The sequence below is a fragment of the Enoplosus armatus genome, chromosome 5 (assembly GCF_043641665.1).
Source record: "Enoplosus armatus isolate fEnoArm2 chromosome 5, fEnoArm2.hap1, whole genome shotgun sequence".
Taxonomy (NCBI): Eukaryota; Metazoa; Chordata; class Actinopteri; order Centrarchiformes; family Enoplosidae; genus Enoplosus; species Enoplosus armatus.
This window is the reverse complement of record NC_092184.1, coordinates 3994282-4056337: the sequence shown is the minus strand read 5'-3', so window position 1 is coordinate 4056337 and position 62056 is coordinate 3994282. Positions and strand designations below refer to the sequence as shown.

General features: G+C 43.6%; 4 protein-coding genes across 7 annotated transcripts; 1 reads left to right on the top strand and 3 right to left on the bottom strand.

Moving 5' to 3' along the window:
- Window positions 1-6403: 6403 nt before the first annotated feature.
- dhrs13b.2 (dehydrogenase/reductase (SDR family) member 13b.2) lies at window positions 6404-9967 on the bottom strand. 2 transcript variants are annotated; one of them, XM_070906166.1, is made up of 8 exons: window positions 9871-9967; window positions 9529-9702; window positions 9182-9457; window positions 8707-9036; window positions 7819-8166; window positions 7609-7701; window positions 7327-7342; window positions 6404-7176 (listed from the first exon to the last, which is right to left on the bottom strand). In XM_070906166.1, the coding sequence occupies exons 1-8, from the start codon at window positions 9914-9916 to the stop codon at window positions 7029-7031; spliced, it is 1431 nt and encodes a 476-aa protein (XP_070762267.1). In that variant the 5' UTR covers window positions 9917-9967; the 3' UTR covers window positions 6404-7028. The 2 variants fall into 2 exon arrangements, with proteins under 2 accessions (XP_070762267.1, XP_070762268.1); XM_070906167.1 differs by having other exon boundaries at window positions 7034-7176; window positions 7327-7346.
- A 703-nt stretch (window positions 9968-10670) lies between these two features.
- gemin4 (gem (nuclear organelle) associated protein 4) lies at window positions 10671-16720 on the top strand. Its single transcript, XM_070906220.1, has 6 exons — window positions 10671-10692; window positions 11428-13500; window positions 13905-14061; window positions 14146-14416; window positions 15190-15903; window positions 16369-16720. The coding sequence occupies exons 1-6, from the start codon at window positions 10671-10673 to the stop codon at window positions 16588-16590; spliced, it is 3459 nt and encodes a 1152-aa protein (XP_070762321.1). The 3' UTR covers window positions 16591-16720.
- Window positions 16721-17248: 528 nt separating this feature from the next.
- Window positions 17249-20042, bottom strand: LOC139285753 (TLC domain-containing protein 3A-like). Its single transcript, XM_070906399.1, has 5 exons — window positions 19921-20042; window positions 19344-19427; window positions 18934-19153; window positions 18652-18747; window positions 17249-17653 (listed from the first exon to the last, which is right to left on the bottom strand). Exons 1-5 carry the CDS (start codon window positions 20040-20042, stop codon window positions 17357-17359), a joined length of 819 nt encoding a protein of 272 aa, XP_070762500.1. The 3' UTR covers window positions 17249-17356.
- A 5140-nt stretch (window positions 20043-25182) lies between these two features.
- On the bottom strand, window positions 25183-54125 carry LOC139285309 (ubiquitin carboxyl-terminal hydrolase 2-like). 3 transcript variants are annotated; one of them, XM_070905855.1, is made up of 12 exons: window positions 53337-54125; window positions 33159-33209; window positions 31432-31555; window positions 30961-31072; window positions 30730-30840; window positions 29863-29927; window positions 29515-29618; window positions 29063-29143; window positions 28570-28648; window positions 28080-28184; window positions 27720-27840; window positions 25183-25876 (listed from the first exon to the last, which is right to left on the bottom strand). In XM_070905855.1, exons 1-12 carry the CDS (start codon window positions 54123-54125, stop codon window positions 25792-25794), a joined length of 1827 nt encoding a protein of 608 aa, XP_070761956.1. In that variant the 3' UTR covers window positions 25183-25791. The 3 variants fall into 3 exon arrangements, with proteins under 3 accessions (XP_070761956.1, XP_070761957.1, XP_070761958.1); XM_070905856.1 differs by lacking the exon at window positions 53337-54125 and adding an exon at window positions 43716-43938; XM_070905857.1 differs by lacking the exon at window positions 53337-54125 and adding an exon at window positions 43716-43938 and having other exon boundaries at window positions 29063-29140.
- Between the last annotated feature and the right edge of the window lie 7931 nt (window positions 54126-62056).

Genomic DNA, 62056 nt, shown 5'->3' with positions numbered 1-62056 from the left:
TGTTTTGGTTTTGGTACTTTTAAACTTCATTGTAGCTACCTCTAAACCTCTTTAAACACGATGCTATCCTATCTACATCTGGCCATTAAAGGGTCAGTTCACCTCAGTCCTGAGTAAAGTCTTCGGCCTTAGGACTAATCCTTTCTGATCTGATCTTATTCCATACTACATTTTAGTATGTCCGAAACCTCAGTATGAAGTCGTGTTTGTTACTTCCTGGTTATAGCGGCTATAGTAGATACCGTTATTATCACAATGCATTTGTTAGGAACTTTCATTGTAGCGGAGGACCTGGATGAGGGGTTGATGGCAGGGAAGCAGGAGTAAGGGATGGTAACGGAGGAGCTGGCGTGAGCGGGAGGGAATGAGGGGGGAGCGCGGCTGGCAGAGTTGAACTTGGAAGCGAGGGAGTGGCTGGCAGGCAGGTGATCGAAGACACAAGAGAAGCAGGTTAGTACATGAAACGTGAGCACGCTGAATCTACTTCAGGGATATAAACTAGCTGTAGAGCGTGGCTACCGCTGAGGTTGAAACAACAATCTGGCGAAGAGTGGTGGATGTGCTGCAGGCAGATGAACTGACGAGAGGGAGGTGAGCCGATTCCAGGCAGGTGTGCAGGAGGAGCAGAGCCGGGAGCCGGCCGAGCGAGGAAGGGAGGACCACCCCAACACACACACACACACACACAGAAACACAGACAGAGAGAGGCAGACAGGGTAGCACAGGGAAGAGGAAAACTCAAGGAAACACCGGGGCCTGCACACTCCCTGCTCAGCAGCAAACAGCAGACGGACACAGTTAAGAGACGAGCTGGTGAACACAGTGGAGCATTTAGCAGCTAAAGAGCCAGATAGTTTTCTCAGGAGTTGGTGGAGACCAAAAACAGAGCTAAAAGTAGAGTGAATACTGGACTTCATCAGGTGGACACAAACAAGACTCCGAATAAACGCCAATGTTGCTCCATAGTCTCTGGATGTGTAATTTGTTTGCTAACAGGTTGACCATATCAGTTTAAAATGTGATGATATGTCAATGTTGTGTTCACAACTTGTTCCCGATGTCCCCAAGTGGCCAAAAAAATCAGTAATTGCTGGTATAAAGCAAATAACTGAAGGACATCTTGGGACATTAAGGAAAATGCAACACGCCATTGTCCTGTAATCGCCACTTCAGCAAAAGTTGCATTGTTTTGAAGTTGGGGTAGATTTACTTTTTTTCTTCGAGGAAAACACACACACACACACACACACACACACACACAAACACAAGTGCATGCAAATGCTACTCATGTCCACTTTGACCTCAGAGAGATCTAAGCGTTGAGAGCCAGCTGGCCTCAACGGGCAGCTCTGAGTTCAGTTTTCCAGTGCTGATGATGAACCTGTTACTGTGTTGACATCAACAAACACAGCACTTTCACACAGCAGAGCGTGGTAGCCACGGATCCTTTTCATCATCTGACCCTCAGCGGACGCCAGCTTCTTCCAACTATCCATGACACTGTGAAACCCAGTCGTACCCTGACAGGGTTTCACACTATGTGCCCTGCAAGGAGTGTGTGCGTGAGTGCAGTTTAACACCCACTCCCACTTGCAGCTGGAAGCAACCATTTGGAAAGGTATGGCACACAATGAAGACATTTAAAACTAGCACTGAGGAGCGTACACAAGAGGCAGTTAGACACCGTAAACAGGCACACACACACTCCAGTCTCCAGTATCAATTACAGTTGTTCCCCTTCAGTTTCCATGTAAACACAAACAGAGGGAGAAATAAAAGTTAAAAATACTCATCGAGTCATTAATCTCAACATGAAGCAAAACAACTCCTTCTCATCCCACTTTGTTGCCCAGTAAGTCGCCAATGCTTGTCTCCATATTGTCGCCACATAAATCGAATTGCCTTGCGTGATGGCACTAAACACACGTCTTTTTTTTTTTGGCAACGGTTCCCCCAGAAACACACCAAGAGATCCCCCTGTGAACTGATCTGGCCATTTTCTGCGAACATTTTCGCGACGCTCCCTGCATAGCTGTGCGCTGACAAATCCTGGTTTTACGATCAGACTTAAATGTTGGTTTTGCGGCATGCCATATAAATCATATTTCACCCTCTCTCTTATGCAACTATGGTGTTTCAACATGAAAACCCCGAGCATCCATAGCTGCTGGCTGACAGCGGCGCACCGTCAGCCAGGCCAGAAACTGCATGCATGAGCTCATCGGCCCCAAGCCACTGCATGTATTTTTCTTTTTCTTTTTTTATGACTTGGTGAGACTTCATGCAACCTGACCTCACTAGAGAAACTGGCAGGGCAGAGAGTTGAGTTTGAACACAAACTGCATAAGTCAAGGTCTGTCAGCGAGAACAGTGACGGCAATTAGCCGCTTTGCTTTTCCAAACACCCTTTGTGTTGGAAATCAGTCCGGTGTTATTCCAGATCTGTCACAACGGCTCGGGAGAGGAGAGCCAGACGGTTGGACCATCGCTGGAGCTGTTTATTATTCAGAGACCATAGCAGCGCTGCGCCGTTAGCTCCGAGCTGAAGTCAAGGAGACAGAAACAGAGGAATGAACGGCGAGGAAGAAATGAAACTGGGGCATTTGTGGTGAGGAGGAAAAAGGAGATGGGGGAGAGCTGAGGCCACAGACAGATTAAAGCTCAAAGAGAAAGAGCATCACACGCACTCTCAAAACACACTCAGACAGTGAATTTTCCACTAGCTCAACATGGATGTGCATTATGTGCACAGTAGTTAAGTGTGTGGCCAGCAGTTTGGTCACAGGGTCTTGGAAGCTAGACACACACACACACACACACACACACACACACAGATGGGACCTTCCCTTCTCTTGACGAGAAATTTCCACAGAGTTTAAGTTACCAGTTTATCCAGCGGGATCAGAGGGTCAGTCAGCAAACCTTAGACTCGCACTGTGACATAGCCAGCCTTAGTAAACTTAAAAACCACATACCTTATAAACCATATCATCTGACTGACAAATAAGGGAATAAATGTGTGGTCACGCTCAAACACTGGTACAGAGGAAAAACCTGAAATGACTTGTGTTAGAGCCTATTTTATTTTTTGGATGAAGTTAAATGTCGTCTACCCAGTTTCACGCAATATGGTCTATATATATATATATATATATATATATATACATATTTTATATATATATTTTATTTTTTTTGTCATTAGACTCTTGCAATGAATTTGGACATCAAGTTTAAGGATTTATGACGTCGTTTGACTGCCAGCTCTGAAGGTTCGGTGGCACCATATTTTTCAGCTTTTAGCTGCACGACAGGGCATTCTTTTTTGAAAACAACCACAATGACCGAAACGACAAGAGTTGAATCTTTTCGAAACATATGTTACATGTTCATGTAACTCACATTTCCTGTAGGCATCCATCTACTTGACGTTTGTGCAGACATTCATTGTTCCCAAACAAGAAAACCTTTGACTTTGGTGATCCTCTGAGATTTCATCTAGCAGGTTGACATCTGAGGTTTTGAGTGCAATGTTTCAACAGATATATCAGTGCCATAAGCTCTGGTGCAAACATTGTCCAGTACTTTATGGCCAAATCCTTGCTGAGCTAATGACCTTCCCACCAGCCTCAGCTGGGCTTTGTGTTTAACGCTAATCGGCTAGACTGGTGAAGATGGCGAACATTATGCCGAACACCAACATGTTAGCATTGTCAATGTGAGCATGTTCGCATGCCGACATTAGCATTTAGTGCAAATCTTTGCCGCTAGCACAGCTGTAGATTCTTAGCCTTGTTGATTATTATTATTATTATTTTGACAGGAAGTTTTCACAGAACTCACGGTCCGTGAAAGTTCCACATAGTGCCTGTCTCCTGGGTAGTCCTGGGGAGTCCTGGGGTGGCTAAAGGTTAACCTTTGAAGACAGCGTTTGAAACTACAACCAGAGAGATATTTTAGATCCTGGTCAAACATAAATATCATAATTCAATCATAAAAAGGACCTGTGGCTATTTATGTACCCAGCGAGCTCAGACAGGTCCTGGTAACCTTGCTGGTTACCTTCAACAGCGCGCCCGAGACTCAAGATCATTGATAAGGACCCAACAGCAAGAAGGGGACACAGCTAGATCAACACTGGATCCTCTACAGCCTCCTGCAATACGCTGAGCTAATTGTTCTCTGTACAGCTACACCATCCAGGGATCAGGGTGTGTGTGTGTGTGTGTGTGTGTGTGTGTGTGTGTGTGTGCTGAACTCCAGCACCGGCCCTGGCTTGCCTCCTGTCTCACAAGCCGGCTAATCGTCTTAAGATCTGCGGCTGGATGACGTCATTGTGATTGTACAGAACTGATGAAACATATCGTGTGTCAGTTGGTCTGTTGTTGTTGTTGTTTCACCCTGACCTGAAACTATGTAAACATGTTCTATTTCTTCTGCCTAATAAAGTGAGGTTTCCCAGCAGAGCTTCATACTGTATCTGTAAACCTCTGTTCAAATGCCAGGACCAAACCCAAAGGCCCCACAGGACTGATACCAACATAATTTTTCCACTGAAGTTGCCACAGCCAAGATTTCTGCCAACTTTCATTATTTCTAAATTAGACGGGTTCCCACAGTATTTTAGTATTGTCAGTGTGGAAAAACCTGTGCTACATCATGGACACCAGCGGATGTTACATGATCTGCAATTCACTCTTCTGAAGTATTCTCATCGAACAGCATGTATTATTTAAACGTATTACACCTTTTCGTTACTGTATATTTCACTCGAAATGGGACCATCCTTTACAAAATGAACATCATGCTGTATTGAAGAAGACTTGAAACTAGTGATTGAGACCGTTGTCCCCCCTCTCTTATTAGCAAAGAGCCGTGAAAGTTCCCTGGTCTTTAGGGCGAGTGTTGGGCCTCCTTTCTGTCCTTTTCTCTTCAGTCTTGTCAAGACATTTCTTTGAAAGAATCAGTTGTTTGTCTTTCTCCCTAGCTCACTCTCCTTCTTGCCCTCCGTGTCTCGCAGACACATATAGTGTTGATTTACTCTGTTTGTCTTCTCTGAGCGTTTGTGATTAAACCTGGGCCACACACACACACACACACACACACACACACACACACACTTACCCCTCAGGGCACAGGGTGCTTGCACACAAACACACATCTGGTCTCAGTCTAAATAAAGCTCTGCTTATCCCTGTGAATGGACTCAGACCTGACTGACCAGTTTAGGTGTCCTCTGCGTGGACTCCGTCTCAAAGTTCCTCCTCATCAGTCCGCTTCAAAGCTGGCGGCTGACATATACGAGCAGTGAGGGTCGCTGTGTTTTACAAGCATATTCTTTTTTGTGTGAGTGTGTGTTTCTAATGAGAGAGCACAGAGAGGGTGTAGTACGAAAGCAGAGGATGTCTAGAGGTCAGCTGGAAGTTTTACAGGAAGCTTTGATTTGACGCGTGTGTGTGTGTGTGTGTGTGTGTGTGTGTGTGTGTGTGTGTGTGTGCGCAGGGTTGAGTGTGGCTTTAACGGGAAGCAGCAGGCAGATAATTAATTAGACCATCATGGTCTGTGATTTAGAGCCTATATTTATCAAAGTTCCATGAATTACACTTAAGAAGACTGTAAGGAGTCATTTTAGGATCAAGAAAGTTCTTTGCTGAAAGTGACTAACAAGACACATCTCTCAAGCGATTCTGTCTTGCTGCCGGTGATGTGCTAAAGGAACATTTAAGAGCAGCTCTCAGGTGATCACATGATCAGCCCTTCATTCCCCCCCCCCACCCTTTCTTTCAAAACCAATCAGCTTTCTCAGTGATATAATATTGTTGTGCACAAAACACATTATTTTAATTTTCTTTATGCTTTTTGTGTGCGAACTATTTAATAGCATCGAGTGATGCGTGACATTAATATATAAATAGGGGTGAAATAATAAAAGAAGTGTCTGAAAAAGGAGAAATTCTGCTGCTGTTAGATTAGGTATGTCAGAGAATTTGGTGCCACAGAGACGAGTGCAGACAATACAGATATATGGAAAGTGACAGCTACACTTGTATTCTTGTTTTCACCCTTGAGGATTGCGAAAGAAAAACAACGCGGTGCGATTAAAAATGTTGCATTACAGCTTACAAGGAAGCCGCAACTGCAAAGTTGGACAGAAATGCCCTGAATTATTCATATTGCATCAAACATCACATCAGAAGGTGCGAGCTCACCTCTGCTTCTGTGCTGCAGCCATCGTGGACCTCCGGAGCTCTCATACACTTAAGAGCATTTTCATGTCAATGAGATTTAAGAGATACGTGTTGATAAAGGATTTTTACTTGTGTCCAACACTTCACTTTAAGCAATTTGATAAATACAGGCCCAGATCCCCCGAGACATGAAAAACTGAAGAAAAGGACATTTCAGACAACTTTCTTACTCCAAGAACTTTTAATATTCACTCACGTGTTGCCAGAAATGAAGTTAAATCCGTTTGATAACATAATAAGCTCTCAAATCAATGTAATATTATTATTTCAATATAGGTCATTTAATTATTTAAACTATTTAAAGTCCCTTAATACAACACCTACCTGGTATTGTACTTATTATTACATTGTTCAACAAGCAATCAGCTGCCTTGCTCACATTTTAGGCTAACTGCAGCTATGTTTCATTAAAGGTTCTGTGTTTCTCACAAAAACTCATTGTGTGTGTCCTTGAGGTCCAAACAAATGTATTTACTTCCGCATAAAACATTTCCATAACTGCTTTTTTAAAAACGCATCTCCACTTCCTCCCTCCTCTATTTGAATAGTGTGAAACCGGCGTCATGTGTGCCTGTGCATCATCGTGCACAAACAAAACACTGACCCACTTGTGAAAGCATTGCTCCGCAGCGCTACTAGTAGTCAAAACCTCTACAAGGTACCTTTAAACAGTGATTACCAAGGAGGCCAATCCTTTATCTCAACATCAGGTTTTTAGCATCAGCACACCAAAGCCAACATACAAAAAGTTTTTGTTTTTATCAGTTTCATGGAAACTCAAACTCACCTTAAAAAACAAGCAAAAATCAAACGTCTGAGACATTCTACAACAAAAATCAACGAGGGAGGAGGAGAGGGGAGGACAGTCTGTCTTCCCCGGCGTCTTGAGTTGTTCTGCTCAGTCTTCCAAGGCTGCTCAGTATGGTTTCTTCTGCTCAGAACACACACACACACACACACACACACACACACACACACACACACACACAGACAGATTAAATATTGGTTTGCCTTGATGGCAATGGTTCAATCAAAACATGAAGATGAAGGGAACAATCATTTTGTTTTCATATCATCTCACCTGCGCTGATGGTTTTCTTGCTGTGGAGAAAGTACATGAGAGTCACTCTTTCAGGCATCAACACATTGGTTACTGATGATTCAGCGTTGTCTGTAATTTGCCTGTACTACACATGATTGCAGCGGCGAGAGTGATAATTAACCCGTCTTCTACATTCTTTAATGTTCCTTTTGAATCGCTTAAATCAAACTCAATTAAACAAAACCGTTTCTCACTACGACAGAAGCTCAGACTCATTTCAAAGACTCCGCACGTCCACACATCCTGTTATCTGCCTGTTACCTGCGTATAGCGAGGGCAGCATCACATACAGGATGGCCAACAGCGTGACCACAACGAAGCCCACGGTGAGGTTAAACGTCCAGCTGCTCGGCTCTGAGCAGAGAAAGCAGACAACGAAACAGGGCGTTAGGTGTCAGACATGTCGCTCTGCTGCCACCGTGTGGTAGCTCACAGTACTACAGTTAGTGCGACTTTGTATCCTCCACCCACCTTCGACAGTCAGGATGAAGCTCTTTTTGATGGGCACCCTCAGGGACTGATGGGAGACGCTGCATGTAAACTGTCTCCCTGAGTCCCTGAGTGAAGCCTGGAGGTAGAAGAAAGCGGACAGCGAGTAGGTCTTGTCCGGGTTGTGTTTGTGGCTGGACAGCAGAACGTTCTGGAGCACCTTGGGGAGAGGAGCGCCCACCCTCTGGCCTGACACTGCCGGGTCCTGCTCGTACCAAACTACCTCCACGTCCAGAGGGTAGTAACTCTCCGCCTCGCAGACAACCTTCTGCTCCCCTCCCTCCTGCAGCGCGAGGGTGGGTCCAACGTTGAGGGAGACACGGGGAGCCTCTGAGGAGAAGAGAGAGTAAAATTAAATGAACAGTTCCAACAAGAGCTTTCTGCTGTGAGTTTGACGCCAACTGCAAAAAAGCCGGTGTTGTGTGCAACATCAGCTGTCTTTATGAGAGGGAGAGTTACTTCTATTGAAAAACTTGCACAGCGTTCGCTCCTGCTGTCACTACAGCCAGACGTGGCGTTCAGACGTATGTAACCTCCCCCGGAATCAGGCTGGCTGTTTCCCCTTGTTTTCCGTCTTTATGCTAAGCTAAGCTAAACATATCCTGGCTGTAGTTTCCTATTTACTGTACGGACATGAGCGTGGTGTCATCAGCATCTCATCTAAAGCGAATAAGCGTATTTCCCAAAATATCCCCGATTTACCACGACTACCTCTACTGTTTTATCTGTTACTACAATGACTAGTACAATACATAAGTATAATAATATTGAGCTGGAAAGTTCATTTTGAAATAACACTTAAGCCAAGGTTCACTTTGGAGAGAGTTTCGTGGAGATGTCAAACACTACAGGACAACTGAGCAAACTCACCTTCGATATGCAGACGTAAATCCAGACTGCCGAACAGCGGAGTCACGGACACCGAACAGATGTATGACCCTTCACTGCTCATCTTGGTGAAGGGGAGGGAAAAGGAGGCGTCCCCGCCTGCGAGGCCCTTCAGCCCAACACCGCTCCCTTGGGTCTTCCCTGAGCGGCTGGTGTGGCTGAAGAGTTGCTTTCTCTCGCCACGATGTTGCCAGTGCCACTCCACAGTGATGTTTGGTCCTTTGTGGTCAACAGCAAACTGGCAGTGGAGCTTTTGCAGGGAGCCAAGGCCTGCTTTCACTGATGGAGATTGGGTTTTAATGACCATGACAACTATGGAAACGGATGAGACAAGACAGAGGCAGAAGAGATACACTTTAGGTCTTAGGACATGAACACAGACTGGGATTCAATTTAGATACGGGACTGATATTAGTCTTTGTGCACCAACTTAAAGCAGATTTGTTGTGAGTGGCACCTGTTGTGGTGAGTATCTCTCTGTCCCCGATAGCAGGCCAGCTGAGGTAGTCCTGCTTGCCTGAGGGGGGTTGGTCAGATGGGTGTCTGAGGAAGACGGTGACCGTGAACAGGCCCTTGGTGTGTTTGAGGGTGCAGCTGAACCAGCGGTTGTACTCCTGGGGCCCCTGGACTGGCCAGCGGACATGGATGCCCTGTGTGCTGTACCTACGCAGCTCACACTCCAGCTGCTCTGCTTCTACTCCCTCTGTGTACCGCCGCAGGTCCAACTTAGATCCTAGAACAGAACAGAAGACGATAGAAGACGATAGTTTTCAGCCTGTCACTCCTTTAGGCTACGGATCTTACCGGTGACCAGGAAAGTGACGGCATCTGGGTTAACAGGAGCGTCTCCTTTTTGGCCAAACTGCAGCATCGCCTCTCTGTGAATGAGCTCAGTGTCGGTGAGACCCTTGATATTAAGCACATGCTCATCAATGAACTGACAGGGCAGCCACGACATCTGATGGACACACAGCACACCTGAGAGAGACACAGAGTGAGTCAGTACAGCCGGCTAACATATAACACTGTATACTGCAGAGTATAGTACATTACAATACAGCATAACACAGTGTAGTATAGTATATTACAGCACAGTATAGTATACTGTAGTATACTATAGTAACAAAGCAGAAGAGGATAACTTACCTGCACATAGATACAAGTAAATAAGTGACTTTAAGATGCGATCCATGATCGTAATTTGGTAGAAATCTCTCCTTGTTGCTCGAGCTGTTCACAGTTGAAGGGTTACTTTCACTTTCGCTTTAGAGGAAAAAAAAAAACTTGCTTGCTTTGCCTGCCTTCCGCATCACGTGTTAGGCAGGTAAAACATCACGGACAAAACATTTAAAAATGCATGCTATACATGTTACCGATTTGTTATATTTTAAATGATACAATGAGCGTCTGTGTCCTAAATATAGTGTACTTATCAGTCATTCCTGTGCTTTGTGTTCGGTGTAGAAGAGTGTATGCCGTGTTACACATACAATCAGGAAAGCAAAGATAAAGCACATGTTTCCTAAGTGCGGCTCCAGTAACATTTAGCGACAGTCCGTTATGGAGTAAGCATTACTTTACATGGGTTTCGTTTTTAATGCCGGCAAACCTACAGTACTGGCTTCGTCCTGCGGTGGCGCTGTGGAGACACGTGACCACACCTGAGCGCCGCGGGACCCTCTTGTTTCTTGACCCGCTGACGCGGAACAGCGGAAGCGCTCTATATGAACTTGTTGACATGCTGCTGAGAAACGCGTGAAAAGCGCATCATGTCGACGGACTTCGTCAGTTTGACAGCCTACATTGCGGTACATTGTGTTGCACTAGTGACTTAGTGGACTGGACTCTTTTGACCGACATGCTGCGGAGCAGCTCATGACTGGGAATTCAAATCCAGACTCAAATCAACGAACTAGCTTAGCTGCATTTAGCTACATTCAGCAGCTATGACATTGGTGATGAGCAAAGGTAACGTTAAGTTTCTGTATAATGTAATATAGATCTGAAACACGTATCCCTTTAATATATGACGCTACATTTAATTAAAAATCTTTTATGTTTAAGTTGCCCTGTTTATCAGCAGTGCTGTAACAACTATCCCAAAAGTAAGACTGAAGTCTTTTTTTGGAATCGAGGTCAGATGAAACTGTCCTAAATTCGGTAGTAATTTGTTAAAGCTGTAACAAACAGTTCATCCTGTTCTCCATGGTATATATCTGGTGAAAGAAGATGAAACGAGAATGACAGGAAAACCCAAATCAAACATTGACGTTTTATGGAGGAAGACTCCGGTTTGTGAATTAGTCCTATATGCCGAATTGAAGAATGGCTGCTAATGATTCCCATAATATCTAAGACTTGTGGTTCTGTCAGGTACACATTTGTACAATTTAGAAAACAACGTTAAATCTGATTTTTTTTGATAGCAGTAAGTTATTAATAGATGTTGCGTTTAGAGCTGAAACGATTAGGATTAATCGGTTAGTCGACGGACAGAATGTTACTAGGCAATTATCTTGTTAATCGAGTCAAATTAATTGATAATGAAAATGAGTTTCAGTTCTAATTGTTAACACTCCTGTCCTCCTCTTATCTGTGGTAGTTAACAAAGTTACAGAATTGGTCAGTTGGCAGTGCATTGCTATTTCTCTCAATGGATGAAATATGTCTCCTTTCCTTAGCTTTGCTCTCTTGTGCTTTCAGATTCGGCCGTTCTTCAGGGTGCCTTCCTCCTGGCTGATAAGCTGTGTCTCCCCTCATCCCTGTCCTCTCTTCAGAAGGCGGACTGGAGCAGGGTGGGCCATCCAGTCCTGGAGGCAGTCAGAGAAATCTGTAGACAAGATGAAGGCAGTGCACATCCCCCCACGACGACTGTCACCTGGATAAAGAAATTAGTTTGTGTTGTGTGGCTGAAGCTGTTGTGCAGGGAGGCTGGAGAAGACGTAGAGATGGCCTGGAGGGAGAACCCCTTCTTCCCCCTCCAGAGCGGCCTCCCTGAGGTCAACCACGTTGTCCTGCTGGAAGTGGTGAGGTCGACGGAAGCTGCTCAGACATTTGCCCAGTTCCTCTTGTATCTTCCTCAATCTCACATCTGCACTGAGCTCCAGAGGCTAGTGGAACACGTGAGGAGCAGCCCTGCGAGAGAGGACGATGTCCGACTTTTTCTGGAGGTGTGGTGGGAGCTGTGGAAAGGCCGAGATGAGCGCAAAGCCGGAGGAGAGGACAGCATAGAAGCAATGTTCGCTAGACAGTTTGCTCGTCTCTCCTCCAAGTCTTCCAGTCTGACCCCTCAGGCTGCCAAGAGGTTAAAGCTAGACACGTCGGATCTACCAGCATCGTCGCCCACCTGTGATGTCCTCCACATTGTCCTGCACGCTCTTGAAGACATAAAAGCTCACATATCTACAACAGATCTTTGCCTCCAGGCGCTCTCCATTTCTCTTGATGCTGTCTATACAGCCTTCCTTATAGACCAAGCAGTCATACTTCCAACCAAAGAGAAGATGCACATCCTGTCCAAAGTGGTCAGCGTCAGAGAAAAGAACGATGAGAAACTGGGTCCTGAACTTGTTCGGGAGGCTCAGAGAGACCTACGTGCTTCTCACACACCATCCGAGTTTCACCCCAGCAGGATGAAGCTCGGTGAAGCCTTGAAGATTATAACAGAACTTGTGCAGTTTTGGCAAAACGGCGGGCTCCTGAAAGTGTGTGGCAGCTCTAACCCTAGCTACTCAGCATTCAAACTAGAGCAGAGTGTCCAGAGAGTCCTGGCGGCTCTACAGAGAGCAGAAGGGCCCGAAGCTGTGACTGAAATGGATGATCAAGAGACTAAGAATGTTCTCAGAAGTTTGCTGGAGTCACTGGCTTTCCCCGCGGTAGAGAGCGCCCCTGAGGTGAATGCGAGGGTTACCGCGATCATCATCGGTCACCGTCTGGACGACTATCAGACCTTTGCGACGTTATTTGCCAGCGAGGAGAGTTGGTCTGCCTGTGGCGCGCTCTGGATGGACTGCCTGGAAAAGAACCAAGCAGCCTTCCAGCAGTGCGACACGCTGATCAAACTGACCTCCACCCTCATGTGTAAACTCCATAGTGAGAGTACAGATGTGAGCCAGTGCAGGAAGCTGATGAAAGTCATAGCAGACATTTTCTCTGCGCTTTCCTTAAAAGACAAGAACAAAGCGTTGGCTGCCATGCTGAGACTGTCCGACAGGGGGTTCTTTGGGTGCTCCGTCCCCTCTGCTGTGACCGACGGGTTTGAACAGGAGCTCAACATGGCCTTCAACTGCATCATCCAAGGGGGTGGAGCGTCTGCAGCGGCGTCGCAGGGCAACCTGAACACAGCCGTCTCTTTGGTAGCGAGAGTAGCGTTTCAGAACCCAGAGGCTGCTTTGAGGTCTTGTTGTCATTCAGCCGTTTTCAATAAAGGTGCTTTCTCTCTCATGGCTAAAATCCTGCAGCAGCTGCCTGGACTCAGAGGACAGTGGGAGAGTAAAGATGAAGCTCTAAGTGATGGAGAAGAAGAAGGGAAAGAGGCAGAGGGAAGTAGAAATGAAGGAAAGGATGCTCTGAGTGGCAGCGGTCTGCTCTGCAGGTGTCTACAGGAGATGGTCGAGACCAAATCAATGTCAGCCAATGAAAAAGAGCAGTTCCTCAAGTGTCTGGCTCTGCTGATGATGCCCGTCATGACGGTTGAGGGAGAAGAAAGGATGCAAAGCTTCCTGCCACCAGAGGAGGTCGTCAACATCTTCGTCCTGCCTAACCTCTCCACTAATGGTGACTGCCAATGTATCTCTTCCCCAGGCTTAAATGTTAGCGTGGGAATCCTCTCTGTTTAAAAAGTGAAACTATAAATGGCATATTAGTGAGACAGCTCGACCAGTATGATGCCGATATTGGCCTTTTAATGAAACGATGTCAGTGATAATGAAGAGAAGCCCCCCCCTGATCAGCGTCTTTCAAGATGTGTCAGCATTGGTCACTCACTATATTTTTCTGGAGATTTGAACCACATCTCACAGTCTTCATCTTGGAGGCGGGTCCCTTTTTGTCAAACTACTGTTGTACCATTGCTAATGAAACAAATGTTGATTAGTGCAGCTTTTAAGGATTCCTTGTCAAAAAGTGTTTATGTAAAGAAAATCATTTTGATCCAGCCTGCTTGCTCGTGTTCCCTCCAGGTCAGAGCTCCTTCGATATAGAACTCAGTCTGCAACTTCTCCACACTGCTTTGTCTGTGGGCGTCCAGGAGCCAGCCTCGTCCCCTCACTGGGTGCTGGACTGCTCCCCCTTTCCCCTGCTCTATGTTCTGGCCCAGCTGCACAGCCAGACTCTCAGGTTTGCATGATGAACTGTTCACCTCTTTAAGTGATAACTGTAACCTGCCTTTGACTTCAACGCGTACCCGTCTGTCTCTGCTAGGTGTTGGGAGCAGCCACCAGAGGGCACTGTCCACCACTGGTCCATGGACACCAAGGAGCTGCTGGTGTCGGTGCTGACCGCGCTGGGGCAGGTGATGGGTGCAGAGGTGGCGGCGGCCCCCAGCACGTGGTCCAGAGCTCTGTTCTGGCTCTACAACAAGATGGAGGAACTGGACTGGAGTGTTCGTTTCCACCTGAAGCCCGTTTGGGGGGAACACTTTAAAAACGAGGTTCCCTCGTCTCTGCTGGCTGTGTGTGATCTACCTGAGCAGGTAAGAGCTCAGGGTCGTCGCAGCTTGGGCTCGGAGACACTTCACACAGAAAGCCCGTGCTGAAACATGTTTACGAGGCAGGCTAGGTCTAAAGAAAGATGCTACTTGATGCATCATGGGAAATGTAGGATCCAGTGTGTTTGGAGTTTAACCCACACTAGGGACAAAATATCAGCATTTCTCAGCATCAGCTGCTGTGATTTTTGACCATGCTTGTTTTAGTCTGTCTCTTATGAGTTGTCTGTATTTTTCATTGTGAAGTGACGTGTATTTGAGCCCACTGATCTCTGGAGGCAGTATCAGCCTGCCATTAACATGTGGCGTTATTTATTTATTTATTTAACATTCTCTCTCTCACTTAGAGACACAAGTTAAACGGCAGCCTCCGCCTGGTTATTGGGATCAGCTTAGATCTTAACAAGCATATCTTTCCTGTGGAATAAATTGAATAACATTTTGTCAAATAAAAGCTAAATGCGCACATTACCCCAAGTTAGAACAATAAATTATACAGAGGCAACAAAATTCCATTCAAATAGATGGAACAAAACGCAGGGCCTTTAATCCAACTGTAGACTATAAAAACAAAAGAAAATAAAAATATAATAATGACATACTGTTTCACTTTTATTGTTACTGAATAGCCCAAAAGAGGATTGAATTGTTGGTGTGGCTAGTTTAGCACTGCCTTGTTTTTTTTTCTCTGTCATTCTGTAACAAAATATTTCTGCTAATACATATTCTCTCTGGTCCTGTCTCCCCCTCCTCTGTAGGAGTGGTCAGGTCTGGACCTGCCCCAGTATGGCCCGGGCACAGGTCTTTTGGCCTGGATGGAGTGCTGCTGTGTATCAGACTCCCTGCAGTCCACCATGTTGTCCCATCTCTCTCTGGACCAGCGCAGGCCCGACCACGTCAGCATGTTCAGCAAAGGCCTGCTGGTGGCTCTGACCCAGACCCTGCCCTGGTGCTCCGTCTCCCAGTGGACCCGATTGCTGAGAGTCCTGAGGGAGCTGATCGCCTCAGGTCGCCTTCACGTTCCCTTCTCGCTCGAGTACGTGGACTTCCTGCCCCTCCTGGATCTGAGGAGGTTTTCGTGTGAGCTCCGCCTGTCTGTCCTCCTGCTTCGAGTCCTTCAGCTGCTCTGCGGGTCCAGCTGCTCCCACTGGCTGTCAGTGGACGGCTGGGCCCACGTTGGCAGGTTATATGCCCACGCTGTGAGGGAGATGATCAGTTCAGTGAGAGCCAAGCTGCCTCTTCCTTCATCTGGTGCTTCAGCGTCTCCTAAAGCATCTAGAGACTCCAATGCATCCTGCACTTCAGTCAAAGCTCCTAAAATGTCCAAAGACTCCCTGAAAGACCTTAAACAAGCAGAAGGTTCTCCTCTGAAGTCAGAAGAGTCCCAGCTGGAGGAGAAGGTGGAGACGGTTCCCAGCCAGGAAGTCCTTTTTGTACTCAGCCAGCTCTTCTGCCACGTTCAGCACATCCAGGTAGGAACTATTAACATGAATACTAATAATGGCCACTGAGAGTTGTTCTTTATTTACTCTGATTGGCTGGAAGGTGTGAATTAACTTAAGTAACCGGACGTTTGTTTTCAGTTCCAAATGAATGTGCCAGTATTAAACTGTAGGTGAAGACAGCAACAGTGCTTAGCTAAAGATCCCGGAGCTATTTGTGTAACCACCACCACAGACAGCAAAAAAAAGATTTAAAAACTTCTTATGCAAATATAAATTTAAAATAGTTTGCCTCCAACTTGTCAGGTATTATAACTTAAGAGTTTAACTAACTGGCTTCTTGAAAGTCAAAATAGCAACATTTTAGATTCAAGATGCCAGCAGATGATATTTTGATGGCAAAATGTACACTCAATATATTGGAATAGACTCCTCTGATGTATTCGTTTTCCTGAATCTGGATTGAAGCGTCAGTGGTAAATGTCCTCCTCCCAGGTGATGATGCCAGGAGGCCAGTGTGAACCTCTGTTCCTGTCCAGCCTGGAGATCCTCAGCCACTATGAGGCCATCATGGCCGCTTTCCCAGACAGCAGCAGCCCGCTGGAGAGCGACAACACCCGGCACTTCTTCTCCACCATCACAGACAACCTGGAGAACCAGGAGATGAAGGCTGTACTGCAGCAGAAGATCGCTCAGCTTGTGTCGGCGGCGGCTTGAGACACATTCTCCGATGCTCTAAAAATGTTGAGCGTGTTTGCTGATAAAATAAGGACATGATTCGAGTTGTCAATGTTGTATGCTGTACTTGGCTAATTTACAGAGCGATGTGAAGGAATTGGATTGAATAAAAAGCCGATATTTCACAGCAAATGTCTTTTTGTGCTGCCTCAGTAATATTCATCTCTACTTTAAAACTGAGGTTCTTGAACAGGACCTGGTGGCTGAGATAGTATGCTAATTTGCTATTAGTATTATTAATTACAGAGGTATTTACACCTGGGGCACCTTGTGTATACATTCATAAAACCTTTAAGGAGCTCACAATTACTATCAATACATCATTTCATTTTATTGATGCTTTATTTGTACAAAAATATTCTCTGCAAATACTAAAGCTTTAACGATGTACTGTACTAGCTTTAACAAGACATTTAGGACAGTTGAGTTGCATAATTATTTTAAAACATGATTTAGTGCACGACAAACAGTGAACTGCTGAGGCAGTCTAAAATAAAGTCTAAAGATTGTGAGAAGAAATTCAAAATATTCTGAAAATAAAGTAGAACATTTACCAGAAAAAAAAACTGGATTCATAGAAAAGACAAAGTCAGAATGTTCCGAGAATAAAGTCACAAAAAAATCATTATGTAGCTGTTGAGAACAAAGTAAAAAATGTAATTGAGAGCAATATTAATTATACTTGGCCTCAGTACTCGTGGTATCTTCTCAGTGTTAAACCAGGTGATTTTATGAACAGCTGGACTCAATCTGTCCTCGGCTTGTCTTTGCTTCCGTCCCCCTTCCCTCTCTTCTGTCGCAGGTAGAGTCTGTTGGCTTTCCTCAGCAGCAAAATAAACCAGTAGATCTGTGGAGCCAGGATCACCAGGTTACCCACATTGCACTGCAGAGGCAGATGGAGGGCCACTCTGTGCAGGGGAATCCCAAACTGCCGACCGTACATCCAGTACATGAAGGGGAAGACCAAGATCCGACACGTGAAGAAACTCAAGAGGACAATGATGCCATTGATTCTGTGCAGCCTGGTGTCGTCAAGGCCCAGCTGGACATCAGGGGAGAAACGGAAGAGAGGGAAACAGAGTGAACGGGAATATTAAAACAAACTTTAAATATTTGTTACGCTCACAGACGGGTGCAAAAGCAGATTCTTCCATGCAGGGCACGAGGTCTCACTGGATGGTTTGATGACTATGAAAATGATGCCAATCATATGTTATGACCTTCACAGTCTCCACATGTCAACCCAACAGGACACCTCTGGAAGATATCTATGGAAGGTATTCATCCCATTCCAATCTGTTTAAATAAGCTGACAATTTAACATTAAAAACTAAAAGTTACAATTTTATTTTTATTTCAAAGTTACAAAGTTATAATTAGTACTTTTACTTTTGTCACTTTACATTTTATAATACTTGCATACTTGTATTTAAGTAATATATGCAATGCAGGACATTTAATTATAACATCTGGAAGGTATGGCTAAATGGCTGCATTTATATAGCACTTTTGTCCAAAGCACTTTCCAATTTGTCACACACACACACACACACACACACACACACACACACACACACACACACACACACACACACACACACACACACACACACACACACACACACACACACACACACACACACGGTGCTGATCTGACCATCAGGAGCAATTAAGTTGCGGTTCAGGGGATCGAACCTTCGACCCTTTGATTAACGGACAACCTGTTCTGCGTCCGGCCACAGCTGCCAATTCTGCAAAATTCAACTGGTGTTGAGTCACTGATGAGAAATGTGACCACAGGCAATGACACATCAAAACATAAGTGTGAAATACTGTCCCTGAGACAGAGCGGGCACAGCCCCAGAGAAAGCTGGAATAAGTTAGGTACTTCAGACCTTCACTAAAGGCTGTGCAACAGCTTTATGGCTGTAAATCTGATCCTACTGCTGTGAAATCAGTGGCTGGTAGAGCTCTGGCAGTCTTTGTAGGGAAAACTGGGATGCAGCAACATTTTAAAATGATGTGGTCCAGATGGTTTACCTGGATGAGAATCTTTCCTATAGAGACGAAGGGAGTGCTGAACTCTGTGGTGAACAGGCAGCCGATGAAGAAATCACCCAGTCCTCTTCTGAAGAACTGCAAATCAGACACACTGCACAGTCAGCAGACGCAGGCAGCCTGTTGGTACAATTTCCGCCCCGGGGATCAATAAAGTATTTCTGATTCTGTACAGTATATATATATATATGTGTTTGTGTGTGTTCATACCAAAGACCAATCACATCTACAAACACACTGCGAGTGATTCCTCCCCATACTTGCCAGAACGATGGGCATGAAGATGAGAAGCAGCGCCAGGTGATGGAGGACCAACATCCAGTCCTTGCTGAGGAAAGCCTTCACGGTCTGAAGAGAGTGGCCGCTGTAGGGCCTGGAGTGACCTCTGACCCTCTGAGTATGGTAGTGGCTCAGATACATGGCGTAGATGTCGTGGGCCATGTAGGGAGCTCCGAACAAAACGAACCCATTGACCAGCCAGTGACTGTGTATGGTGAGACAACAAGGATTTTCACCAAATTAACGTTATTAATATGCAAACAAATAGCATGGTGTGAAAAGACAGTTGATTCATTGTGTGTTGTTTCCCCACAAAAGCCTTAGGCACAATGCTTACAGTGCTGTTAGTTCAGTGAGTGTAAATGATTTTTCACAGTGATAAAAACCTCTTTTACCTGTCAGTCATGGTGTCCCTGCAGGATGTCACGACCGTGACTCCGGCTGCAGTAGCCAGAGATGCATGGATGGCGGAGACCAGTCTGAAGAAAACAGCAAAAATGGTCAAGAGAGACTACACATAGTTTATAGACAATTAACACGAAACTCCATTGAAATACATATTGATTTATTTGGTGTCTTGCTTATCGGCACCAATGCATACATGATGAAAAATTACTTAAATACCTACCCCTCTCACAGGTCGAATTTGGTGTATTCGGCCGACATATTACCCACGTATGACTGAATAATCGATTAAATTTAGACCTTTTCTTACCGCTCATAACACCGCCCCCAGTTAGTTTGTAAGTTATTTCACTTGACATTAGAGGTAGAGAATGAGGACTTCACTCAAACGAGCCCTTGGTTCATTATATGAGTGCCGAATTAATCAGTTCGTTGTTTAAAGTAATATAAAATAGTAAGTAAATCTCCAAAGCGTATCTAAACGGAAAGACAAGCAAGACAACACTGAACGGCCGCATGTCTTAAAGGAGTTCGGTGAAGTGACCGGCTGGCGCCGGTGCTGCTGACCTCTCACTGACAGAAACCACGTCGGCATCACTCCAGTGTGTGAACGTGTATTTGAATGCTTTCCTGAAGCTGTAGAAAAGACCTGGAAACACCACAGCTCCACAGACCAGGGCAGTAAACATTGTCCTCGCCTCGACCTCTTCCTGTAGCCGCCACACCGCCTCGATGATCAGCGAACAACAGTCGACAGCGGCGTTAGCTAGTCGTCAGATGCTGCTGCTGAACTTCCCTGTCAAGTTCCAATCAGGGAGCTGTAATTGGTTGGAGGGGAGGCGCTGTCAGCCAATAGCAGGCGTTGACATTAAATAACCTTTTGAAGTAAATCTATTGGTTTTTTTTAAATGAAGATAATATTGAGCTTGGGGTGGAAGTGACTATTTACTATTGTTAGCAGTACTGTATTTAGCTACATTTCAAGTCACGCTGCAGTCAGCTGACATGTTAGTGTAAGGATGGTTATAATGGGTAAGATTAGCATTATTGTACCTCTGCATAGGTAAAAACCTTTTGTCAATCACACAGTGACATTAACTCAAAGTGCATTTTAACTGACCTACTTTTTACTTTTACCTGATTACATTTTTACCCAAGTAATTTAACTTTTACTTGAGTAAAATATTCTGGTACTCTTCCTATCCCTGTATATGTAATGCATATTCTGAATATTGATATCCAAGTCATTTCTTTTTTTTTACCTCAGCATGTATCTTATAATGTAGTATAATTTCATATATACATATATTTCTGTGTATGTAACTGAAGCCATTTTAATACTTTATAATTGCAGGTTGTGTTACAATTGCCTTAAATACAATTTGTTCTATTCCTTTATTGTGTCTAATCTAATCTTATCTGGATTACCTTGGAATTGTGATGACAATGGAGTTTAAATATCACCCCAAACTCATCCATCACTCATCGGAAAATTGTATTCAAACCCTGCCTGGTTTTGTGGAAACATTCTTGTAAATTATATTTTCAGCAAAGACGGCAAAATGATGTCACACAAACAACTGACCAAGATGTAAGGACGGGTCGCTTCAGTGCAAGACTACAGTCAACTTCTCTCAGTTTTACCTCAAACATGGATATTTTTGACACTGCCATGGATTTCAGTTCATCAAATGATAAACTAAACAACTATAGCCCTCATATGCAAGCATTTCAACATGAATTGCTGTACAAAACTTTAGCCGTAAACAGTTGCTAAATATGCAGGGTCTTCTCCCCTGGTCGGTTTCCAATGTGCAGATTTATGTAACCAGGACATAAAATGGTTTTAAAAGTGCAAGTTAATGAAATGTCTTCCCATATTTTCTTTATTTTTTATCATATTTATATAGTTTCTATAGTCGCTCCAGTAGCTGGTTTACTTGAGTTTCGTCTACTGTATTTGTATCAAACACATGACACCGCTGGCCACATCTGCCCAGCAGCCACTGCAGAGGTTCTCCCTTCTCCTGGATGTGTTTCTCCACCGTCCCTCTTCTCAGCTGCGCTCCATGGGTGAACAGCACCACGCGTCATTCCCAGGATACAGTACGTGTTTCTCTTGTTTCTCCTGTGATGTGACCCCTCATATTTGTCTTGAGAGCCCTTTGCAGGGTGCCGAGCCTCAGGTTGGAAACCACTGGGAACATGGATGAACAATTCAGCCGATGAATTAACAAATGAATGTATGAACAAGTGAATCAGGCAGCGCTGCTCTCTACCCATCAATAGTGAGCATGAAGACAACATACCATCATTAGTTTACCTAACTTGTCTCCATGGTTGAAGAGCACCACGGCTCCCTGCCAGATGGGGGGTTTGGAGCCGTCTGAGCTGGGCTTCCATGGATGACATGGGGCTCTGGGTGGCAGAGGGGCAGACCTCTGCAGAGCTTCTGGGACACTCTGTCAGGAGCGGTGGAGTGCGACAGCCACCCTGGGGTGTCCACCACTGTCACCTGGTTGATCACATTTAGACAAAGCGAGTAAAGAGCAGATTTAGTTCAAAGGAGTGAATCCAAACTGTAAAGCTTATATATATAGTCATTTTCTTTGCAGCTGCGAGTAGTTTTCTTGTGAAAGGCGGGTTTTCCCAGGATGGTGTTTCCTGCTGAGCTCTTCCCACTTTGTTTCTCACCCATCAACGGCACAACCACTCGGGGCTCAGCTCTGGACCTGACAAGCATTCATGATCTCCCATTCATACACACTCAAGTACAGATGCCAGCAGTCTTTCTAAATTACTTAAAATAGCTCACCATAAGGAGCTGCTACATAAAGGCTCCTGTTTCTTATAATCCGAAGCTTCAATCTGAAATCTCTCTCTACAAGCTCCTCATGTGATTCAGCGTTCTGCGCAATTGAATAAATCCACAAATAAAGCTTTTGCTGCACGTGTGTCGAGGCTGGGCCAGGCCACATGATTATTTCAGGAATAGTTTCAAAGTTCACAACAGAGAGGTTCCTGAGAGGTGGCCATGATCAATAAAAGGTCCATAAAACAGCATGAGAACACACACACACACGCACACACACACACAGTAGTAATCCTGTAGCTCTAGCGCCATCTTGTTTCAAAATGGGAAAGTGGCCCGTCTCTTTCCGTCACTGATGTGACACTAAGTTCACTTTTTAAAGCCGGTCTTTGTAACTTGTGAACAAACACATGGCACTTTTCGTTCTCTTACAAATGAGAAGTTGAATTCACGAGCCATAAAATGCACCTCTGCTTAATTCAGTGCACTCGTGGGGGTTGTGCTGCTGCAGCCTCGCTTGGTGTTGGTATGACCAGTTAGCTCACGATGCTAACATTAGCTATCAGATGGTAACTGTAACTTTCAATTTATTTCTGAGAGGTCTTCCTGGACAGAACCGTGTCATTTGGTGCACGTTTTAATTCATTCCAGCTAGTTGCTGGCTTAGCGTCTTTTGGTCAGAGCACAGCACGTCTCCCGAACATTTAAAAATGTGACGATAATCATGCAGTTCTACATATCTGAAGATCAATGTTGCTAATCATAAGTAAATAAAAAAAAAAAAATTTACTTTGGCTTAAGTTCTTGGAAATTATTTGGATTTTTTTGAGAAAGATTGAAGTGTTACAGAGATGTTCTGACATTACTGAGTGGGTTCACTGACTTTGTGGTCTACTTGTGTTACTGTTGAGCAGCAGCAGAAGTCCGGCTTTAAAGTCCTCAGGTCTTGTTTGTTCAAATGCGAGGACATAGAAAAGATCTACAACCGAGCCGCTGGATGAATTCCTGTGCGTGTCACACTGAACTCCCACCCAGCTGGCCTCAGTGGAATCAGTCAGTGTCCAAATAAAGATATAGAGTGTGACATCCTTCAACATCCAATTTTGCAGATTGTGTGCCACCAAGTGAAGTGACGCCAGTACATCAGTCTGATATATATATAGATATAGATATATATCTATATCTATATATATGTAATGTGTGATGTGATGTGATGTGGGGGCCTCCAGGGTGTCAGCCTATGGAACTATTCCTGGCTGCTGGACCTTTTCACGGCATCAGGTCACACTCTGAGGACGCAATGTTCGGACCACAGAAATAGGCCACGTCCGGATAATGGAGCAGCAGGAAGTAGGCCAGGCACTTCCATAACGATTACTGAGCGATCCATCAGACGGGGAAAAAAAAAAGAAAAAAGATTCAAGATGAATTTTATCACTGAAGTGTGATTTTACTTTGTGTACCAAAGACTGGCAGCCAAACAACACTTTCCAATAGAATGAGACCTGGATTACACTAGACAATAATAATTGCTCAATATTACAAGTATTCAATGCTTCCCCCCAAAACACTCTTCTAATAAGAGACCGCAGAGGCTGAGATATCCTGACTTTTAGTCACGAGTATGGATCAAGCTCCACGACCATGGATGGATGGATGGCCTTACACCTTCTGTGCCCACGAGTCACTACTGCAGAGTTTCGTCCTCCTTCTCACCTCACCACCTGATGGTACAGTCGCTCCGACCAGCTAGTTACTGCCTCCACAGTTGGTTTCCAAACCTTTTTGACTTGTGACCCCTTAAAAGGAAGCAATGTCAATGTCTCGTAGGTTCCTAACTTCTACTGGTTGCGACCAATTCAGTCAGTCATCTTCCGTGCTTCATTTGATTATCTTCATCCAGAAGAAGTAAAACTGTTAGTTATCTTGTGACCCCTCAGATTGAAGCTTTGACTCCATGTGGGGGTCACGACTATGCATTCCACTCGTTTTTTGTCTTATTTTTCCTTTCTTCATCCATTATCCACCAATTTTTCCTTCTTCCTGTGCAAGCATCTGTTACAGCCACCATGTCTGAGCAAAACTTGCATGCTCTACAGTTTCTACAGATTCTCCGTCACAGAAGCTAAAAAAAGACACAGACTCAAACTAAAACCACTGTTTTGTTAGCTTTTATTCATATATATATATATATATTTATATACTCGTGTTTGACTGCCACTGTTAAAAAGTGTGACTCATCACATTATCACCTGTAAGCATAAATAATCACTTTTTTTTCTCTCTTGAAACGTGGGAAATAAACCAACTGAAAACAGTTATGGGTCATTTTCAGCACCATTGAATAGTACATTCTCTATATTGCATCAGGATATAAAAATATACAGATATAGTGTGTTTTTCTTCTTTAAAACATTCTTTCCGTGTTGTTCAATGGCATGAAACAAGAGAGGAAGAAAAGACTGTTACCGTTATTATCGTCTATATCATTAATCCTTAGCAGATCCGTACTGGACCGTTCATTCATCCATTCACAGCACTTTTGAAAACATCAGTAGCAGCCACACGTGGGAGAAACAAATGAAACAAAACACATGCTAGAGGGGCGTCCTCTGAAACATGTAACACTCACAGTGCCACCGGCCTCACAACCACCTCTGGAGAAACAAAGAGAGTAAAGGAGATGCCAACAGAGACATGGGAGTGTTGTAGTGCAGCCGTGAAAACCAAGCAGGCCGGTGGGCTCCTCATAACCATGACCAGTCCTGTTACTACGGAGCCCCCCCCCCTCCAGGGTCAGCTGAGGAAAAAAAGAGCCATGTGTAAAGTACAGATTTGTAAACCCAGACGACAGATTTACACATTTTTTGCTCTTTTGTGATTCCTCGGCTGACACGGGCTCCGTATGTTACAATCACACACTCAGCACAGTTTATCCACAGTCCAAAGTGGTGGTGGTGATGATGCTCATGATGCTCATGATGCTGGGGTAATACCCCCCCCCCCCCCCCCCCCAACATAAAAACAACATGAATTCAAAGCAGAAAAAAAAATCAAAAATTGCAACCAGTCACTTTTAATGGTTTGAGGCAAACGAGAAGATCAAGAGTTGAAGAAAAAGAAGCGAAGGCGCGATCAGGGTGAGAGTTCGGTCTGCAGTGCATAGAGAGGGACTTCTGAGATGGAGACGGATTCACCGGTTGGTCAGTCAGATGGGATTATTGCCCTGTGTCAGCCTCGCACACTCACACACACACACAAACGCACGCACACGCACACACACACACACACACACACACACACACACAGTAAACACACACCTCCACCCAGAACGAGCAAAGACACGAGAGTAAAGACAGAGAGGGAAAGAAAGCGGGGCTGGTTGATCAGGTTCCTGTGGTTTCCAGAGTGTTCCCCTCTCCGGCTCTCTGCGCGGAGAGAAGCAGCCTCCAAGCTGCTGGGCGTGTGCGTCTTCAGGCGCACGTGTGTGTGTGTGTGTGTGTGTGTGTGTGTGATATATGTCCAAATACAAGTCAGAGTAGGCCCGGCTCCACCAACACTCTTATTTTCCCTCCATCTGTCCGTCAGTCAGAGTTTTGCTGTGGCCTGCCGTCCTCCAGGAGGCTTCACATCCGTGAGGAGGAAGCCAGCTCGTAGAACAAGACGTAGGCGTCGCTGCTGCGGACTTGGCTGGAGGACATTGGCGTTACTCTGGAAAGAAAGAGGGGAGATAGGTTGCGTGGTGAGAAACAAGAGAGTTATGGTGAAGACAAAGAAACTCTGATTTAACCCTGATATTTGCCATTTTGGCATCTATAAAGAGAATATCCAAACTACATTTAAAAGCCTTTGAACCACTTTTCACTCCTATTACTTACAGACTGATGGTACAGTCACTACACGCCTTATAGGCTTTTCACACTGGCACATTCCAAGTGGGCTAATACCGACTTTAGCCTTGGGCTTCCTGGCCCTGCTCCGGAGCAGAGTTAGCCCAGAGTTTGAAGGGTATCACACTAAACATGGGAGTGAAAAGCCTATTGGCCAGGCATGTCCTGTTATTTTCAGAATAAGATCAGTTTGCATGTCAGAGGTACTACACAAATGTATTTTTATGTCGACAGGTTTTCAACACACCACACTCCAGCTGTTATTCTTATTTCCATTACTTCATTTGGGATGAACGCGTCTTGAGTACTCCATCCTAATCATCATAGTACACTGTTGTAGCAGTTAGCAAACAAAAAAAAAAATCAACAACTTTAAACAGGAAGTGATACGCTACTTTGACTGCAACCATGGAATGTCACCGCCGCTTAAACATAAGTAAAAAGTAAAGATTTAACAGTAACATTTCTAAAAACTAATATTATTGTTTTGTTTTCCAAGATCTTTCTGGAGCTGTCTCACCACCGCCCACAACTCAATTGATTATTGTATTCAACTGTGAGCAGCTCCTCCACTTTGTGCATTGCATTGTGGGAGAATAGTGTGCATCACCGGCACGCTCAGAAATCGACCATATTTGGTGTGCATTCTGTCTGCTTTCAGTGTATTTCATTTTGTCACTTTTCCACTGTGAACACACTACATAATCCAAACCTGCTCAGAGTCAGTATGTAGTCTAGACTGGGGACACGAGCAGTGAGTTGGCTGGGGGAAAAGTCACGCTGCGTTAACTACCACTAACTACTACTAACAGTTCTTGTTTGCACTGTAACCATAGATGCACAGACAACATCTCCTGGATTACAGGAGGAAATGTCTGGAAGTAGTGATTATGAAGCAGGATTTGGAGAATCACCTATTTCTATATGACATCCAAGATACTAATGTTAACTGAAGAGAGCAAGTCGGACTGATCCCAGGTGGACCAAACAAGTAACTTGAAGACATCAACCTGGTCTGTTGGAAATGATTTCCATTTTCACTGCTTTCTGACCTTTTATAAACTAGAGAATTGATCAAAACAGTAATTGAGAGATTCATTGATCATGAAAATAAATCTGTATTAGTGCAGTGGTGGAAACTTGATATACAGCTGTGTTTCATTAAGGCACCTTTCCATGCAAAATAAATCATTTACATACACACCAACTAAAAGACTTGCTGAGTTTATCCTGTCTCAGTTTTGAAAGGGGTTTCAATGTATCCACCACACGTGGTATATAATGCACAAACAACTGGAGTAGCAGACGCACAAAACCACCATGTGCTGTGCGTGCAGAGAACCACGCTCTCTACGGTAAAGTCCTGGAGCTCTGCTACGCTGTTACACTGGGATACAACAATAGCAAGAGATCCGTGGAGCGGTGTGTAATAATGAATGACTGCAGTGTAGCAGGACGGCCGGTCAAGTTCAAATCCTATCAGCTCTAAAGCAGGACTTTTACATACAAATGAAGGAATATTATGCCAGTTGTATTGAATTCCTAGATTTCAGTGCTGTTTTTAATGGTCGTCCAAGCGTTTCTGTACATGTATTTGGTGTACGAGACTACATTGATGAAGTAACATGTCTTTTATGATGATGATGATGGGTGTTCAAACCTACCTGGAGTCATTGAATGTGTACCATTCTCCCGAGTTGGGATTGCGACAGTAGGCTGTGTAGTGGCCGCCCATAGTGGTGCCTGAGTGATTGGACACTGCATACAGGTTGTACACTGCATTCACTGGAACAGGACAGAAGCAAAAAAAAAAAAAAAGTCTGCAGTTACTCCTTTTTTAAGAGTTTCTCAAACACCCGATACTGGTCATGTTTAAATGGTGTGACATCTCCACTGCAATCGAGACAAAAAGTATTTTATTTATTTTTCATCATTACCCAAAGCGTTGTGAGACTTCCAACACATGAAATATATTATAATTATGTTCGTTCCAAACAGACCTGGATCTTAGAATCGGTACTTACTGCTGTTTTCGGAGGCGAACTCCCGCAGGTCGAGATCCTTCATGGGGAAGTTAACAAAGGTGGACAGTTTGCTGGTTCTTCGTGCCTCAGAGAAGCGTTTCAGGTCTGGACAGGAGGGGGAGTCAAGGAACAACGGCTCTGCATGTACCTTTCAACACTGTACACGGTTTCTTACTGGGTGGAGTCCTCAAATACCGTCATAAACATCTGGTCATCGGTGGGTGTGAGTGTTCACTACTTTCCTGACTGTATATTAGCACTCACTGAATCATTTTTATTCTACATGGATGTGTACGTGATGAAACCACACAAATGTTGTATTTTCTCTGATTACTCACAGCTCTGGTAAATCCCACAGTAATGCTTGAATTGTACTGTGGTGTTGCCATAATACATACACACCCTCCCCCACTGACACAGACACCTTCAGGCTCGCTGCAAACGTCTGACATAACAGTATCAGACACTAATGTTCGGAGGAAAAGGATACGCAGCACTAAGATCTTGGGGAACTTCTGTATTGTGAACTTCTTGGTGCATCTCCTCCTGGCTTTACACCTGTAGCACGTCTGCGGAGAAGAAATAGAGTCAGTTCACTCACTGTTTACAAGCTGCCAGCTTTAAATCCAGCAAAATAAGAAGAACACAGACCTCCGTCTACTGAAATTACATGGATATAATGACAACTCTACAATCATACAGCTACGGCTATTAGTTTTAAACAAACAGAACTGAGACGAGAGACTTAAGCACCTCCAAGTGGATTAGAGATTTAGACCAAAATGAAGAAAGAATGCTGGGAAAACCAGACATTCACCAAAGGGGATACAGCGCATATACTGTAGTCCTACCAGCCCTGTTAGGTATTACTTGTAATAACTCAAGAATGGATGGGAAAGCTATGAGCTCAAGTTGGCGTTTCACCAATGAACAGCAGGTTAAACTGACTTTACGAAGGATTCTGTTGGTTCTTGGATACGTACCGGCTTCTCATCCCCGTCGAGGACGTCTTCTTTGGTGAAGAGCCGCATGCAGTCCATCAGACTCACCTCACCGTAGCCCTTCTGAGCATAAACATAGATGCATTCACATTAGCATGCACACAAGCAACCAGACAACACACACACACACACACACACACACACACACACAAAGCAAAGCACAAACAGTGACAGGGAGGAAACCAAAAAGCTCATGTTAAGAGCTGTGGACAGATATTTATTGATGCTTCAAACATGATAACATGAAGGACACATCTACACTAACACACAGGCAGAAAGTCACCTCTGCGCCACTGATTGTGTTGACGTTTGTGTCTGTTGACCTTCTGGGACTTAATATGCAAGGATGACCAACATCCACCTGTCTACGTTACATCTGTATGAGTGTGTGTGTGTGTGTGTGTGTGTGTGTGTGTGTGTGTGCGTTCCCTAACCTTGGCGATAGGCAGAGAGAGATCCCAAAAGGGGTCGAAGACAGTGGAGCAGAAACCACAGTGGCTGCAGGTCAGCGAGCTCTTCAGCTGCCCTACAAACAGGTCTGGAAGAGCGGGAAAGATTACATGAAAACAAGATGATGCTGAGCACTGAAACATGAAAAAATACGAAGAAAAGATGTCTATTGTAAGGTATTCTGTTTTTCTTAATGGTGATTATATTAACTGTATTTTTGATGTGTAAAACAAAAATCACTTTAAAGATTATAAACAAGTCCAATTTCATTACAAGGTTCAATGTATCAATTCCTAAAAAACAAATAAAATGGACGCCTCGTTTCTACTTACCGACTACCTTGCTGTCTTCTCTCTCTAGATATTTACTCCACATCTTCTTCCCTTTCTCTTCATCCCTGAACATGGAGCCCAGATGAGACATTAGACTGTCAGAACATGAGATCCAGTGCAGAGCCACTGATAGCATTCAGCTGTTGTCTGATTCAGTAAAAGGGTTGATAACGTAACGGCTAATAGCAGAAAACAGCCACTATTTAGGGACCTGACCTACTTCATTATAGGTGCCAGAATGGATTAAAAAGACACGTTCTGCCCTGACACACATTTTCAAGCTGGAAATAAATATTTATCTACATTGTTTTTAATATTTAGGCAGAGTGGGCCTGTTTTGAGGTTAATACTGAAAGTTGCAGAGATTAATGTTGACCCTTAAACAAGCTGTGGTTAGATAACTGATAATTATATCCAAGAAGAATTGGAGCATTAAGCTGATCTGGGCCCCAGAGAGGCAACAACTCGACGCAGGAGGTGAAACTGTCGCACGCAGCCTTAAATGAAAGCTTCATGATGAGGCCTTAATGGTTCATGTGGCCTTGGTCTAAGCCCTGTTTACACACTGTACGCCATACATAACTCATACAAGGCTTCCACAATGGCCCTGATGTTTTCATCAAGTCTGCCTTCCACTGAGTTCCTTTTCCAATACAATACATACTAGCATATATTTCATTTGTAAAGTTCCCCCATCATTCCTACTTTCACCCAAACAAATCTCAGTTTCATCCACTTTTCAAAATGGTAACCCAGCAATTTCACAGAATTGTTGGCTATTTAGAGGTACATCAGGTCTGCTGATCCTGGCCACTGTCCTGTACAGGTACACACACACACACACCGTCTGTCAGGCAGATTACTTACGGCAGGTGGTCGAAGTCCTCTACAGTGCCTCTCGGCCTGACGGTGACCCTGTTGACCTCGTTGTGCAGGCCGTCCAGGAGGAAGCGCAGGAACTCCTGAGCATCCTGTTGGCTGCGAGACACAGAAACAGTCAGTCAACTATGACTTTCACTCTTTTAGTCATATCATTATCACACAGAAGCCATGTTAAGTGCTCCCAAAGATGTCTAGTGTAAGTGTTACAAAGCTTACTTGTATCCCACAAATCTGGGAGCATATCTCTGGATCTGAGTTTTGAATTCAGACGGGCTGACCGCCTCGCTGCTGGACGACGTCCACATGGTCTGTATCAGCTTGGCAAATTCTACCAGAACAGACAAACGCTCAAGTTACTCACACACCGTGACATAAAATGCACTTGGCGAATTCTACAGCTGTAACAACGTATCCAGGTTGATGGTGGCATGGAGGTCCAACTCCTTGTCTTATCCTGTGTCAGATTTGATACGTTTTCATCCAAACTCACTTAAAAGACCTAGAAAAGCATTCTCAGAGCTTCTCCAGGCCTACGTAAGAAGAACCAGTTTGCCTCTTTTCCTAACGCATGCTCTGAAAGATGCAAATCTGATCCAGAGGTTAAGAGGGGACGAGTGTGTTACTGGTGAGCGGCTGTGAGAAGTGTGTGTTTTGGACTCTAGGGGGCCTGTGTGACACGTCTCTCACCTTCCATGAGGGCTGTGTTGGTGCGGCTGTTGTTGTTAAGGTCTCTGCGGTGCGAGTTGTGCAGGCAGTAGTCTCGCAGGCTGTGTGTGTTGCTGAGACACTGCAGGATACTGTTCATGAAACACTGCAAAGGAAAGACATCAAGAACCGTTGGATTCCCTTACAGATGAAATAATATCATCTCATTTGCTGGTCCCTTTACACTTTAATTTCGTTCGTCACATACACAATAAAATAAGTCTTTTGATGTACGGGTCACATTGTTTAAAAATGACACAATCAACCTGTATCCTTACAATCTGGTTAAATATATAAAATACTGCTATGGGAAATACACTTACTCACTTTCTTGCAGAGAGTTAGATGAGAAGATTGATACCACTCTCATGTCTGTATGGTAAATATGAAGCTACAACCAACAGCTTGTTACCTTAGCTTAGCATAAAGACTGGAAACAGGGGGAAACAGCTAGCCTGGATCTGTCCAAAGGTAACAAAATCTGCCTGCCAGCACCTCTAATAATCACTAATTAACACGTTCTATCTTGTTTGTTTAATCTGTACAAAAATGGAAGTGTAAAAACAACAAGTTCAGGTTGGAGCCAGCAGTCGGTTAGCTTAGCTTAGCATACAGATTGGTAAAAGGTCAATTTGTTTAACCGAAAATGTAAAAACGACACGTTGTGGCCGTTTCTTGGCTGGACGCTGTAACTTCTTGGAGTCTCCACTAGTTGCCTGGCAACCTCACTTCACCAGTCGGAGTGGATTAAAAAAAAAGATGTTTCCCCCTGTGTCCAGTCTTTATGCTAAGCTAAGCTAACCAGTTGCTGGCTCCAACCTCCTGTTTACCGTACAGACATGAGAGTGGTATTGATCTTCACATCTAAGCCAAAAAGCGTATTTCCCAAAACGCCCTTAAGCTTACTTCCTGTTCCTGTACTTGTGAACTGGAGACTCACTGCTTTTGCACTTTGTTGGTCATGTGTCAATGCATGTCTCTGACCACCTTTGGAGGGCGATTTGTAGATGGACAGATGTGCAATATGTGAATTTACACCAGGGAGTGTTGATATATTTGATTACAATCTGCTAACATGCTAACAGAAAACATCCTTCAGGCCACATAGTATAATGTCCTGCTCTACCTGAGCTGACAATCAGTCTACAGATTATGTGACAGTCGGTCTTCTAGCTATAAATATGTAACCGTGACTGTAGACGTTTTCATAATTTTGGTGCATTTCAAAAGATGTTTTTTGTAGATCTGGAAATGTATGAAGTAATTTTGAAAGGCTTACAGGAAAAGCGAAAGAATCCTAGTATAATTACTGGGTATAAAGAAGTACGACACACATGCAGACATGTTGTCAAAGACAGCACTGTGTATATACTGCTCCCATCACGTGTCCACATGAGACACGTGCAATCTGGTAAGATCAGACCAGTCAGAGAGAGAGAACGAGTCCTGCATGGTCCATAGTTCAGAGCTCTCTGATTAGGTTACTGTATACACACACACACACACACACACAGCACAGATATTTATTCTGGGAGCCTGTTGCCTAGTAGATAGATAGTCTTCTGGACCACCACTCTTGTGCTGACTCCACCTGATATCAACAAACTGCTATCAGTGTAACACCACTGGATTATGGGAATTTAGAGCGAGAATAAGATGCCACTGCTGCCAGACTTTTGGCTCTAGACAGATGATGCAATTGGACTTACAGTGTTTCCTAGGTTCTTTAGTCCCACCAGGCCTTGGGCACTCTTTGAATTCTGAAAGACAAAAGACACAATATTTAGATGAGATTTTAAAGGCAAATCGACCTCAAAATCTTCTTACATGACAACTAGATTTATGTACTTAAATTCACCCAAGAATAAAGACATGTTCATCTTACCACATCAAATATTCTTCCAACAGTAAAAAAAAACAGAGCCTGGTTTTTATTCCAGGAGCCGTAAGATATTGTACAGTAAAAATGAAATTCACATTCTACACAAACCTATTTTAAACAGAATGTTACGTTACGGTGTGTGTCATTTTGAACTTTTATATCCTTTTGTCTCATTCGTTTATCTTGTTTGTGTGTATGAGTATAAAACCTTTTGCCTTTATTTGCAGTGTTTTAACTTGCATTGATCAGCAAGAGATGGATAAAATAGATTTCTTACATGTTCTACAATGTCAACAATGACAAATCCAAGAGAACTGATGGGAACTACTACGACTGGAGAGTTTTGGCCATGCATTTCCACCATTAATAAGGTGCAAAGCAAACAATCACGCAAAGTTCATCGTCAGACAGATGTTGTCTTATGTGGCGAAACCACTGGTTGTTCTACCACCAGAAACACGTTCATATATATTTTCACCACCAGCTGTTTCAGGCTGGATTTGTACTATAACAATATCCCCGGGAAGCTGGAGAATCAGCAAAACCCGGACATGTGACAAAGATGGGATCTATCTACACTTCGCAGCTGAGTGCGTGTGCCGTGTCCGTCTAGGAACGAGGTATCTCTTGGTGAGCATTATCTTCCGAGAGGAACTTGTTTTTGTTATCTCGCAGTCGGTTTCCTCTCTTGGTAATCGCTCCCAGATGGCAGAGATCTGATCAACAACAGCAGATAACACGGAATCAGCGTACCTTGAGGACTTTCTACACTGTAGCTTTTATTGCTGCAAATTTGTCAGCGCAACAACCCATGAAATGCAGACGTTTGAGCTCAGTGAAACACAACAGATGGCAAAGCATATTATCGTGATTTCAAAATCTTAAAATGGTACAAAACGCTTTGCAGAACTTATGTCATCACTTGCCGCAGTTACATTTCATTACATAAGTTGAGTGGTTATATAATTGAGTAGCTAGAGGAAGAACTAACAAAGAACATGGGGGTGGATAAGGAATGTACTTGTGCCCTCGACTAAGGAGCAGAGGCAGCAGACAATTATACTTCATAAAACGCAGACTATGCCAAATTTAATTCATTTTTCACATCATTCTACCCACCAGCATCACTGAACCAAAGGACATGTCATATTGGTCATGTTTTTTGTTTTTGTAATTGTGATATTTCATATGTTGGACTATAATAATAGCTGTGTCATAACACAGTATGTATAGAGCAACCAAAAAATGATGACTTGACCAGCATCAATTCTATGTATAAAAACAAGCTGACTAGTGGCCAAGCTGAGAAAACTAACAGCGTGGTAACTTGAGCTTGTATTTTCTAGGCAGAGAGCAACTCTGCAGGGCCGGCAGGTTGACACCAGTCACCTGATCTCGCTGGCAGTTGAAATCTATCTTACCCACAAGCCCCCTGTTACTCTCACCTGTGGCGAGGCTAGAGCACATTCATGTAGAGTACTATCTGTCAGGACCACCGCAAAAACCAGCCGAATCCGAAGGCGAGACAACACAAAAGCTACGATCATTTAACTAAATCAAACAGAGCTTTTTAAGAGGAAGGGGGGGTGGGTTTTTTAAGGGACGAGTTCCTAGTTCATAGTTCCTAATTAGGGAAAAGAGACATGACATGCCGATGCAAACAGAAAAAAAAAGCCCTTCTCGGGGGGGGGGGGGGGGGGGGGGGAGCACCCTAGTGGGCAGTTCCTCTCAGGGAGTCCCCAGGACAGTTTGGTCTGAAAATTCAAATCGATTCAATTCAATTTTATTTACATGGCGCCAAATCACAACAAAAGTTATCTCATGACACTTTACATGTAAATAGCATCTACAATACGTGCGATTAACTGATTATCAAAATACAACGTTTCGGTCATTTCAGCTCCACACAGGAGAGCTCTGGTTGCATTGCAGGTCCAGAGAAAGGCCACTAAATGGGACTGCAGAGATCAAAGTGAGTGGTCCTGCCCTGAGCTCTGCTGTTAGCCGTCTGTAGGTTCACATGATTGGGAGCATGTTCGTCTGTTCATCAGTAACATGAGCCTACAGCTTATCTAGTTATGAGTGCTGATACAGGAAGGGCTTTTTACTATTATATAAATCAGCTCTGCCATCTGTCTGTTATTCAGGAGAAAGAGTCCGTACGGCATGTGGAGGGGAAAATCTACAGTTTAATTAACTATGGCTTATCTAAAGCCTCCTTTCTGTAAATTCCACTGTAGTGAATGCAGCACTTTATTAGCCACGGCCATTTGACATCAACACACACACACTTTCTGTTGTGTATCCAGCTGCACTAACTCAGTGATGACTCCGGTGTGACAGGATGCAGGACAAATCCTCTCTGGTCACCTCAAATTTTATTTCATAACAGACACACAGCCCCCCCTGCCCCCCCCACCATCCCCACCATTGGAATGTGTACGTCTGACTTTGCTGCACTCTGCTGAGTAATGCCACGGCCAGTCCCCAAAAATAGCAGCTTTGCTTTTAATACCGCCTGCTTGTCCACTCGCAATTGGCTGATCCTACGGCCGGCCTGGCTGACGTCACGACGATGAAACAACGTCCCGGCTCTGTCTCCGTGGCAACGCTATTCTTATTTTTTTTGCAGGATGGAAAGCTAGAGGACATGGTGACATCACAGTGACAAGGCCGAGCGTGGAGGGAGTGTGTGTGACTCAGTGTGTGAGGAACTGGGAGCGAGTGACTTGGAGCAGATGTGACTTTCAGACGAGGATTATTTTCAAAGAGGAGCCAATATATTGTTCACACCCTCTGCGTTTTAATTCTACCGTCCCACCTCAACAAAAAGGTTGATTCCGTTTTTAACTCAATATTTTTAAAGGCAGCATTTATAGCATCGCGGGACACTAAAGCTCTCCACTAAAAGCCAAACTAATGACATTCGGTGGGTTAGCAGCTCCTCAGTGCAGGGAGAAGCAGCTTTTACAAACTGTTGGAAATCTCTCCCACTACACTGTAGTGTACTGTTATTCTAATACATTAACTAGCAATGGTCAGGGATGAGCATTATTTATATTGGAAGTAAATGACACCTAATTCAAGAAAGAACATTATTTGTAAAATAGCAATCTATTATGTATAAATTAACATTTTTCTTCTCTTATTTAATCCTACTACCTCTATTCATTTGACAGACAGTGTGTAAGATGCAGTTAGAAGTCATTCAGTCCTCATTCCTAAATCAAACAGGATTCTTTCATGAATGTGTGTCACGATCCATGAATTAACGCGGTGAATCCAGCCTGTCGCACGACTGTGATGACACCTAATCCTGTTGCGCATATTCTGCTGTGATTCTTCTATACAAGCAGTTTAAAGCAGCACAGAGTGCATTTGTGGGATTAAAGTCATGTACTAACAGTAAAGCCGGACCAGTTTAACATTCTCTGCATGTAAAACAGTGGTGGTGGTGGGGGGGGGGGGGGGGGGGGGGGTTTACACATTATTTGAATATATTACAATACAATATTGAAGTTGATAAATCGTACTAAATAATATCTAAGGATGTTGTTTCTGTATTTTAACTCTGATTGTTGCTTAGTCATGAATATTTAATGTTACAGAGGAATAACAAAGATCTGAAACCAAGTTTTCAGGGTCAAAGTCAACACTACATGTTCAAGAGGCTCTTTCACACACGTATCCAGTAACACTAACAAAACAAATATCTCCTTAGCACTAAGTACCATCTTAATGTTATTCTAACTAAATATGACCATTCACACACCACCACCACCAATATTCTCACGCGTTTTCTTACAATTACTGCTTAGATCCCGTGACGGCAGTATCACGTGCTTCTGGGACACATTCCCACCCTTTTTCTCACCTTTCTACATCTGACTACTTCCCCACGATCTAAAATAACAAATACAATAGTTATAAAATATATATCTATATACCTTTAATGTCTCAATGTTGAATGAAATTGTTAAATAATCTTTCAAAAACATTTCAAAGATTTTTTTGTTCTGTTACTAAAGACATGCTCTGTCAACACATTTAAATAAATTACAAATCAGTAGTTTGACACAATATTTCAACTTAATGTAACCCACCACAGCAAATGCAGAGCAGAAGAGGAGCTAGTGGTTGATTATTCATCGTGGATAACTTATCAGCCAAAGGTTATTCAAATTCCATGCATCCCTCTGGGGGTATTTAACGATGTAATAAGATGGGCTAATAATGAACTACCTCCCCACCTTGCATATCACATTCTTAAATCAGTTCATCGGTCTAATTCTCATTTGCAGTAAGCAATAAATGAAAGCAGAGAGGTTTCACCAAAGGATCAGTGTGTGCCAGGAGAGGATTTTTGTTTTGTAGGGGAAGAGTCACAAGAGCGAACATACATCCACTGTTCATATTCCCTGTCGTTCCATGTGAGTGGACTGATATGTACTGTACACAAAAGAGGCAGCCCAGGGGGATAACTTTGTATAAATGCTCTATTCATGAATGTCAGACGCAGCTCAGGCGACTAGCGAGCTACTTTTGAAACCCTACTCCTTTGAGGCTAAAAAGCATGGCGAACAGAGAGGCCACATTAAAAAGCATTCCACAGCCCACGGTGGAATAAGAGACAGCGAAAGTATCCCTTTGGCGTGTGCCCAGCTTGCGGAAGTAAAATCTGTCCATCCACTGTGCTCAATTAGTTCAAAGATACGGGGACTGCTGGCCTGAGGGATGGAGGGTGGTGTTGGAGCAGAGGAAATGGGTCAGAGCAAGGTTAGGAGGCTGGAAGAAATGAATAATCCCTGATTATGGCTTTGCTTTCAAGGGTGACTTAATAGGAAAACAGAAGAGGACAACAACAAACTATATTAAGAAAGAGAAAGAAGGATTTTTTGGGTCCTTGGACAAACATCTTACCACTCAATGAACTTCGGCCCCCAGCAGGGAGGTTAAACTGTCCAGCACGCGTTCTGTGTTTACATCAAGCCTAATCTAAGGAATGTCTGACATGCTCAGCTGTAGCGTCGGACATCAGCTGATACTGATCAACAGCTGACGACAAACAGGACAGGCTCGACTGGCTGAAGGGTTCATAAGGCTACTATGTGGGAATAATGAATTCAGTGTGTTCATGCATTTACAAAGCTGTTTTTCTACTCGACACCCATTCACTTGATTTGTAGCGTTCATGCGGCTGTTTTATTTGAAATGAAAACAATATTTCCACATTCATCGTCCTAATAGTGTCATCAATAGAGTTCAGGAAAGTGGAGAAATCATTATCCATCGACGTTTTCAACCATGTGAAAGCAGAGGTGAACATGACTTCTGATTGAGAAGCTCCTATTTGTCGTCTTTTCTGTATGATGTGAAAAAAAGACCTTAAAAAGGGTACCCTGTGGAGTTTTTGGAGTTTTCATGATTGGTCCCCATTTTGTTTGTATTGTGCACACACGGGGGGGGGGGGGGGGGGGGGGGGGGGGAACGAGATGCAGTCATGTCGCCAGGTTCATGCTATTCCGCTGATCAGCAGTTGGCAGTGGTAACGCGCAAAGAAACATAGCAATGTGCCAACAAAGGAAAGGCTGAAGAAGACGGTAAACAGGGATGTAAAAAATGCCCCATTCTCAACAGGCCATGGTCAGCGGACAAAAACGATTCTTCCTGTTTGAACTGAGGTGAAGTTCACATTAGACCTAACTACCTTTAAACAACCTTCTGCACACACTTGTTGCTGCAGCAGCTCCTTAGTAATCTAAACCTTGTGCAGACTGGAGATGGTGTGGGAAAACAACAAGCTCAGAGCACAAGTGATACAGCCTAATGAAACCCCAGAGGGGAGCGCAGGAGCATTCTGATGATCTCATGATCTCTGTACCATCTGCTATTAAGTTTAACAACTCTACGTGGTGTATATGAACAAGGAAAATGCAACATTTGGTCAATAAATTAGACAGTATCCTTATATCAATGTATTTGCTGCTCATTAATAGGGGTTGAGTAATATTTGGACAGAAATACTGATATATCTTGGATTGAGACTGCTGATATTTTTACCATGACTAATATCTTTAAATGCTATTAGAAATGGGGAATATAATAATAATAAATATAATATAATCTTATACTAGAATATCTATATATGGTGCGATATAGCAACCCATTTTTTGGAAAATCAAATTTAGAAATTGTTCATGGAATAGAATAACAAGCTAGCAACCCAGCAAATAAATAAATACCTGACAAAGCCAGATATTTCATCACATTGATATAAACATAAAGAAACTGCATTAAAGCAGTCCTGCCCATTGATTCACATTGCCCAGAATGGCCTAAAAGACCCAGAGATATTACAGGGATAGCTAAGATGCTATAAACAGTAGGGCAAATGCCTCTGTCGAATGACATATTTATATTGTCTCACAGTATACGCTGCCATATTGTCCAGCCCTAGATGACATAAGTAAATCCTCAGAATCACAATGGTTTTGAGAGTCCTTAAGAAGTTTAAAAATCCTCTGAAGCAGCTTTTAGTCATGGGACACCAAAACTCTCCAATGAAAGAAAAACAGTAATATTCATGCACCCCAATGTGGAAAAAGCTCATTCAAAATCTATGTGGATGACTTATATCTAATTGCACTGTTGGCAATGCTGTAATAATATGCCTCCAACACCAAAGCAATAACAAGTGACCCCCCCCCCCCCCCCCGCCTCTGCTGCTCTGCTTGTGTCTCTGGGGCTGTAAACTAAACTTCACACTACCAGCAGCAGGATGCCTGGGTCCACCTGGCAGTGCAAGAATGCCAACTGCTGATTGGCTGGCACGCCAGCGTGAGAGAGAGCAGCAGAACAGTCTGTTCTGACCTGTCTCTCTATTTGGCAGACCATCATAAACAATCTCTCTCTCACTCTGTGAGTTACCTCTTTTGCTACTGTCGAGTTTCTCCCATGTGAGCAGTGCGAGTTTGCGTGCGAGTGTGCCGAAAAACACACACACACACACACACACACACACACACACACACACACACACACACACACACACACACACACACACACACACACACACACACACACACACTCAGCGTCGGCGCTTAATGGGGAAAGAGAGAGCGTGTATTTATTTCTCCCTTCTAAAAAGCACACAGAGGGATGAAATCAGTCATCAGAGCTTGTTGGGCCAGTGTCTGTTGACATCTCTGTCACACACACACACACACACACACACACACACACACACATGCTCACACACTTACATGCAAACAAGGAAACAGTGAGATCCTCTTACTGAGAAGAATGGCTGTCTTTCTGAGAAATAAAAATAAATATAGCCTATGATCCTTGGATGCATTTCATTAGACCAAAGACAGTGAGAGGACACTCTTCACCTACGGGGGGGTATAGATAACCGCTTCTTGAGAGCATGTGACCAGAAAGCAATGCATTGGCTTCTTATATAACAGCTCTGTTCGTCTTCACACATCTCCACTGGAATGCATCTCTCTACTGGGAAAATGATTCACCCTCAGCGGTAGAAAAGTTAACTACTAGCTAGCAGGCTGGTGTTTACATTATACTGAAGCCTGGGCCCCTAGGCCTGTGTCTCATCACAACATACTACAGTGGAGGATCGCACCATAGGCCTTGACAAGTAGATGGAAAATAACCAAATACTAATGTGTAATAACGTGCCTACACCTCAGAGTTGTATACTGCATAAATACCACACATGGTATCCTCATATGAAAGATCTACTGCCAAGTTACTCCCACTGAAGCTAGTGCCAGTGTGGTACACTCAGGCTCTTGCTGGTAATATTTGCATTTGATGTAAAACAAATCAGTATGCATTCCATTACATCTCTGGGAAGACTCTGGGAAAAGTGCTCATCACAGGTTCCCAGAGCCCAAACTGAAATGTTCTGACCAACTAGGCAATTATTAAACATTGTAGTTCATTGATTGTGATGATATGAACATATCATGCTTTCGTTTAGCAAAATTCTGTAGTCCAAATGAATAATTGCAAGCGAATTGTACATTTTTAGGTGCTTTATGTGTGTATTTTGTTTCATGTAATGCATGACAATGTAACTGTATGTTAATTTCATACATTTTTATGTAACTTTGCAGACATCTCCACATCATAACACATGTTGAAATATAATATTCTAACTAATATTGTGATATTGATTCCAGCTCAATACGTCAACCAACAGTCCGGAGACATTTTTCTTGATAAATGGCTTAAATGATTAATTGATGATTAAAACGGCTGGCAAATGATTTTCTGTTGATCGTCTTATTGATAATACCACTGAACTTGTAGAGGAAAAGTTAGACAGCTGCTGCAGAAAGCAACCTTTAACCTTGCAGCTGTCAGTGCTGGTGTGCTGCGAGCCTGCTGTGCAGAAACATGTGCATGATCACAGACAGTCACACGCACTCTAATGTAAGTTCATGCTCACACTGGTGGACACTTGCACACGCGTTCCTCTTATGCACAGATTCACACATGTGCACGCACAAAGGAGCAGACAGAGCACTTTTCCTTGCCACGCATGCGGTGGTCTGCAGGGAGGGAGGAGCAGAGGACGGATGATGAGCGAGAGTGGAAGGAGAAGGACAGGACAGGCGGAGCAGGTGGACGGTGACAACAAAACAGAAAGCGTGCCAAGCTGCCGGGCCTGGCCGGCACTAAAAGCGTATTCTAATGTGATTTCTCATTACATAACAGAAGCTGGCACACAGCAGCTCCACTCCACGCTGTAGCTCGGGAGCATACACACATATACAAACACACACACACACACACACACACACACATGCATACACACACACACACATGCATACACAATTGCAGCAGCAAGAACTCTGGTGATCACAAACTAAAAGGCTGCTCCTCTTCGTCGCCTCATATTAGGACAAATACAGCTGACAAGTACGCTTTTAAATCTCACTTTACCCGACAACACGTGTGTAATTTCAACCTCCGTTAGTCTACACAAGCTGTGGACGGTGACGGGCAAAGGGTATATATCAGAGTGTAACTGGCTCTCATTGTCAGCAGGGCTACGTGCTAACCACTGGACCTGCTTCCAACCGTGCACAGTTCAGGACAATATATTGGTTTGCTGCAGTCAGTCGTTTATTAGTGAATACATTTATGTCGTTTATTTTTGACTTTTATTTACAGAAATTATTCCAGTGTGGGAGGACCTAACTCAGCGTAAAATCTACAGTAAAATCTGCCTTCTTTTTGGCTTTTCAGGGGAGTTTTAATGTCCTCTGTTTATGAAATATAATGTATCTTCTACCGCAACAATAATTACATACCTTCAGCCTGTGAAGATATTTGAAGTTGAATATTTGAATTGTAAAACTATTTAAATTGGCAGAAAACATCAGTAGCATCTTTCAATTACCAGTACTGCCATAACTCCTTTGTCTAAAGGCTGAACTGGCTTCAACGCCAATGATTTTCTGCACACTGTGTACTTAGACCTACATCTCTCTGTATATGTGACTGTGTCCATATGGAAGCAGCCAGAGGCAACATACATACCCTAGATATCCCAGTGCATAAACAAAGCCCAGTCACAATGGGTTATTTCTTTCTTTACTTCCATGATAGGCCCACGGTGGGATACATTAGAGCAGTATAGTAAGAGCAGCTGTAGTGTATGAGGGGGGATTAAACGGTGGTTATATAACCAGTGACCTGCCAGTCCAGGCCTACTGATCCTGGCACAGCGGAGGACAGCGGCTTAAAAGAGCGGCTTACCACTGCAAATGACTCTCTTCAACGTTAAACTGACATCATCTCCGACAAGATACATAACGTTGTCGGTGACATAAACATCTGTTTCCTCTTTGTCATGACGAAAACCCAAATTTCTGCTCTGCAAGGAACCAGAACTCTCACAGAATCTGTGAACCGTGCTCCGTAGTTCACCTCTTCACTACAACATGAAATATAACCTTTCAAACGGTATCAAGTCGAGAGCGGTTGATAAATCCAGCATAATATGAGCCGTAGAGCAGCACCTGTTATTTTTGTATTGTTACTCTACGTTTACACTGCTTGTTACCACCCACCGCGAGTATTTTGGTGACATAAGATAGTGGATGCCACACACACGCACCAATTTCTGTATCATAACTGAATATCGAATAACGGCTGTTGTGTTATATATGCCTCATTTCATGATCAATACGACACAATTCACATAGCATCTGAACCAGCGCCTTACGAGTTTCACAGCTCTGCCAATTACGAAGTTATAATACGATATGAAAAATTAAAGAGCCTGATTTTTCAATGGAGTTTGGTGTGAGGCTCTCTTCGAAGCAGGGGCGCAGTGGACACTATCTCTTACCTTGGCTTGGTTTATGAGAAGCCCTACGAAAGTTGACACCAGCACCGAGCCAGACATGCTGCCCTTTCTCCGCATCTCCTGCTTCAGAAACGGGAAAGCAGCGGCCGGCGGCTCCTCGGGCACGGTCACCGTGTAGGACTGTCGCATGCTCGGCATGCTGGCGGAGGAATGAAGCCGAGGACCCGGTGCGAGCTATTCAGACGGCAGCGCAGGCTTTCTGAGCTCTTCGGCTGTGGAGCCGTTTTCTATCGCAGGAAGGCGAATTCGAGGTCTCGCTCCGTCTCTGATAGGCTCCCTGCCTGTTGTCATTCATTCATTCATGTAACGGCACCTCACAACCTCGCAAATCACGCCGAACAGAGGACCTGTGGCTTTCCCTTTAAATGACTCTAGTTACGGTACAACAACCCTACGGGGACCGATAGAACACCGGTAAAACGGACAGGAACACTTAACAATGACGGTGACTGCTGTATCATTCCGCGCGGTGCTAAGCAAGTGTCAAGTGAACAGAGCGGGTCTGTAAATGCCAATAAATGTGTATTGTGTTCCCATTCCGTTTTACAGCGCTGGGGCTCCGCCCCTTTTGGCTCGGCTAAAAGTCGGCCTACAACAAACGTCAGCGACCGCCTCCAGCCGCGCTGCCTACGTCAGACTCCATCCTTCTCCACGCTGCTGTAACAACCTGAAGGACTAACGCTGTGGTCCAAGGAGACTACTCACCTCCATAATGACCATGACAGAAAACTAACCTACATCGTCCGGCCCATGGCTGATGTGCCACAATGTATTCTGAAGAATATGTAACAACATGACACTATAGCTACATGAATGACACACTGTGGTGTAAATATGACAAACAGGGGTGTGTGTGTTTATTACAATCTGACCCAGTGGTTCGAAAATTAGATTCTGCAGTCCTAAAAGAGGTCTTTAATGACGCTCCAGTGATTCACCGGCAACACAAAGAATATGGGTATAGTAGAAGTATCCAGAGTATCATCCCGAGTGCAGACAGCTACGCTCGTCGAAAGGTAAAATCAACAGGGAAAACATCAAATAGGAATAGGAACGGTTTTAACGCACACATTCCAAATAGATTTGTGGCCATCGGTTTGCATTTTGTTAAAAAACAACAACACATAAGTGGTTGTGTCGATGAAACGCCAGATTCTGTTGAAAACCAAGCATTTTTCAAGGAGTATATTAAAGTTCAAGCATATTCCTAACCTTGAAAACATGACGGTTAAAATCAAGCATTTTCCAAACTTTCCAACTTGTAATTAATTGATTTTTGGGCCTTCTTTTGGAGTCATGTTTTCTGCCACCTTACGAATGTAAGTCCCATATTCACGCTCAGTTCACTGAAAGCAGCTGTCTGCTGCTGCTGAAAACAACGCTGAGGAGACTGGACCAAAATATCAAAGTTGCAGGCCAGAAAACCAAAACAATAAGCCGAAAGCCCCTCAAAGCTGAGGGGGAACTTCAGAGTCGGGTGACAATTGTTTGTCATTTGATCCATTGTCAAAACAACCCAAATCCTAACTAAATTAAGATTCACTGTTGACGGACCCACAGGGTTTTCCTCTCATTGCTGGACCAAACTCTATTTCTCTAAACGCTATTTATTTATTTAATAATATGGATTGCTAGAGCGGCTGGAAGCAACATTTGGAAAACACGCAGGTGTTGCATCAATGTTTTTTTAATTCCATAAGCCACGTGCCAGGTGACACACAAAAGTGTGATTGAATCCGAATGAGCCAGAAGCACTCGGCAATGTGCTGTTACATCCGTTATGAGTGAATGAGGGGGGGGGGGGGTCACATTTCGACATTTCGGACAGTCCAAAACAAAATCGTTGAAGAAATATTAGGTGTAGCATGTGCTGCTGGTGGTTACACAAGGCTGTTGACACTGTTGAAGGTTTTGACGACAGACGGTTCGAGACCAGGCGTTTAGCCATTTTTAAAGAGAAGTTTCCAAACTGATGCAGCTAATTAGTAAGACAGACAACAGAATGTGCTGTGCCTCACCTCCCACTCATGGGCAGTATAGTTCAGGGTCACCAGGCAAAGTTATGAAAAAAAACAGCCTTGTGTGCCAGCCCTGCTATCTGCCCTGTCTTTTCACGAAAGTCAGCCCTTTGTTTGCTTTACCTTAAATGATCAGCTTTCTGTACTTGCTCCTTAGAGGAAGGACTGAAATGCACAGTGGGGGATTTCAGCTGAGTGAAAGAAGTGCAACATGTCCCCGGCAGCAATCTCATGACCCAGGCTCAAGCCTGTGTACACAACAAATAGCCAAGGAGCGCATTCCATCACCAGGCTAAACACATGTGTGTGTGCGAGTGTGCGCCTGAATGTTTAAATCCTTGAGGTGGAAAACTACAACGTGAGAGAAGGGGGCAAAGAGTCAGTGATTGTATTCTGATGTCTGATGCAAAGAGCTGAGCAGTCTGGTATATGAAATTAAGTGGGACAAAAGCAGTCTCTGAGCAATGTTATCTAGGAGAAGTCAGAGTACAATTACCCAGGGATAGCTGTTCTATTCCCTAAGCTAAATTAGACCCATTAGACTGACAATCTCTTCACTCAAGAGTTTAAATTTAACCTAGGTACAACATAGTCCTTTAGAGGGCAATTAAAACAATTTATTGTTGATGGCAGACCTGGGCCCCCTTTCTACATTCCCTACAAGGTACATAGCATTCTTTAACTTGCTAGCAGTGACGCTAAACGCTGACATCACCTCATTCGTAGTATGAGGGTGAGTTCAGGAGAGTACGTGGGAGAGTTCCAGAACAGGATGAAAACTCCTGTGTCACTGTTCCAGAACAGAACGGAGTCTTCCGTACGGTCACTGCAGGACTGGATATCAGATAAAGTCTGAAGTTGGCCACAAAATTATTAAGCTTGGAAGATGATTAAGCTATTATAGGGTTTAACTGACTTTTGCAGCCAATTAGACCAGGTGCCACCCCCCCCCCCGTGCAATTTTAAATGTCTGTGTGTGAATGGATAGATGAGAATGGTTTGAGTGGAATGAGAATGGAAGTGTTTCCGGAATATAATAACCACGGTGATGGGGCATTCTGAGCCTCAGTACTGTCATAAAAGTATTGATAGTGCGACATGAAAAAAGTTAACATTAATGGATTTTGTAACTCCTATTATAATTCTTTATCTTACTGTGATTTGGGGGATAATCATGCTCTCAAGTTTGGAACTATAATTCCCATAATTTGGGAGCTTTGAGCGTTATCAAGAGGAGTTGTAATGTTGCCATGGAGTCGGTTAGTTAGCTGTGGGCAACAACTTTTTTTAAGCCTATATTTGTTTACATTTTGGCAAATTGGCATCATTAAACGTATGCCATATCAGCTATTAGTGGTTCCTGTTTGCAGTGTACCCATAAATGTACAGACAACTATCACTGTATTACTTTAATACTGAGGAAAACTTAAAAATGCAATGTTCCTCAGGCAAGTTCTGCAGTTATAAGGAGCGTCTTTTTTTTCTAGGATTTCTAAGCAGATTAATGGATGTTTATTTTCAATGGGCATTGGAGATTATTATTAATTATATCCTCGGGAAGTGTAAGTCACACTGAATTTGCAAATATGTGTATCATGTCTGTGTGTTCAGCTTTGATTCAGTTATGACCCCTTCAACACTCCTGCACCCCCAGCGGAGGCACACCTTAAAGTTTGAAAACCTCTGGTCGAAATGAATAGAATAAAAGATGAAAAAATACAATTTCCATTTCTCACGGCAAAATTATTGTAACTAGGTGCACTTATTAGCATTCTCTGGAGCTTTCAACTGTATAAAATTTACACTGTATTTATACATTTCATGACCAAAGTTCCATACTTAGGGTCAGCTGATGACAACTCAGCAAATTCCCACTGATGAGGACGACCATAAAAAATGTTTTTAAGTGGACGTTGAGTTAAAATTATTTTGTCAAACTATTATTTCCAAAGTCAAGAATGAACTAAAATGCTCAATATTTCCATTATGGCTTGGACCAAACAAAACAAAATGTAGGTGTGATTGGGCATCACCTGCAGTAATGCAACCATTGTACCAGACCGTGGCGGGGAGAGGAAAGCTGACCCACAAAGCAAAGCTCTTGAGTTATTGGTAAACCTTAATCAATCCTCGAGTAAAGTCATGAGCTTTGGCTAGTGACCCAAAGTGGATGAGATGAGAGTCCTAAGCTGTTGGCTAGACTCATTGTGCACAAGTGGCTGGAGATTTCTGCAATTTGAGAGAAACTCTGGGTTCAGCCACTGCATCACAGACATTCATTCAAGTGGTTTGGATGCCTGGTAATTAGGTCTACCAAGCACAAATGACCAGATAGTAAATAAATGTTGATTTCCTAGCTGGCATAGAAGTGTTTAGGGACCTCCAGTAGAAGTGGGGGGAAGTCTGGGCTGCTGCTGCCACCAGGAACCTGACCTGGATAAGCTGCTAGAAAATGGATGGATGGATGTAATTGACCCCAAAGCACCATTGCTCTGTTTGTAAAAAGAATACTGCAATACCTAGTATACAGAATATTAAGATATTAAGAAGGCACAGTGTTAGTGTAATGCTAAAATAGCTCTCCTGTTAGCCATGCCACACACTGACCGACAAACCCTATGAAGCAGACCCATAACTGAACTACTGGTCCTTATTTGCCAGAGAACCAAGTAAAGCTTCAAATCCTGCCAAAGTGTTTTTTTTTTTGTTTTTTTTATCAAACCATAAGCTGTCTGACCAAGGTGGCACACAGAGAGTCGGACAGTCTAAAAATACTGTTGACTCAACAGAAAGTCTAGACACAAAGCCTGAGCAGAACAACTTGGGGCAAAATCCAGACAGCTTTCACTCAGGCATGCCACCTTGGCCACCTTATTGCGGCTGCTTGTGTTTGGGAGCCAAAAGAGCAAAAGTGTGAGTGAAAAGTTGTTATTGTCTTTACAAAGAGCTGGCTCTAAATCCGAGGTGAGGTAACACCTAGTTTATAAGTCACACATAGCTCCAGAAGAACAAGTGTGGACAGTAACAAGAACTCATAGACTGTATATAAAGATGGACGACGTGACAGCTCCCCAAAAGTGATGACAAAAGGTCTGCAGTACAGGTCCTCCATGTTAGCGGATGGGACATGGGACAAACTAAAACATTTTTCCCAAAGTTGGTTTCTGTCATTTTAGGTAGTTCTTATCATGCTGATGTTTGTTCAAGTGTCCTGTTTTCTGCTAAGTTTGGTTTTAATTCGTGATTTGATGCTATAATAACGGGGTGTGACGTCATGATTAACCCTCAGGTGTATGGGTGGGGCCTTGACACCTTGATAAAGCATAACTTTGCATTATAAGTGACCCAGTTTATGACAATACCAACAACCAACAAAGAGTGAATTATACGCATTGTTATCTGCCTTTGTAAAGTGTCAACAGCTACCAGCAGTCAGCAAACAAGCTGTACCTGATTTTAAAAGAAGTTCTGACAAATTCAAAGAAATGCATGAGATGCTTGACAGTGGCGTGAGAGATGAACAGGTGACGAATAAGACAGCATACAGCAAGCCAAACACTGGAAATTGTATGCTTTGCAAAGCCATTGAAATGCTTACATCATGTGTGTTTTTATTTCTGGTACGTGTCCTGGTCTGATCACACATGAGAAACAGGGAAAACAAGAACAATAGTCATGTTGACCAGCTTGCCTTACTCATAAACATGGCACAAGATGAGTGGGACCATGAGGCACCAGCAGCTGCTATTTTTGTGTTGTAGGCTTCTGAGCTTGTTTTGCTGAGGCTATTTCAAGAGACCCTTTAACAAGTCAGTTTAAATATTCATATTACAACAACAAGAGGAGAACTAGTATTCATTTAAGTTGTTATCTAGTCATGCTGTGCGACTGCTATCATTGCATTCACTGGACACTGAGAAGATATCAAAATGAGGAGCTGCTGGGAGGTAAGAGATGATCAAACTGGGGTAGACTGATATATATATATTTCTTTATATATAATACATATATATATATATATATAGAGAGAGAGAGAGAGAGAGAGAAAGAGCTGATAGAAGATTGCCTCCTATCTAACTTTCATCGCCCTGAACGCAAAGAAAACAAAGCACCACTGTGTTGCCTGATGATGGCTGACCTAATGTGACATGATGAGAGGTCACTAAGTGGTCACAACGGCTGTCATTCTGACGCGCATCACTCATGAGATCAGTCCTGACATTTTACCCCCAAAATGGCCAGCACTCACACGTGTATCTTTGACACTCATGGTATGTTTTCTGATAAGAAAGGAACTGCTGACCGAGAGCTTTATGAAGAGATTAGAGATGAAGAAGAGATGATAGAGTTTGTGCACTGGGACCATCATACAGTATATAAATACAATCAAATGCAAATCAAACTAGGGTTGCAGCTGATGATTATTTTCTCTAATGAAAAATCAATTGATTTTTCTTGTGATCATTGTTTAGTCTATAAAAGGTCTGAAATGATGACAAATAATCACCAAGTTATTTTTACTTAATGGGAAAAATGCTAATTTTCTTTCTTGCCAAGAGTTAGATGTGAAGATTGATACCCCTCTGATGTCTGTATGCTAAATATGTAGCTGGAGCCAGCAGCTGCTTAGCTTAGCTTAGCATAAAGACTGGAAACAGCCAGTCCGGCTCCGTGCAAAGGGAACAAAAAAAGCTGTTTGTTCGATCCGTGCAAAAGTAATTCGCCAGTCTCTGCTGGTTGCCTGGCGACCGGCACATAACCACCCATAAAACGGTGATGATAACATGATTACTAACTAACTTATTAAATGACAATATATTTTATGTCAATCAACTAATCTATTAACGTTAACAACGTCATTTTTAAAGCAATTCAATGCATACTTTTTCTGATACGGTCCTACTTGGTCTGGTATGACCAGTAGCTTATGGTGGCTAATGTTAGCTAATATTAGATAGATATAGGAAGGACATCAGTGAGTCATTTCACTGACTTGAATACTTCTTCTTCTTCTCCACTTGTGCTACAGGTAAACTCAATTTACCATTATTCCACAATTGTCACTTGTGACAACTGCTATTTAGCAAAAGTTGCTTCATTTCTACACATTACTATAACATGACACACTATCAAACTCAGGGCCGTCACCGAGGCTGGTTTCTGCAGACTGCGCTCTAAAGTCAGTGCAGACGCCCAGCCCTGGGGGAAGAGGGCAATTAAATGTGACTGGAGTAACTGGCCTGGGGTTAATTAACAGTACAAATAGCCCAGCTGGTGACATCCAGTTAAAGCCCCGTACTTCTCAGTCCATGCATGATGGATCGGTGTTGATTACTGATGGTTAAATGAGAGTAAATGTCAAGTTCAAGCTTGCCAATTCCACTGCAGGAAAGGGTCAGTTATACTTTATGGGGTCCTAGGAGTTACTGACCTGATATTGATACATGGACATTAGCTCATGGTCCATAGTTACAAGGCATACCAAACAGTCTCTTTGTGTTTCACAGTTAAGAGCTGCAGGTTCATAACATTTGTCTATTCTTTTTTTTTTTTTTTTACAAGCAACAAGAAATTATTTTGTCCAGTGTTTCAGTTCTAGTTTTAGTGCAACAAGTAGTCTCACTGTGATAAAGCGATCCATATCTTTGACACGGGAGAGCCCAGGATTTTGTAATGCGTAGGTCGTGTTCGGTCACGCTAATCTGTTTCTGAATGGAGACTTGTATGAGCTAAAAAGGAGCACCTGACTGAAACACCTCATAATGACAGCAGGTCGACCCACCACAAGACCAGTTATTCCATATGCTGTCATGAGAGTAACACTGTACATCATCACACATAAATCATTTCTGTGTGCTAATAATGCAACGTTTTCAGGTGATTTTCATCAATTTGGCTGATGAAACCTCTTCTCAGGACTGTGTGGGTGTGTACAGACACTGATTAGTGCATTGTGTCCAGTGACCTCACATGATTCCCAGTATAGCGGCGCCCACTTACGACCTGAGCAGACGTCTAATCAGCCAGAATAAGTAAAAACACCACCACAGTGATCCTAAAATTCAATGCTAGGGTATAAAAATGAGCCCCAGAAATGCAGGTACAATGCAAAGCAAAGTTTATAATGTTTGGCTTGTTGTTGAAAAAAGAAAGGTGCTGAATGGTACATTTTGACTGGTCAGTTTTTCCATGTGGCTGTTTAAGGCTGCAACTAACAATTATTTTCATAATCAGTCAATCCGCCAATTCTTTTCTTGATGAGCTGCTTAGTTGTGTTGTCTATATAACGGCAGAAAATAATGACAAATACCCATCACATTTTCCCAGACCCAAAGGTGACATCTTTACATGTTTCATTTGTCCGACCAGCTGTCCAAAAGATATTCAGTTTACGATGATATGAAACAGAGAAAAGCAGCGAATTCTCACAAAGGAGACACTGGAACAAGCAAATATTTGGCATTTTTAGCCAGAAAAATGACTTGATGAATTCATTATAACAATATTTGTGGATTCATTTTCTGTCGCTCCACTAGTCTTACTTGACTAATTGTTTCAGCTCTATTATTGTTGTATTGTAGCGCATTGTCTTATCAAGTACTGCTATTATGTGAAGTTAGTGAAAGCTTGACACACCGACATATTAATATGCTCAAGGAGAGGTGGCCAATAATTACCTGCTTTACTTTGAGCGGCAATTACTTTGTTGATTAATAATGGGTAGTTACAACTATAAGAGTCTAATATAATAATGAAGTGAAAGCTTATTATGCCCCATTCAGTATAACATTATAGTCAAGGTGCGTCTGATCCTATGTTTGAAAACTATATTCTAGGAGATATTTATTTGATGACTTGAAATGCAGATTTACCACAAATTCTCCCTAATTCTCTTTTCCACTCTTCCTCCTTCCAAACACCACTCTCCCCACCCTCTCCACTCATGTAAGCGGTTATCGGGACTAATCCCGCAGGAGGGAAGTGGGTCAGTTGTGCTTTCTGACCTGCATAAAGGAAGCTCGGGTCATTAATACTGAGCTTAGAGATGAGGCTAGTGGCCTGCGGACCCAGCTCATCATGGCCACCTTCTGAGAGGTGTAGGCTAGCTAATTGCCGGGTTAGAGGGGGTCAGGTATCCATTTTAAGAGCGGATTTGTCACATAACCATGGAACTACTAACGTACTTCTGGTTTGCATATGATAGGACTGTTTCTTATTACGTTAGAAAAAACTAATTGCAACTGTCTGAATAGCTCAAACAGTCTACCAAGGAACAAGTTGAGGGCATGTGAGAGAGTGTAACATGTCTTGTAAATAACCAGGACCTCAAATGCAGTTACATTAATTTGAGCAATAGTGCCCCCATTTGGTAAAAAACAGTACTCTCAGAGGCCACAAAGCATTGTGGGGCTTTACCATGTGTGTGAAACTGATGAAATGAAACCAGTGTGCCTCTGTGGTGGCGACTGCAGTTATTCAGCCTTCCTCAGCTTCCTGGATATCGATCCCCTCTGGAGCAGTACACCCTCAATAAAAGCGGCAAGCTTCAAGCCAGCATGTGCAATAACAGAGGACATTCTCTTACCGTGGAGTCCCTGGTGGGGGAGTCGGACAGCCCGTTACTGCTCGGCTCCCATGTCGAAGAGCTGTATGCTCTGCTGCTGCTGCTGCTGCTGAAGGCCTCCTGGGTGGAGCTCCGTGAGAGGGCCTCCTGAGTAGTGCTCCGTGACAGGCCTGGGTAGCCCGAGCGGGAGCTAGTGCCATACGAGTTGGCCACATCACTGGTCCGACTGCGGTAGCTCCGCAGGGCACTGGTGGAAGAAGACGGGGTGGAGGAAGAGGAGGAGGCGTCATTGAGGCCCAGAGAGGCCAGGTCCCTGCTCAAGTCACTCTGGGATACAGATTTCCGTCGGTTGAGCAAGATGCTGGAGGCCACCGGTGAAGAGGAGAGGTAGCTGGACTGGCCCGAGGACGAAGAGTAGGAACTGTAGCCGGTGTAGGCCGACCCCCCACTCAGTCCCGACCCTCCATAGCTCTTGACAGGGGTCCTGCTGAGGCTCTCACTCCGGCGGCTGCTGCTGCTGCTGCTGCTGCTTCCAAGGATGTCGGTGCGCGGGATGGTTCGACCCCGGTCGCGGTCTGGGTCTGAGGAGGTGCTGTAGTTGCGGCTGCGGGCAGCGGAGCTGCTCAGATAGCTGGAGGAGGAGTAACCTGAGGAAGAGGTGGAGGAGGATGTGGGGGACTTGTAGGAGGACAGCCTGTCCCGCTCGCTGTAGGAGTTAAGGCCCGGGGTCAGGGAGGAGCTGTAGGAGCTGTAGTGGCTGGTGTAGGAGGAGCCAGTGTAGCGCTTGGCGGTGGAGGAGACGCGGGACATGCTGCTGCTGCTGCTGCTGCTGCTGGTTTCTCAGCCACAGGAAGGGAGAGCCTCTGGAAGACTGCATCGACTGCAGCCACAGCAAAGAGGCACAAGTATTAGTTCATCAGCAGCAATCAAATCAATACTTACACCACAGCAACAATGTAGGCACAAGTTAGGACATCATTTATCCTTGCTTCATTAAGCATTCCTCTGCTTTTAAAGACACTATGATTCAAAAATGTGCAACACTGACTATAAAACATCCACCTTTTTAGGCATAACATCATGAAAACTTCAAGTATAAAGTGATATACACTTGGCCTACTGTGTAACCCATTTCCAAATACCAAACACTGACCCACACTGATGCTCACTGGTATTTAAAGGATTGTATCAGCATTTTTCTCATGTTCTAACTCATTTACAACAAATCACATTTCCTTCACGTTACTGCAACCCATTTCCAAAGCATGCTATAGTGTTTTCCAGTGCGTTTTCCCTGACTTTAAGGCAGCCATTAGCTTCCACTCAGAGCACGACATTATCAAAATCAACTTACAACAACTTCCATCATTTAGATCATCTGTCACGTCTCCTTTAACTGTCAGCAAAGTTGATGTTGATTTCTGTGTGGTACATAATGCAGCAGTAAGTGCAAATTGATCTGAAATGTCTCCACCGCATTAGATCTACAAAGATAATGGAGCCTTTTCAGACGTTAAAGCCACAATTTATTTCTCACTCGCAACTCCTAGTGGTCATCATCACAAAAGACACTGTGGCAGACAGCAGGACTACATGCACTGCTGTCCAAGCCTTTCAGATGTCTTTCAAACTCCATGGCCCCGGCTTTCTGTTAAACATGTGTTGTTTGTTGATACCAGCTAATGTTGCTCCCAGCCCCAGACAGATGTTACTGGCCACAACTTTCTGTCCCATGTGTAATTCCATTAAAACAAATCATTTTTTTTTGTTATCATCCCAAGATCAGGCCAAAGAAATCCCTATAAAATTATCCAAATGCCCTTTGAAAAAAGGCATTCTTTTGGATCCATACCTTGGGGTCTCTACAACCTCGGGGCCTTCATGAGAACTTTGATATGACAGCTACGTTACAATCTACGGTTGTACAGGTAGATGTCACTCTGATCTGCAGCGATCTTGGTGTGGACAGTGGACGATTTCTGATGCAAAATGTGTGATGTTTTTTTTTCTTCTTCTTTTTCCTGCTTTGTCTCATTTTACTTAGCAGATCAGATTTTCAATCACTTCTTTACTTTCACGTTGTGTTGTGTTATGTCTCCGGATGAAAGGTGATGTTATGTTTTTGAAAATGAACATGTGTGTGACCATGTGTTCATATAATGCTGTGTGTGAGTGTGTTGGCTATTAATTGATGAGCCTCCCTGCGACTATACATTATGTTCTGTGTGTATTTGGCATGTCTGATGCTCTGACGAAGGTTCTTTGTGACTGAAAGCTTATATAGTAAATTGGGTGCAAATGTAGTTTCCAAGTCTAAACTGAGATTACTCAAGTGATGTCACATGAGTCATTTTCAGATCCTCCTGTCCAGAGCCGCAGCACACATTATCTAATGGTTTTCACAGACAGAGCAGTACTCCCTGTGACTATAAAAGCAACTTTGACGTGTAAAATCGATGGTGCCCAGTGACTACTAAATGACTACTTTAATCATCTATGGTTTCATTGTTACTGCTTTTATTCCCTCAGACTGGAACAAATCAAAAGGGAATACAAGCTTCCACAGTGCACGGCTGGTTACCCAGGCCTGAGGTTTGGCAGGCGTGGCAGAGAGAATACCATGAGCCCACATCACGCCACTCTGAGGGGCATGACAATCCAGTACAGACAGCTCTGTAGTGACACAATTAGCACTAGCTAGCATGCTTGCTGATCCACTATGTAGGTGTGATCCAGTGCTCAAAGAAGGCACAGCATCTTCTGCTGGGCTTTAAATCCCACTCACTTGGAAAACCCACTGGAATCCCACTCTGAAATCACAGAGATAAGTAGATATACAGAATAGAATCTCTCCTGGCTATTTTGACATCTCAAATTGCAAATCCCCGGTCTTGCAGGGCACCAGGCCCAGCCCTCCTCTCTCGGTATAGTGTGTGTCCCCTATGGCTATAATGGGAGAGTCCAGCTGGGTGTTGGAGGTGAAGCCGGTGCAGGCAGCACTGTGTGTTCCTGAGGCGGCAGACGCAGAGAGAGGCTCTTGTTCACATGCACAGCAGCGTCTGAATAAATAAAAGTATCTGGTGTTGCTGATCCGTGTTGAGTTCAGTGAGTGAGGCTCCTATTTCTTTAATCTGTCTTTCTCCCCTCTCACTGCTCCCTATCCTCTCTCTCTCTCTCTCTCTCTCTTCCTCCTCGGCACCCTGCCTTCTCTCTGAGTGCACCTACTTCCCCTCAGTGTAATTTCCCCTCCTTCTGGGTCTCTATCGCTTTCTCCCTCTGCCTCTCTCTCTCTCTCTCTGTGACCACTGGTCTATCAATAATTCAGCATATGGATCTGGAGTAGGCAGACAGGCAGCGTGCTGGAGACAGGCCAACACACACTGCTGGCCAAAACACACAGAGGCAGGCCAGGCCATGAATGTGGCCAGTCAGTTGGGTACTGCTAAGCCAGTCAGGCTAACAGCACTGAGGAGCTGGCCTTGCTTTAAGTCAGCCAGCTAAAGACAGGCTTGCTGGATGTACGAGGTTTGTTTCTATAATTTGGCAGCAGCAGCTTTAGGAGGGTTATTTTGGTTTTGGCTCTGTAATGCAGATGGCAACAGTAAAACATGGATACTGTTTCTCTGACATCACCCATAGTTTTCTGATGGGATTGAGCCTGGATCTGGACACTGTCCATCACCACATTTGTCGGTTATTAACTGGAGCCAGAAACCTGTCATACAAACAACAAACTCACTAAAAGACCGCAGACTATACAGACACAAGCCTGATGCAGTAACTCTGTTGCGGATATAATGGTTGCTAAGCAGTCAACCTTATTGAACAGCGCTTGTATAGGCCTAGCTTTGTACTGAACACGAGCAGCTTGACCAAGCATCAGGCCGAATTCACCTAAAAATCCCAGATTAACCCGAAGAAAGTCTGAAGTGGCGGCGTAACATGACAATGACAGGTGATGCTGTTGTGATAAATAAAAGTCATTTTGTGGGGTTTGTGACGCTCCAAAAAAAAAAGGTATGCAGCTCAGTGCGGAGCTGGTAGTTAGAGCTAACCAGCCATGAGATGATACTGTCAGACTCTCTGACAGACAGGGAGTCTGGTGGTAACACTCACCAGAAGCAGTGTGGACACCTGTGTTGTAGAGGCGCTAGCAGCTCTACTACTTGCTCTGAACTTAGCACAGTTATCGGCGGGCCCATGTGTTGTGTTTACTGCTACTGCAGAGGAATAAATGTTGTTCATGCTTTTCCAGCACTGCGTATCACTCTTGCTTCTGCCAACAAGGCCAGCGGCTGTCTGAGAGGCACAAACAGGGGCTATGGTCAGCCAGCGTTCTGCTATTTGTAAGCTGACATACGAAACAGACCTCGGAGTCTGAACCAAACTTTCAAATCACAAAACTCACCTGTATTAACATCATATGCCAACAAAGATCTATGTGATTATATAAACAGCACATTTTGTTAAGTACTCTTGACAAATAAAACCTATTATGTTTTGGGGTTTTTTTTAAACTTCAACTTGGACTTTTGCATTTTTAGTCATGAATACTGAAGGTGATGGAGAAATACTTCAGATTGAAACCATGTCAAAACAAAAACAAACTACATAGTCAGTGGCTTCAAATCTCACAAAAAATTGGCTTTTATATGCGTCCACATTGGCTTTAACATTAAGATTTCCTGGATCCATTAATTAATCCATAGTTTCGTATATTAGAAAAGGTGTATCTATGCTTCTAATGGGCTGATGATCTGAGTGGGATACTTAAGAGTAGAGCCCAGTAAAACTCCATGCTACCCCAACCCAAAATTCCTATCTAAATCATTTTTTGCAGTGCACATTTTCTGGTCATTGGAGCTGGTAATTTGCTGCCTGACCACAGAGGGAACAGTAGCCAAGCAGCCTTTTCAAAGCTCTTGGTCCACTTTGATTGAGGCAAAAACGTATTCATCACTGCAAATTCCACCGACTTACAAGGCTGCAGCTGGTAAGACCACCGCATCCTTATCATCACACTGGCTCAAACCTTCATTATGTGACTCCTCACACTGTATAAACAGAAGGATGAAAAAATGGGTGAGTGGAATTACAGAAAGAATCCTGGATGATCTGCAGTACCATGAGTTGTGTTTTCTCTGACAAAACTGTCAGTAAGACCCACTGTGTAAACATGGCTCTTCACTAAAGCTATTGTTCTCAAATTAACAGTTCCACAACACCCAATCATGAACAACTGACACTAATTCTTATTAAATGGAGCTCTGTGGGTTTCTTGTGTTTATTTGGGGCCCTATGATATTTTGGAACCCTTACATAAGGTTAGCCTGTAAGTCCTTTGAACCCTCGACTGCACCTCCTTGGCCTTGGTTAAACCTAACCCTAAATGCCTCATGCATGCACCTCTCTGTATTCCCACAGCTGTGTCACGGCCAAAGACCCAGGGCAGCTGAGCGAAACAAGCTCGGGCGAGCCTGGTGGGCGAGCTGCTGAGAGTGAAGTGCAAACAGCAAGTCACACCCGTGGGAGTAACACCACACAACACGGACACACAGGATTGATAAGATGATAGAAAACTATGGATTTCACTTCTGAGCGGAGATGTCTCCACGGAAACAACAACACATGCACGAGCATGCGCCACAAACACACACACACACACACACACACACACACACACAAGCGCACTCAGGCTACTCTGCATTTTCAGCCTCCCCGGAGGTTGTGCTAACCAGTAGTTACCATAGCTACCGTGGCAACAAGCTGCATTTGTTTGCTTCCGACGCATAAAAGACTTAAAAGTAGCAGCAGGGCATATTCCATAGCCAATGTACACTTACTATCAGAGCCACAGACTGCTGGCTGCACTCAATGCTCTGTATTCCTTTCTTTCCTTTTGAAAAGCACCAAGGAAAAGCTCTGCCTAACGAGCCCCTGTGCTGCGGGAAAATTATAGAACAGGATAAGATGGATTCAAATATGAGAGGCCAGAAGAAAAATGGAAAGTGAAAGTATAACAATGTGAAAATACATCATTTTACTACTAGGAAAGAGCTGGTTGGTCTGCCAAGCTTCTACTGAATCTGTATTAAGAAAGAACAGAGTGGCCGAAGTGACTGCATGAGCCCACTGGAGGAGAAGATTTTAACAGCTGTCTGCTGGCAATTCTTGGCCAAGAGCTGGAGAGATGAGGTTTCACTTACTGGGCAGGTTTCAGAAAACCAAGCTAGGAGCGCCTTGCTAGCCCAATGGTTACAGTGCATGCAGCAACAGTCCAAAAGTTATGTTAAAATGAAAAAAGAAAACCAAGCTAAAGCTAGCTTTTTACAGGGTTCGTACAGCTTTTTAAGAGTAGAATTCAAGCACTGTCAAGGTACCTAAACCAAACATTTCCAGACTCTCGAAGCCTTTATCATCACATCTAAATTGTCACTATAAATGCAATTGGAAAAGGTTTACAGAATTCCTTTCTACCCACAGCAATCAATGTTGTATCGTCACTTTGTTTATTTTACCAGCTGTTCATGTTAACGTTAAAGACAACAAACAAATATGACGACAGGATTTCATATGAAAAGATTTTTGGTTTTACATGAGTGATAGTGGAGATGAAACACCAGATTATGTTGAAAATCAAGCATTTTTCAAAGAGCATATTCCTAACGGTTAAAATTAAGCATATTTCCAAACTTTCAAGACTTCGTACGAAGGAAACTCACTTCACTACCAGGAACTGGATTCAAGAGCAATTTAAAGACACAAAAACAAGAAAACAACTAACAAAAAAAAACCAAGCAACTTTTAGCGCCTTGCAGCTCATTGTTTTGATTTTAAGGCCCGTCACTTTCATGTTTTGGTTCACTGTCATTGCTCTAATCAGCCTACTGAACACTCGCTCAGGTGACAGCACATTGCCTTTGATTTGAAGGCTCTGACATGACGAATAGTTACTAAAAAAGAGCAAAATAAGAGGTTATAATATATTTATCTTCAATGACAAAGCTATGAAAATAAACCTAGCAAATATAGAGAACATATTTGTAAGAACTTTTTAAAGCCTTGAATTCAGATATTCTTTCATATAGGAATTCATATGGATATTTCAAAGAGCCACAGATACATTGCACAGTCTCTTGTTGATTTTGATTGGGTCTATTAGCTTGCTGAAATGTGCTTCTGTTGAAAACCCGTCATTCTAATGAGTCAGACCTCTTACAGTACACATTGTCCTCCCAGGCCTCCCTCTGGCCTATTAGAGAGCAGAGAGCCTTAGATCTTAAGTGCAGTAGGAGAGCGTGTGTGATGACGCAGGGCGCCATGGCCGCCGTGCCCTGCGGTGACACCGCGTGAATGTAACATCAGCAAGGATTGGACTGAGAGTGTGTGCGTCTGTGTGAGTGTGTGGAGGAGTGCTGTACTATAGTGAATGGTTAGCTCAATCTCAGCTGAGTCAGCGTAGTTTTGAGGCGAGCACTGGGATTCTATGGAAAAGTCAGGTGGGTCAGAGACACCTTTTCCATGAAGACAGAAACAGGCACACAAGACACATGCAGTCAAATAGCTTAACGTTTCACTCAGAATGGATCAAAATCCAATCCTTTCTTCACTGTGCTCTACTGCGTTATGTCTCAGCCTGCTGGTGTAGCAGCGCTGCTCTCCGTTACGACGTTACCGTGCGAGCATGAAGCATATTGTCACCTTATCAAGTGAAATGTTAGCAAAGAGCTAACACATTTAGCAGACATGCAGCAACATTGCCAATCATTTAGAGTCATGTTCCTGGCCACTTGATTACTGTAAGTCAAATATTTGCTCTCCTTTTAGCTCAGTTTTTGTCTCCACCAACTGGCTGTTAACCAAAACAATGAGCTGAAAGACACCGAAAGTAGAACTGATGATAACTACGCGCGACCCCTTTGACATTACACATACAAATATTGATTAGTGCAGATTTAAGTCCAGCTGCCATCCATAAATTACTTTTTGAGCATTAGAATTGAATTGTCAGAGCTGTAGAAATAACCCCCAGTGACTTTTGCCAGACTATACAAACCAGTGTTACAGTGGTACATTTATAAAGTAATGCAGGAAAACAGTCATTGTAATTATGTAAACTCGCTTTGATGGGCAGCATTTTTGGCCTTCTCTATGGGACATTCTATTGTTCCCTTCACCACAAACTAAACCAAAACAGCTGTAGCAGTACCAACAAGTGTCGACATAGTGTTGTTCTCATATGGAATAATGTTAGAAATCAACTCGGGGGCTATTAGGAGGTCTCTGAGCTGTGCTGGGTTTGGCTTGGTCTTACAGGCGGCTATATTTAAACCCTGAAATGTGAGCAGATAAGAGACTGCTGATGTCTGTGAGGGCCACACCGACGCCTGTGCCCACCCTTTCTGCCCATTACAACTAGCTGCCAAGCTGTTTCGTATTAAAACTAGACTACTTGGCTATTCTGACAAGCCATAGTTGGACTTTCCCCAGCTACTGGTTAGACGGCATTCAACACTTTTGTTTTCCCCCTCAGCCAAGTCTTGTGTGTGGCAGTATCAAACTGTATATAATGCCTTATTTATAGCTAGATAGGCAGAAAAGAAGGGAATGGACTAGAGGAATAGGGAGTGCCAAATAAAACTACGAATAGTGGCAATAAAAATATCAGGTTCATAAAAAATACAATGAAAGAAGAGATTAAATATCAATGATTTTGCTTGTCCTAACCCCCCAAGCAGCGC

Excerpts from the sequence above, each read along its gene's own strand:
- dhrs13b.2 (XM_070906166.1), bottom strand. The coding sequence starts at position 9,916 with ATGGATCGCATCTTAAAGTCACTTATTTACTTGTATCTATGTGCAG. Across the intron at positions 9,037-9,181 it reads AGAGATACTCACCACAACAG|TTGTCATGGTCATTAAAACC; the intron begins GTGCCACTCACA and ends CCGTTTCCATAG. Across the intron at positions 8,167-8,706 it reads TTTACGTCTGCATATCGAAG|AGGCTCCCCGTGTCTCCCTC; the intron begins GTGAGTTTGCTC and ends TCTTCTCCTCAG.
- gemin4 (XM_070906220.1), top strand. The coding sequence starts at position 10,671 with ATGACATTGGTGATGAGCAAAG. Across the intron at positions 10,693-11,427 it reads GACATTGGTGATGAGCAAAG|ATTCGGCCGTTCTTCAGGGT; the intron begins GTAACGTTAAGT and ends TTGTGCTTTCAG. Across the intron at positions 14,417-15,189 it reads TGTGTGATCTACCTGAGCAG|GAGTGGTCAGGTCTGGACCT; the intron begins GTAAGAGCTCAG and ends CCTCCTCTGTAG.
- LOC139285753 (XM_070906399.1), bottom strand. The coding sequence starts at position 20,042 with ATGTTTACTGCCCTGGTCTGTGGAGCTGTGGTGTTTCCAGGTCTTTTC. Across the intron at positions 19,428-19,920 it reads GTGGTTTCTGTCAGTGAGAG|ACTGGTCTCCGCCATCCATG; the intron begins GTCAGCAGCACC and ends TGTTTTCTTCAG. Across the intron at positions 18,748-18,933 it reads TCTTCATGCCCATCGTTCTG|TTCTTCAGAAGAGGACTGGG; the intron begins GCAAGTATGGGG and ends TCTGATTTGCAG.
- LOC139285309 (XM_070905855.1), bottom strand. The coding sequence starts at position 54,125 with ATGTCCCGCGTCTCCTCCACCGCCAAGCGCTACACTGGCTCCTCCTAC. Across the intron at positions 30,841-30,960 it reads CCCAGATTTGTGGGATACAA|CCAACAGGATGCTCAGGAGT; the intron begins GTAAGCTTTGTA and ends TGTGTCTCGCAG. Across the intron at positions 28,185-28,569 it reads CCCCAAGATCTTAGTGCTGC|ACCTGAAACGCTTCTCTGAG; the intron begins GTATCCTTTTCC and ends CCTCCTGTCCAG.